We start from the raw sequence: 72,089 nt of genomic DNA on the forward strand, positions 1-72,089 counted from the left end.
ATGCTCCCCTCAGCAGCAGACTTCGACGAGGCTAAAGATTCAGGCAGCAATGGAGTAAGCAATGATTTCAAGTGTTTATCTTTATGAAAGTACACTCAGTCAGTTATCTCTGATCCAAAAATATATTGTTGTCAATATTGGTAATTTTTTTTATTAAAAAGTAAATCTGCAATGTTGCAAATGTTATGTTAAATAATAAACATCTTAAATATTTAATATTTTTGCTTTCAGTCTGTGGATATGAACCTGGCAATCGCCAACGAGTTGCTTCAACTCCTGTCACTGCCAGACATCAAAAAGCCCTTGACCACTATCCATGACAAAGTGCTGGACAACACAACAACAACCCTGGTTGATGCCCCAGTTAAGGTGGACAACATCACAACACCCCTGGCCACTAGTCCAGTCAACCTTAAGGTTACGGATGAACCAGTTGACCTCCAGTCAGGTGAGATACATTAACACAGATCACTTTGACAGGTTATCATTTCCCTCTGTAATATATGGTATTAGTTAATGTTTTACTTTAACATGACAGTTTTGTAACTAACTAATTTGTAACTAATTTAAGCTATTGTGATTGATCTTCTCCTTCTCATTTCCAGAAGATGTTGTGGTCATTAAACCAAAGAAAAGCAGAGTCGTGAGATTCTTCCGTCGACTTTTCTGCTGCATATACGAAGATGATTTGATGGTGTGAACCTGACCAGCTTTTCAGCAGATGACTTCAGATCCACACAAACACACGGGCACGCACACACACGTTTACGCACACACACACACACACACACACACACACACACACACAAACACACGGGCACGCACACACACACACACACACACACACACACACACACACACACACACACACACACACACACACACACACACACACACACACACACACACACACACACACACACACACACACACACCACAGTTGTTGTTTAACATGAGTTTCGCATGTAAAATATTTCTCTATACTTTTTTCCTCATTAAATATTTTATTATGTTTTCATTCAATGACAATTTTTTTTAACTATTTACAGCTTCAATTCTCATTTCATCACAAACTTAAATGACATTATTTATGCATCAACATGTATTGAACGTGTGTTAGCCTGAGTTTCCTAGTTTAATAACTGTATTTCTTCCGTTTTCCAGCAGATGGCAGTCTTGTCTAATATCTGAAGTCATGTATGTTACAGTAATTCTGATGACCTTGTGTCTTGGTATATATGTTTTTAGTCATTATCATGTACTATAAAAAAAATACTACATTGAATCTATATATATATATAGCGTGACCACAGTACAAAGAACAATGGTCTTTATGTATATGCTATTAAACCAGTAGTCTGAAAGGGCCATATCCAATAATATCTCTCTTTCTTTGATTGCAAAATCTCTATGGGTAATCCACAGGGGTCCCTGTTGGACTAGATAGAATAGGGAAACCAAAGAAAGCTTTACAGTTTACTTTGCAGCAGGGATCTGGTTCATTTCAGTTCCAAGTGATTTTGATGGCCATGCCTCTCTCAACATGCTTGGAGAGGGTAGAAAGTTTTAAGTTCCTCGGCGTACACATCACGGACAGACTGAATTGGTCCACCCACAATGACAGCGTGGTGAAGAAGGCGCAGCAGCGCCTCTTCAACCTCAGGAGGCTGAAGAAATTCGGCTTGTCACCAAAAGCACTCACAAACTTTTACAGATGCACAATCGAGAGCATCCTGTCCGGCTGTATCACCGCCTGGTACGGCAACTGCTCCGCCCACAACCGTAAGGCTCTCCAGAGGGTAAAGGTCTGCACAACGCATCACGGGGGGCAAACTACCTGCCCTCCAGGACATCTACACCACCCGATGTCACAGGAAAGCCATAAAGATCATCAAAGACAACAACCACCCGAGCCACTACCTGTTCACCCCGCTATCATCCAGAAGGCAAGGTCAGTACAGGTGCATCAAAGCAGGGACCGAGAGACTAAAAAACAGCTTCTATCTCAAGGCCATCAGACTGTTAAACAGCCACCACTAACATTGAGTGGCTGCTGCCATACATGTAAAAAATGTATCACTAGCCACTTTAAACAATACCACTTAATATAATGTTTACATAGCCTACATTACGCATCTCATATGTATATACTGTACTCTATACCACCTACTGCATCTTGCCATCTTTATTTAATACTTGTATCACTAGCCACTTTAAACAATACCACTTAATATAATGTTTACATACCCTACATTACTCATCTCATATGTATATGTAGCGGGTTTCTTATGTACCACAGGAGGACCATGAAATGAAGAGCGACACCACGGCTGTCTTTTAGGCTTTTATGTTGATCTGCAATAGTATTGTGAAAAGACAGGACAGGAACACATCGGTCTCCAATGCACCATCTGACAAGTTGTTCTTTCTCTCTGTGTTTACTCGGACTCACACAATCACACTCGTACATAAAGCCATAATGTATACTATAAAATAATAACCAGTCCTTAATACAAAGAATGTATAATCTTAATTCTTAGACAATAGAACCATACCTGCAATAGTATTGTGAAAAGACAGGACAGGAACACATCAGTCTCCAATGCACCATCTGACAAGTTGTTCTACACAGGAGCCTGAAGAAAGGCAAAACACATATCCTGTCTCACATCCCCAATACATTGCTAGGTGCTTTCAGTGGTGACAGTACCAAAATACAACAACTCATGTACAAAAACACTGCAACATAAACAAGTTACAACGTGAAATCGCCTATATTACATTCAGACCGTAGAGGACCAAACTACATCTCCCATAATGCACGCCAGCAATCAGCAGGCAGTTTAGCTAACCGTCTGCATCACAGAAAGGCATGCTAGCTAGCAACAGCAGCACTTTTAGCACTCTGTAAACTATATTAATAACAACAATAAAACTCTGAGAGTGACATGTTTCAATAGCCTCACACTCCCTTATAACAATATCTACAGCATTAACCTTGGGATGTTTTAATTATTTCACGTTATGGACTTCTACAAAGGACTAATCTGCATCACATACCTTTCTCTCTCAGTGTTTTCTCGGACTGAGGAGAGCGGGAGCTACGGGTAGTACCAGGGTGTTAGTAGGTGACACAAGCACCCGGATGAAATAAAATACATTTAATGAAACAAAACCCGAAGATGTTAACATCATTCAGCTACTGTAGCTCCCTACCTAACATCAACAGGCAGCACCAGTAGCGCAACAATAAAAAATAGACACCAAAAGTAAAGTTCCTGGCGATCATAGCGATCTGACTCCCCCCTCTGTCTGAACTTGGTGTAATATTCATATGTGTAACCATACTGAATTATAATTGGATGCATTTTACCGCCATATCATACTGTGCTATGATTGGTTAAGACCACCCAAATGGTTAGGTGATGGTCAGTTTGATCCTGGTTGGCGATACGTGAACATGTCAGTTATAGCTAGCTAATAAAGAGCTACGTTGGGAAATATCCTGTAATGCTGCATTTTGTTATTTTGTACAAAGTGTGCAAAACAAGACACTTGGAATATTCCTGTTCGCGGGCTTTGGCCACTGACCCTCAACCTGATTGTTCTGTTCTGCATTGTGTACTATTCTAATAATTTGAAGTTTGATGGAATAACCATTTTAACTATACTACATATATACTGTACTCGATACCATCTACTGCATCTTGCCTATGCCGTTCTGTACCATCACTCATTCATATATCTTTATGTACATATTCTTCATCCCTTTACACTTGTGTGTATAAGGTAGCTGTTGTGAAATTGTTAGGTTAGATTACTCGTTGGTTATTACTGCATTGTCGGAACTAGAAGCACAAGCATTTCGCTACACTCGCATTAACATCTGCTAACCATGTGTATGTGACAAATACGATTTGATTTGATGATGGGTGGGGACTGTGGTGAGACTGGGAGCAAGACCATGGGAAGAACTAGTAGGAAAACGGTGAGACACAACGACTACAGCACCGTGCAGTACATCTGTCGAGAGTGTTGCTGTGCTGTATTTAAACTCCAGTCAGATTCCCACACCTTCCAACAACACAACACAACACCCCCGAGACCCATGCAGACGCAGATCAACAGCTTCCGCCAATGCCCACCATCCAGGTTTCCCACTTCTACTCTTTGATACACACGCACGCACGCACACACACACACACACACACACACACACAGGCTTGCACTGAGGTGGGTTTCAAGTTTACAAGGCACTGCTGTTGATGTCTGGCCTCCACAATAACTCCTAGCCTCTCTGGTGTATGATAAAGACTGTTCTCTACAGCTATGTAGCATATATCAGTGCTCTATGGTCATCTCTGTCTTCACAATGGGACTGTTAAATCACCTGGCAAGAAGAGCTGAAGCAGCTCAGCTGAGAAAATGGCCACAGTTTGCTACAGAAATTCCTTTGATATGTTTATACTTTGACGGGGATATAATAAACGAAAATGTCCCTCGTGTCACTTGAGGCCAATACACAGATTTTGAGCCATAGTCAAAAAAACGCTAAAATATAATTGGCAACATTCTCCTGAAATACATGTAGGCCTATTTCACAAAACACTGTTGCGGATCGGTGCATCAGTGTATTCAATTACTGTAACAATCTTATACATTATTGTTATTTCCAAATAGATTATAGATGTAGGCTATTTGCAAGTGTAAATACATGTAGACTGTATTTATAGACTAACCATTGCCATTGTCATTGATGTTTTGGTAATAAATACATTTATGTATATTTAATTACGCAGAAGTCAATCAAATAAAACACATCATTTTGCTGACAATCAGGCCTAAGTTGATGTTTTCGTTATTTGATAATCGACATCATGGATTTTTGCATTCGCTTTAACGCGTGAGGAACGAGAGCGCAGCGCATCACCTGTCACACAGTGTGATTATCGAACCTGTAGCCTACAGTATACGCAACAATACGCACAATCCATAACAGTATGTTCACAATCAATTTCTATGGAGATGGAATGTTTGATTTCTCCAGAATGTCAGAATGTTAGCTAAATACATTAGTTTGCGCCAACCCAAGCACGAACACCTTTGCGAATTAGCTACGATTACTCATCTTTATTTTGAGTTATTGTCAAAAGTCCATCTATCATTTCCTCAAATAATTCATGGATTTTAGCAATAAAATCCCGCGTACCCTTTCTACGTCTGCACAGGTAAATCCTATGATATATCTTATTTGAGTTTTAATCGTTCAATTATGTCCTTGTAGAAAGTCTAGTACTGGTATGTTTTTCTGTTCTTAAGATGTTCAGTCCGAGTGCTGAATACCGGCAGACTGTAGAGCGGTGCTGGGACAAGAGCTACTACAATGAGCAGGTAAAATTAAATCATCTTCATTTCAGAAAACACTTACACCATATCGAAAGTGTATGTTACAGTGGAGTAAATGTGAATGTTGTAGGGAGTGAACGTTTTTTATGATAAGACTTACATGGAGAAAATCGAACCTTTCTGAAATGAAAATGGATGGCCCTCCCTTCAGCACATTATATTTGACCTAAAACCCTACTTTAAAATATAGTGACCCTCCCATATACCAGAAATATTTACTAAAACAAAGTGGATAACAGATAACATGTCGACCTTTTACCCTAACTTATTGGACAGACAAGAGCTTTAGATATGCAGTTTTATAAATTGTTATTCATCCTGTAAGCATTAAATGGCAACATGGGAATTTTGATAGCACACAGGGCTGGGGGCCAGAAGGTTAGGGTAACATAAGGACTGAATGCGTGTCTAATTTACACATCTAAATCTGGCTTTCTGGGATCACTATATTTTTTAAATTGGAAATATATATTTTTAAATTGCAGCCGCAAAGTTTTAAAACAGTCTATCACTCTAATATCGTTGCTTTAAATCAGAGCACGCACAAGCAGTCTCTCTCCATCCATTCCATTCAAATTGCATCCTATTTCAGATATTTACAGTATATACTGTATATATAGCCTGTATATACAGTACCAGTCAAAAGTTTGGACACACCTACTCATTCCAGGGTTTTTCTTTATTTTTACTATTTTCTACAAAGTATAATAACAGTGAAGACATCAAAACTATGAAATAACACATATGGAATCATCTAGTAACCAAAAAATTATTAAACAAATCAAAATATATTTTATATTTGAGATTCTTCAAAGTAGGGACCCTTTGCCTTGATGACAGCTGTGCACACTCTTGGCATTCTCTCAACCAGATTTTCCAACAGTCTTATAACATGCTGACCAGACCAGACACTTAGTGTGCGCGAGCGTCGCAAAATACATTTAGAAATCCATGTTATTCAATTATTGCACCCACACTGCTTGCGCGCTCCAACGAGCGTCTGCGACACCAAGCGCTAAAATAGATGTCGTTCCTATTTCTGATGCAGATTGCGCTGCAAGTCCTGCCTCTCCCATCTCCTCATTGGTTTATAGAAGCAGGTACCCACGTGCCATCTCCTCATTGGTTTATAGAAGCAGGTACCCACGTGCCATCTCCTCATTGGTTATACCCACGTGGGTGATAGAAAGACGAACTGTTTTGCCGGTAGTCGTGGTAATACAATGAAAGTTTAGATGCGATCACCATATAATTTAAACGATGAAAAAGCCTGGAAGGAGGAGAGATGACTAGAAACGATTTGGCTGGCCGTTTTATGTGTGGATTAATTGTCGGAGTAGAGATCCTTGTGCATTTCAGGTAAAATAACAACTCAATATTTATATCCCAGGACAAATTAGCTAGCAACAGCAAGCTAGCTAAATAGTACAAATTAACTTTTCAAAATGCTTTTCGCCCTGTCCCCAAATTAATGTCATTGGTTCAGAGTTTGTTTTGATATGTTAACCTGCGTGTCGTGATCGCGTTTGGTGTGGGGGGGCAAAATAAATTTATGCACGATAGCGCACGATGGCGCACGCGCACAGCCGGTTTGGGCAAGGTGTTAAAAGAGTTCCCACATATGCTGAGCACTTGTTGGCTGCTTTTCCTTCACTCTGCGGTCCAACTCAGCCCAAACCAACTCAATTGGGTTAAGGTCGGGTGATTGTGAAGGCCAGGTCATCTGATGCAGCACTCCATCACTCTCCTTGGTCAAATTGCCCTTACACAGCCTGGAGGTGTGTTTTGGGTCATTGTCCTGTTAAAAAACAAATGATAGTCCCATTAAGCGCAAACCAGATGGTATTGCTGTAAAATGCTGTGGTGGCCATGCGGGTTAAGTGTGCCTTGAATTCTAAATAAATTACAGAAAATGTCACCTGATTGGCTCAAACACATTAAGAAGGAAACAAATTCCACAAGTGCACTTTTAACAAGGCACACCTGTTAATTGAAATGCATTCCAGGTGACTACCTCAGGAAGCTGGATGAGAGAATGCCAAGAGTGTGCCAAGCTGTCATCAAGGCAAAAAGGGTGGCTACTTTAAAGAATCTCAAATATAAAATATATTTTGATTTGTTTAACACTTTTTTTGGTTACTACATGCTTCCGTACAGTGGTGGAAAAAGCATTCAATTGTCATACTTGAGTACAAGTACAAAGTAAAAGTAAATGCTATACATCAAACTCCTTATATTTGGCAAACCAGATGGCACAAACTCCTTTTTTATTACTTTTTTAACAGCCATGGGCACACTCCAACACTCAGACATCATTTAGACAGGAAGCATTTATGTTCAGTGAGTCCACCAGACCAGAGGCAGTAGGAATGACCAGGGACATAATCTTTTAAGTGTGTGAATTGGACATTTTTCCTGTACTGGTAAATATTCATATATCGAAGTTAAAGTAGTCAAAAATATAAATATCGAAGTTAAAGTAGTCAAAAATATAAAGTACAGATACCCCCAAAAACGACTTAAAGTATTTTAACTTAAGTACTTTACACCACTGATTCCATATGAGTTATTTCATAGTTTTGATGTCTTCACTATTATTCTACAATGTAGAAAATAGTAGATAATAAAGAAAAAAACTGGAATGAGTAGGTGTGTCCAAACTTGTGACTGGTATTGTATATTTTTTAAGATGAATGAAAATTAAAACACTTATATACCTTGATTAGATAAGTTTTCACCCCCCTGAGTCAATAAATGTTAGAAACACCTTTGACAGTGTTTACAGCTGTGAGTCTTCTTGGGTAAGTCTCTAAGACAAGCAATAACTAAAGTAAGAAGTTCTGGGATTCAAATCAAACAAAACAATAGATAATTAAAGAAATATATATAAAAATATATATATATAATTTAAAAAAAAGTAAAATGACAGTGAAAATAACAATAGCGAGGCTATATACAGGTGGTACCGGTACAGAGTAAATGTGTGGGGGCACCGGTTAGTCGGGCTAATTGTGGTAAGATGTACCTGTAGATATAGTTAAAGTGACTATGCATAGATGATAAACAGAGAGTAGCAGCAGTGTAAAAGAGGGGGTTGGCGGCTGGGGGGTGGCGGGACACAATGCTAATAGTCCGGGTAGCCAATGTGCGGGGGCACCGGTTAGTCGGGATAATATGTACACAGTTTGTTTTAGTAAATACTTTTTAAAAACTTTTTTATCTTCTTAAAACTGCATTGTTGGTTAAGGGCTTGTAAGTCAGCATTTCACTGTAAGGTGAAACACCTGATGTATTCGGCGCATGTGACAAATAACAAATGATTTGATTTTTGATTTGAAGTGCTTTGCACACCTGGACTGTGCAATATTTGCCCGTTTATTATTTATGTTTTAATTCTTAAAGGTCTGTCTAGGAGGTTATGGGGATCACGGCTAGACAGCTATTTTCAAGTCTTGCCATAGATTTTCAAACAAATTTAAGTCAAAACTGTAACTTGGCCACTCGGGAACATTCACTGTCTTCTTGGTAATCAACTCCAGTGTAGATTTGGCCTTGTGTTTTTGGTTACTGTCCTGCTGAAATGTGAATTCCTCTCCCAGTGTCTGGTGCAAAGCAGCTTTTCCTCTAGGATTTTGCCTGTGCTTAGCTCCGTCCCATTTCTTTTTATCCTGATTAACTCCCCAGTCTTTGTCGATGTCAATCCTACCCATATCATGATGCAGCCACCACGATGCATGAAAATAAGGAGGCAGTTACATAGTGATGTGTTGTGTTGGATTTGTCCCAAACATGGGCTTTGCATTTAGGCCAAAAAGGACGACTGTATCTTTGATGTGTTTGGGTGGTTTAATATACCATCATAATTATTAACTTGACCATGCTTAAAGAGATATTCAATGTCTAATTGTTATTGTTACCCATCTACCAAGCACTGCTCTTCTTTACGACAGCAGAAAGGGTAGTCACTAAAAAATCATGTCACCCCCTTCAGACCTTGGGACTATAAGTTTCTATATGTGCAAAGCATAGATCTGAGATATTGAGCATCAAAGTTTTCACATCACAGATCTCAGAACTGATTTGTAGTTCATTCTTCTTTCATAACCCAGCAAGGTCCTCACCTTAAAGGAACCTAAAGTGCTGAGTCAAAATCCTAAGCCATTTGTAAATATGTTTTTTTTAGGGGTGGGGGTGGGGGCTATGTTATGGAAACTAAAAAAGTTTTTTTTTTTTAAATCGAAGTCAATGCAAAATGTATGGTTTGGAGATAATGGGTATTTTTCAAGTCCCAGATCTCATAATTGTTTATTGATATCTTCCTCTTCATTACTCAATAAATACAGTGCATTTGGAAAGTATTCAGACCCGTTGATATATATACATATTTTAAATTCCCTTCTTCAATCTACACAGAATACCCCAAATTGACAAAGTAAAAACAGGTTTTTAAACATTTTTGCAAATGTATAAAAAATCTAATAAATAAATATCACATTTACGTAAGTATTCAGACCCTTTACTCAGTATTTTGTTGAAGCCATTACAGCCTTGAGTCTTCTTGGCTTTGATGCTACAAGCTTGGCACTCCTGTATCTGGGGAATTTCTCAAAATTATTCTCTGCAGATCCTATCAAACTCTGTCAGGTTGGATGGGGAGCGTCGCTGCTCAGCTATTTTCAGGTCTCTCCAGAGATGTTCGATCAGGTTCAAGTCCGGGCTCTGGCTGGGCCACTCAAGAACATTCAGCGACTTGTCCCGAAGCCACTCCTGTGTTGTCTTGGCTGTTTGCTTAGGGTCGTTGTCCTTTTGGAAGGTGAACCTTTGCCCCAGTCTGAGGTCCTGAGCGCTCTGGAGCAGGTTTTCATCAAGGATCTCTCTGTACTTTGCTCCGTTCATCTTTCCCTCGATCCTGACTAGTCTCCCAGCTCCTGAAAAACATCCCCACAGCTGCCCCCACGCGTCACCGTAGGGACGGTGACAGGTTTCCTCCAGATGTGTTGCTTGGCATTCAGGCCAAAGAGTTCAATCTTGGTTTCATCAGACCAGAGAATCTTGTTTCTCATGATCTGAGAATCCTTTAGGTTTCTTTTGGAAAAATCCAAGCGGGCTGTCATGTGCCTTTTACTGAGTAGTGGCTTCCGTCTGGTCACTACCCTAAAGGCCTGATTGGTGGAGTGTTGCAGAGATGGTTGTCCTTCTGGAAGGTTCTCCCATCTCCACAGAAGAACTCTGGAGCTCTTTCATATTGACCATCGGGTTCTTGGTCACCTCCCTGACCAAGGCCCTTCTCCCCCGATTGCTCAGTTTGGCTGGGTGGCCAGCTCTAGAAAAAGTCTTGGTAATTCCAAACTTCTTCCATTTAAGAATGATGGAGGCCACTGTCTTCTTGGGGACCTTCAATGCTGCAGAAATGATTTGGTACCCTTCCTCAGATCTGTGCCTCAAAACAATCCTTTCTCTGCGATCTACGGACAGTTCCTTCCACCTCATTGCTTGGTTTTTGCTCTGACATGCACTGTCAACTGTGGGACATTATATAGATAGGTATGTGCCTTTCCAAATCATGTCCAATTATTTGAATTTATCACAGGTGGACTCATCTCAAGGATGATCAATGGAAACAGGATGCACCTGAGCTCAATTTCGAGTCTCATAGCAAAGGGTCTGAATGCTTATGTAAATAAGGTTTTACTGTTATTTACCTTTAATACATTTGCAAACATGTCTGAAAACCTGTTTTCACATTGTCATTATGGGGTATCGGGTGTAGATTGATGAGGAAAAAATGTAATTTAGGCTGTAATGTAACAACATGTGAAAAAAGTCAAGGGGTCTAAATACTTTCCAAATGCACTGTATATCACCTTACAGACAATTATTTTTGATTGACAACCCAGTATTGTGTAATTGGATTGCAGACAGAACCTAATAGCATCAAGTTAAAAGGTGTTTGCTCAGACAGAACTTTCAGATTATACATGTTTCTTTCAATGTAAATGGACTTCAAGAATAATCGGACATATCTCACATGAAAAGGACCACCTAAAGGGAATCTCTATGTGAATAACTCATTTTTGACCAAAATGTCAGATAGAACTTTAGTTCCAAGGTCATGCCCTCTTTTTTCACACCGTCCATGTAATTCATGTGATTTGTTAAGCCACATTTTACTCCTGAACTAATTTAGTCTTGCCTAAACAAAGGGGGTGAATTCTTATGCAACGACTATATTTTAGTTATTTCATTTTTATTAATTTGTAAGTATGTTTCTTTTCACTTTTACACTATGGAGTATTTTGTGTAGATCATTAACAAAAAATGTCACTTTGTAATACAAGAAAATTTGAAAAGATCCAAGGGGGTGAATAGTTATGATACACACTGTACATCATTTACACACACACACACACACACACACACACACACACACACACACACACACACAACACACACACACACACACACACACACACACACACACACACACACACACACACACACACACACACACACACACACACACACAGATCCAGCTCAGCGAGGTCCAGCTCATGAGCTCCATCAACAACAGCACATTTTTATTTCAAAAAGGAAAATGTATGTTTTTTTCAACAAATGTCAGTGCATCGATTTGTTCTTCTAATCAAATCGCTTAAAACTAAAACTTACTTATTCCTGTATCAAGACACACTACATATCAAATCACCTTGAAAGGGAAATAGGCACATGTATTTTGACTGAGAACACATTCTCATTTACAGCAATTACCTGGGGAATAGTTACAGTGGAGAGGAAGGGGATGAATGTGCCAATTGGAAGCTGGGGATGATTAGGTGGCCATGATGGTATGAGGGCCAGATTTGGAATTTAGTCATGACACTGGAGTTTATACCCCTACTCTTACAATAAGTGTCATGGGATCTTTAGTGACCATTCAGGACACCCATTTAACACCCCATGTGAAAGCCAGCACCCTACACAGGGTAATGTCCCCAATCACTACACTGGGGCATTGGGATATTGTTTTTTAGACCAGAGGAAAGAGTCCCTTCTACTGGCCCTCCAACACCACTTCCAGCAGCATCTGGTCTCCCATCCAGGACCAACCCTGCTTAGCTTCAGATGCAAGCCAGCAGTGGGATGCATGGTGGTATGCTGCTGGCACATCCCTAGTACAAACCCCGGCCACCTGTCAATTCAGACCGGCTAAAGCAAACTCTAGGTTGTCTTATAGACAACATGATTTGTCTTGCAGAAGAAGCTGATGAAGCAGTTTTTGGTGCTCCAGAGACAAGGCCTCCAGAGTCATGTCCCTCAACACACCACCGTGGAGGACATGAGCAACTGGCTGGTTAAGAACAAGTCCCTGGAGCGGTGAGTACAGCTACTTGTTCTATGTACCATATAATTAGGAATCAGAATACAGGAATGGACATGAAACTTCATGTGACACTATAAAAAGTCAGCCATTTTGGTAAGGGAGTTGGTGAGCCAGTGGTCAGCCAGTGCTATGATAAAATATTGTGTACAACAATGAATTTGAAGATTATCTGCACAGTATGTTTGTTAGCTACAGTGGCGACCCGTCATTCAGGGCAGGTGGGGCAGAATTGTATCATTCCGAACTTTATCCACAATGTTATATTACATTTTGTTGCGACTCGAGGGATACCTCTCCATCCATTCTAGCAGCAGGCTACACAGAGAATGGAACAGCTGTGTAGGGGAAACAGCTTGATTCACACAAAATGGAATAAAACGTTGCGGGTACATTTGGAATGACACAATTTTATGTGTACAACATCTAAAGACCAACTTCACTATATTGAGAGCATTTGATCATGTCTTTTCAGAGCCCCAGTACAGCAAAACAATGACGAGGAAGTGAATCGCTGGTTGAGGTAGTTTTTCAAAAACAAGTCAAATTGCCCAAAAATGTCAGGACCCTTCTGTAACGTGCCATTTACATCAAAAATAGAGATTTTTTTTTTTTTTTTTAAAGCAGTCCGTACAATATGTTATGAATTTGCAATACATATGATATGTTCCGAATTCCACTTATTTGTGGCTAACGTCAGCTAGGTGGCTAACTTTAGCTAGGCTAGGGGTTAGGGGTTATGGTTAGGGGAAGGGTTATATTACATGCTAAGTAGTTGCAAAGTAGCTAAAAAGTTCTAAGTAGTTGCAAAGTTGCTAATTAGCTAAGATTATAAAGTTGTCAATGATGTGATTCGAACACACAACCTTTGGGACTTCCCCAACCAACCAACCTCCCTCATTTTGTTTTCTGCTTAAATATCCTTATTTCTTATGTACAACGTAACATATCATACTCATTTGAGTGTCACAGATTTACATTTACTATGTTACGTCTAGTATTTGAGGCCAGGCTGCTGTACTGCAATTCACTCCGGATTTCTCCCTGACCACAATGGCTGCCATTTTCCTCCCATTCTGTAACTTTCAGGGTTTATGACATAGCCCTTATAATTTTATAGGATCTCAATGCCATGTATACTACCACTGTCATTCACTGCAAGGGCGTAGACATGCCCATTGGGGAGCCAGGCCCACCCACTCGGCTTGAGTAAAGAAATATGTATATATTTTTTTTATTGCTTGTGTTTGGAATGGGACATGATTTTCTTTTTACCTAAACATGCGAACACCATCAGATAGAATTCATAGCAATCAGTGCACAAATTTGATGAAATATAGCAGAACAATATGACATTCACTCTCACGGGATGGGTTGCCAAAAATAACTAACTGAAAGCCACACTCCCAATACGCCACAAATATGGCTGCATTGAGGCATATTTCACTGTGCTTCTATGGATATATGCACCATGCCACTGCCTATTTCATTTGTTCATTTAGCAAAGAATTCAGCTCATAATTCAGTGCCTTTATCAGTCAACATATCTATATTGTAGCTTCGGTTAGCTTTAAAAATGCAACATTTTCTCTCAGCCTCATGGCAAAATGTGTACAATAGCAGGAAGTTTCTGGCCCACCCAAATGTCTGCAGGCCCACCCATCAACACATTTCTGGCTACGCCACTGAATCACTGTCATAGGCTCAATGGGAAATCAATGTGAAAGTAGAGGAAGGAGGAAAAAGGCAGGAATGTTCAGTTGCTCTGTATTTGATTTTAAGGTTCAGAAAGGAAGCAGAGGAAGGGAATGACATACGTCACCTGGTAAGAGATTAGAAAGATGTCTACAGTATAAGTTAAGTGGAGATAATATACAGTTAGTGAGTTATCCTTTCTAATAAACAATGTCCTTATTTAGCATTGGCTCATGGTACGTTGATATCAATATTTTCCCCTCACTGCTATGGGCATTAATGGCACCCCCTGTTTCCTGTGACAGACCTGGGAGGTGAACACTCAACTCAGAATGAGGGACGTTGAACATGAGGCGTGTACTGAGTTGGCCACCGACCTTAGTCAGGCCATTGACTCACTTGACTTTACTGGTGATCTCTCCTACCTGTGAGTCACATTCACTCTTTATGTTACAGTTGTTTGGTCTATGTATTATTCTATCCATCCACTGATGCTGAATGAAATGACTAGTGCAGGGGCCGATATCAATCAAACTTCATTTACTGTATGTAGCACATTTCTTACAGAGGATGTGTTTCAAAGTGCATAAAAGTGTTTCCTCTGTCTCTCTGGCTTGTATATTTTAGAGACCCTGAGGTCTGCGATGAGGTTGTAAGAGCTCTAAAGAGCATTTCCCAGAGCCTGGCCTTCCAGCCGTACTCCAAGCTGTGCTGTCCCTCTAAGGTGGTGGTGGACATCGTGTCCAGGCTGCTCCAGGCCCTCTGGTCCTGCCAGATGGAAAGCCCCTGTGACCGGTCCTCCATGGCCCTGAGCGACATGAGTGTCACCATAGTGCTGGCAGTAGTGGAGAACCTCTCTAGAGTTCTGAAGGCTCCTCCTGTCGCTCAAGTCTACTACTCCCGTTCCACTGGTGTCAGGATGGTCCACTCACTCAACCGTAAGATCCAGTGCCTAAGCAGCCCTGAGGACCTTAGGAGAGCTCTTTTCACCCAAAGTTCCACCCTGATCAGCACCATCATTGAAGCTGTGAGCACCAAAGTCCAGAGGCTGTTTGAAGCTCCTGCTGACTACATTCCATTAAGCTCTATCCGCAGCTGGCTATCAGAGCCCAAGGCGAGCGAGGTTCGTCCAAAGTGCCCCGACCAGCTGGTAATCTCCTCGGAGCTCCTGAGGAACATCGTTGGTATGATAGTTTATGTAGTCTTCGAAGGCCACCTAGAGGAAGACATCAACCTTCATTACTGGCCCCTCATAAACGACATAATCCACCAGCTGTCACTGTGTGGGGTTAAAGTCACAAAGAAAGGGGGCAAGGCCAACTGGCATATTGGCTGGTACCAGATCCTTGAGATGGTGACAAACATCCATACTCATCTTCACCACTATACTGGCACAGAGCTGGTACTTAAGTTTGCAACATCTGCCAGGGCCACCATGCTAACGAGGCACATGGTTCACCATGTGGTGGAGGAGCTGGTAAAGCTGAAGGACGTGGATGAAGGGACACCAGCTTCAGGGAGCAGTGAGGTAAGCAATGATTACAAGTCTTTATCTTTATGAAAGTCCACTCATACAAAGCATTTTTGTTGTTGTTGTTGGTAAAAAGAAGATTTGCAATTTTGCAAATATTACGTTAAATATGATGTCCTTGTTGCTTTCAGTCTGTGGACATGAACCTGGCAATCACCGAGCACATTGTCCCTAACCTTGTCAAAGTGGTGGATTGGCTTCAACCCCTGGCCACTACCCCCATGGTGGACATCACAGCACCCCTAATCACTAACCCCGTCAAAGTGGACAACATCACAACAACCATGACCACTACTCCAGTTGACCTCCAGTCAGGTGAGTTAAATTGACACGGATCAATTTGACAGGTTATCATGTCTTACTGTAATATAACTTATTAGCTAATGTTTTGTTACTAGACAGTTCCGTAATAAGTTGTGTTTGTATGAGATTGATCTTCTCCTTCTAATTTCAAGGGAATGTTGTGGTAAAACACTCAGCACCCTGCATTCAACCTGCAGGCTTTGCCCCGGCACCATGCATATTACCCCCAGGCATTGCCACTGCATCCTGCACACCACCACCAGGTTTTGCCCAGGCATCCTGCCCCCCACCACCAGGCTTTGCCCCGGCATCCTGCCCTCCACCAACTGGCATTGCCCTTCTATCCTGGCTCCCACCACCAGGCTTTGTTCCGGCATCATGCCCCCCACCACCAGGCTTTGCCCTTCTATCTTGCCCCCCACTACCAGGCTTTGCCCCTCTATCCTGCCCCCCAACAGCAGGCTTTGCCCAGGCATCATGCCCCCCACCACCTGGCTTTGCCACGGCATCATGCCCCCCACCACCAGGCTTTGCCCCTCTATCATGCACCCCACCACCAGGCTTTGCCCCTCTATCATGCCCCCCACCACCAGGCTTTGCCTCTCTATCATGCCCCCCACCACCAGGCTTTTCCTTTCTATCCTGCCCCCCACCACCAGGCTTTGCCCTTCTATCCTGCCCCCCACCACCAGGCTTTGCCAAGGCATCCTGCCAGCCACCACCAGGCTTTGCCAAGGCATTGTTCCCCCCACCACCAGGCTTTTCCCCGGCGTCATGCCCCCCACCACCAGGCTTTGCCCCGGCGTCATGCAACCCACCACTCACTATCGCTGATCATATCTGCACGCTGATTCAGAGCATCACTGCCAGATCCAACAACATCGTCAACAAGGAGCTGGAGAAGTGTATCAACTCTTATAGTAAGAGCATCTGGGCTGACACTTTCTACTGCGAGTACATGAAGATGTACCCATCACCCCAGGGGATTGAAGCCTTCTCATATGATGAGGAGAGATTTTTCGTGGTGGCAAACATAATCGGCAGAATATTGCTGAACAACCTCCAGCTCGAGATGCTCCTCTCAGTGGAAGACTTTAATGTGGATGAAGTGGGGAGCAGTGGGGTAAGCAACAATCACAAGTGTTTATCCTTATGAAAGAACTCATTCAATTTTCTCTGGTAAAAATACAAATAAATGTTGGTAAAGAGGAGATATGAAATGTAACAAATGTTCTGTTAAATATTGTGTCCTTGTTGCTTTCAGTCTGTGGACTTGAACCTAGCAATCCCAGAGACCCCTAACCCTGTCAAAGTGGAAGACATCACAACACCCCTGACCACTAATCCAGTCAACCTTGAGGTTTTGGATGAAACACTTGTCCTTCAGTCAGGTGAGTTACACTGTCACAATCACTTTGACAGGTGATCATTTTTCACTGTAATGTAACTTACTGGCTAAAGTTTTATAACTAGACAGTTTGGTAATTAAGTTAAAGACGTCCTCCAGAGTTTGTTCAACTTTTCCTGTTGAAAAGCGATATCCAAAGTATAAATCCAGTAAATCGACTGGTCGATCTCCAAGGCATTCCTAGTCAATCACCAAACATGTATGTAAAAAACCCAACAATAAAGCCTTAAAGTTTTTATGTAAGACTGATCTTCACTTTGTCCGCCACCAACAGGCTTTTCCCCGGCATCCTGCACCCCACCACCAGATATTGCCCTAGCACCCTGCAATCCACCCCCAGGCTTTGCCTTGGCAACCTGCAACTCGTCGCCAAGCTTTGCCGCTAATGCCATGCAGGGCTTTGGCACGAAAGTCATCCTGAAACAAATGGTTCTGCTATTCTTGGAGAGGCTCCCTCCTGCATCAGAGGATCTTGAGTCAGAGTTCCTGACTATCACCAATCGTATCTGCACGCTGTTTCAAAGCATCACTGCCAGATTCCACAACATCGTTAATGAGGAGCTGGAGAAGTGTACTGACTCTGACAGTAAGAAGTACTGGGCTTACACCTTCTACTGGGAGTACATGAAGAGGTACCCATCATCCCAGTGCCTGGGGATTGAAGCCTTCACATGTGATGAGGAGAGATGTTTAGTGGTGGCCAAATTGTTTGCAAAGAAGATGTGCCCCAAGATGCTCCCCTCAGCAGCAGACTTCGACGAGGCTGAAGATTCAGGCATCAATGGAGTAAGCGATGATCACAAGTGTTTATCTTTATGAAAGTCCACTCATTAAATTATCTCTGATAAAAATACAAATAAATGTCAATGTTGGGAAAAAGGAGATATGAAATGTAGCAAATGTTCTGTTAAATATTGTGTCCTTGTTGCTTTCAGACTGTGGACTTGAACCTGGCAATCCCAGAGACCCCTAACCCTGTCAAAGTGGTAGACATCACAACACCCCTGACCACTAATCCAGTCAACCTTGAGGTTTTGGATGAAACACTTGTCCTTCAGTCAGGTGAGTTACACTGTCACAATCACTTTGACAGGTGATCATTTTTCACTGTAATGTAACTTACTGGCTAAAGTTTTATAACTAGACAGTTTGGTAATTAAGTTAAAGACGTCCTCCAGAGATTGTTGAACTTTTCCTGTTGAAAAGCGATATCCCAAGTATAAATCCAGTAAAGTACACACTAAAGCAGTGGTGACCAACCGGCCAATCGCAATCGACTGGTTGATCTCCAAGGCATTCCTAGTCAATCACCAAACATGTATCTAAAAACCACAACAATAAAGCCTTAAAGTTTTTATGTAAGACTGATCTTCACTTCGTCCGCCACCAACAGGGTTTGCCACGGCACACTGCAACCCACCACCAGAATTTTCCCTGGCAACCTGCACCTTGTCGCCAAGCTTTGCCGCTAATGCCATGCAGGGCTTTGGCACGAAAGTCATCCTGAAACAAATGGTCCTGCTATTCTTGGAGAGGCTCCCTCCTGCGTCAAAGAATCTTGAGTCAGAGTTCCTGACTATCACCGATCGTATCTGCACGCTGTTTCAAAGCATCACTGCCAGATTCCACAACATCGTTAATGAGGAGCTGGAGAAGTGTACTGACTCTGACAGTAAGCAGTACTGGGGTTACACCTTCTACTGGGAGTACATGAAGATGTACCCATTAACCCAGTGCTTTGGGATTGAAGCCTTCACATATGATGAGGAGAGATGTTTAGTGGTGGCCAAGTTGTTTGCAAAGAAGATGTGCCCCAAGATGCTCCCCTCAGCAGCAGACTTCGACGAGGCTAAAGATTCAGGCAGCAATGGAGTAAGCAATGATTTCAAGTGTTTATCTTTATGAAAGTACACTCAGTCAGTTATCTCTGATCCAAAAATATATTGTTGTCAATATTGGTAATTTTTTTAATAAAAAAGTAAATCTGCAATGTTGCAAATGTTATGTTAAATAATAAACATCTTAAATATTTAATATTTTTTGCTTTCAGTCTGTGGACATGAACCTGGCAATCGCCAACGAATTTGTCCCTCACCCTGTCAAGGTGTTGGAGTTGCTTCAACCCCTGTCACTGCCAGACATCAAAAAGCCCTTGACCACTATCCATGACAAAGTGCTGGACAACACAACAACAACCCTGGTTGATGCCCCAGTTAAGGTGGACAACATCACAACACCCCTGGCCACTAATCCAGTCAACCTTAAGGTTACGGATGAACCAGTTGACCTCCAGTCAGGTGAGTTACATTAACACAGATCACTTTGACAGGTTATCATTTCCCTCTGTAATATATGGTATTAGTTAATGTTTTACTTTAACATGACAGTTTTGTAACTAACTAATTTGTAACTAATTTAAGCTATTGTGATTGATCTTCTCCTTCTCATTTCCAGAAGATGTTGTGGTCATTAAACCAAAGAAAAGCAGAGTCGTGAGATTCTTCCGTCGACTTTTCTGCTGCATATACAAAGATGATTTGATGGTGTGAACCTGACCAGCTTTTCAGCAGATGACTTCAGCTCCACACAAACACACGGGCACGCACACACACGTTTACGCACACACACACACACACACACACACACACACACACACACACACACACACACACACACACACACACACACACACACACACACACACACACACACACGCACACACCACAGCTGTTGTTTAACATGAGTTTCGCATGTAAAATATTTCTCTATACTTTTTTCCTCATTAAATATTTTATTATGTTTTCATTCAATGACTATTTTTTTAAACTATTTACAGCTTCAATTCTCATTTCATCACAAACTTAAATGACATTATTTATGCATCAACATGTATTGAATGTGTGCCTGAGTTTCCTAGTTTAATAACTGTATTTCTTCCGTTTTCCAACAGATGGCAGTGTTGTCTAATATCTGAAGTCATGTATATTACAGTAATTCTGATGACCTTGTGTCTTGGTATATACACTGCTCAAAAAAATAAAGGGAACACTTAAACAACACAATGTAACTCCAAGTCAATCACACTTCTGTGAAATCAAACTGTCCACTTAGGAAGCAACACTGATTGACAATAAATTTCACATGCTGTTGTGCAAATGGAATAGACAAAAGGTGGAAATTATAGGCAATTAGTAAGACACCCCCAAAAAAGGAATGGTTCTGCAGGTGGTGACCACACACCACTTCTCAGTTCCTATGCTTCCTGGCTGATGTTTTGGTCACTTTTGAATGCTGGCTGTGCTTTCACTCTAGTGGTAGCATGAGACGGAGTCTACAACCCACACAAGTGGCTCAGGTAGTGCAGTTCATCCAGGATGGCACATCAATGCGAGCTGTGGCAAAAAGGTTTGTTTTTCCTAAGTGGACAGTTTGATTTCACAGAAGTGTGATTGACTTGGAGTTACATTGTGTTGTTTAAGTGTTCCCTTTATTTTTTTGAGCAGTGTATGTTTTTAGTCATTATCATGTACTATACAAAATACTACATTGAATATATATATATATATATATATATATATATATATATATATATTCAATGGAGTATATATATATACATATATATATATATATATATATATATATATATATATATATATATACTCCATTGAATATATACTCCATTGAATATGTATATATATATATAACTATATATATATATATACATTAACAAGCATGACCACAGTACAAAGGATAATGGTCTTTATGTATATGCTATTAAACTATTAGTCTGAAAGATAGGGCCATATCCAATAATATCTCTCTTTCTTTGATTGCAAAATCTCTATGGGTAATCCACAGGGGTCCCTGTTGGACTAGATAGATTAGGGAAACCAAAGAAAGCTTTACAGTTTACTTTGCAGCAGGGATCTGGTTCATTTCAGTTCCAAGTGATTATGATGGCCATGCCTCTCCCAACATGATGGGTGGGGGCTGTGGTGAGACTGGGAGCAAGACCATGGGAAGAACTAGTAGGAAAACGTTGAGACACAACGACTACAGCCCCGTGCAGTACATCTGTCGAGAGTGTTGCTGTGCTGTATTTAAACTCCAGTCAGATTCCCACACCTTTCAACAACACAACACCCCCCCCCCCCGAGACCCATACAGGCACGGATCTACAGCTTCCGCCAATGCCCTCCATCCAGGTTTCCCACTTCTACTCTGTGATACACACACACACCACAACCCCCTCCTCCCCACCCCACATGCCCCACACATACACAAACACACACCTCTCCCTGTCAAATTATCAGTGGTTCACAGGGCAGGGGAGGGGGGCAAGAAGTAGCCTGGCACAGAGCTCCAGTGAGAGGCAGCGGAGGGCCTGATTGAAAGGCTTCCGAGAATTCTCTGGGTTTGTTGTGTAGTTCCCTCCGTAGAGTAATTGCTTTAGCAGGGCCAGGTACACAAAGCTCCTGTGGCCACAGACCGGAGATGGACAAAGTTACTGTTGACATCTGGAATTTCTTTCCTGTTCTTCCCTCTCCTCCTTTTTTTTTTTTGATTGAGGGGTGACTCACTGGTGTTCTAGCTTGTACAGTATCCTTCATCGTAAAGGCGCCAGCCTGCTAAAAGTAGACGTTTTGTTTGCCTGTCCATGGTCATGCGCTGTCCTGTATGGTTTTGTCATGACCGCCTGTATGTTTGACTGAGGAGAACATTGCAGCTGCCTGTCCGTGTGACAATCCTTCACGTTGAACCACCAAAACACGTCTCTCTGTATGCATGTACACACACACATACACAATCCATGTCTCAATTGTCTCAAGGCTTGAAAATCCTTCTTTAACCATGTCTCCTCCCCTTCATCTACACGGATTGAAGTGGATTTAACAAGTTAAATCAAAAAGGGATCATAGCTTTCACCTACGTTCACCTGGTCAGTCTATGTCAGGAAAGAGCAGGTGTTCTTAATGTTTTGTATTCTCAGTGTATATATATATATACAGTGCATTCGGGGGCGTATTCAGACCCCTTCCCTTTGTCCACATTTTGTTACGTTACAGTCTTATTCTAGAATGGATTTAAAAAAAAGATATCCTCATCAATCTACACACAACACCACATAAAGCAAAACAAAAACAGGTTTTAAGACATTTTTGCAAATTTAAAAAAGAAATACCTTATTTACATAGGTATTCAGACCCTTTGCTATGAGTCTCGAAATTGAGCTCAGGTGCATGCTGTTTCCATTGATCATCTTTGAGATGTTTCTACAACTTGAATGGAGTCCACCTGTGGTAAATTCAATTGATTAGACAGCATTTGGAAAGGCACATGCCTGTCTATATAAGGTGCCACAGTTGACAGTGCATGTCAGAGCAAAAACCAAGCCATGAGGTGGAAGGAATTGTCTGTAGAGCTCCGAGACAGGATTGTGTCGAGACACAGATCTGGGGAAGGGTACCAAAACATTTCTGCAGCATTGAAGGTCCCCAAGAACAGAGTGGCCTCCATCATTCTTAAACGGGAGAAGTTTGGAACCACCAAGACTCTTCTTAGAGCTGGCCACCCGGCCCAACTGAGAAATCGGGGGAGAAGGGCCTTGGTCAGAGAGATGACCATGAACCCGATGGTCACTCTGACTAAGCTGCGGAGTTTATCATCTGAGGAGATGAGAGAACCTTCCAGAAGGACAACCATATCTGCAGCACTCCACCAATTAGGCCTTTATGGTAGAGTGGCCAGACGGAAGCCACTCCTCAGTAAAAGGCACATGACAGCCCGCTTGGAGTTTTTGTCAAAAGGCACCTAAAGGATTCTCAGACCATAAGAAACAAGATACTTTGGTCTGATGAAACAATGATTGAACTCTTTGGCCTAAATGCTAAGCGTCACGTCTGGAGGAAACCTGGCACCATCCCTACGGTGAAGCATGGTGGTGGCAGCATCATGCTTTGGAGATGTTTTTCAGTGGAAGGGACTGGGAGACTAGTCAGGATCGAGGGAAAGATGAACAGAGAAAAGTATAGAGAGACCGTTGATGAAAACCTGCTTCAGCGCACTCAGGACCTTAGACTGGGGGCGAATGTTCACCTTCCAACAGGACAATGACCCTAAGCACACAGCTAAGACAATGCAGGAGTGGCTTCGGAAAAAGTCTCTGAACGTCCTTGAGTGGCCCAGCCAGTGCCCAGACTTAAACTTGATCGAACATCTCTGGAGAGACCTGAAAATAGCTGTGCAGCGACGCCCCCCCCCCCCCCCCCCCCCCCCATCCAACGTTACAGAGCTTGAGAGGATCTGCGGGGAGAAGAATGGGAGAAACTCACCCAAATACAGGTGTGCCAAGCTTGTAGCGTCATACCCAAGAAGCCTCGAGACTGTAATCGCCGCCCGAGGTGCTTCAGCAAAGGACTGAGCAATACTTACGCAAATGTGATATTTCACTATACGATAGAGAAGGACCATTTCTATGGCTTCTCGTCCACTGTTCAGATTCCAATTTCTTTCCCATGCGGACAGTGCTGTACATGTTTCAGCTTCTGTGGTAAGCATGGCTACAATGTACAGGCCTGTCATGGTCATTTCTCTTTGATAGGTGTTTTGATCTTAGATCTTAGACTCTGTTATTTGTTCCAGTAGATATACAAGCTATACCACTAAAGTGAATCACCGACTGTCTGCGCAGAGCAGGAGATGTATCCCTCTGCACAGACACGGGACAAGTCTCAAGTTCACAGTTTACAATATCAAAGCCTAGTTCTAGTTGTCGGAAACCTGTACTGGGGGGCATTGGCATGGGCGCTAGACCAGCTCTGCTCCTGCATGGGTCTCGGGGGTGTAAACCCAACCCTAGGTGTTTGTTGGTGTTGGCATTTAAGGAAGTGTTTGGCCCAGCGAGGGTGTTCCCTGTTGGGCTGTTTGTTGGCCCAGCCTGATCCTGAGAACCGTCTGGGGCGCGCGCTCAGTCCGTCTCTTCAAAGTGTCCGGCCCCCCAAGGAGGAAGTCCAGCCCAGTGCTGTTTGGAACAGGACGAGAACAGACAGACACACAGACTGACAGGAAGGAAGGAAGGTATTCCATGAACACGCAATGCTACCGTCCACCACACCCACCCTCGCCAGCCACCCACCCTCGCCAGCCACCCACCCTCGCCAGTCACCCACCCTCGCCAGTCACCCACGCCAATGGGGGTGATTCCAAAGGGCCCTCAGCCATTTGTTGTGATTTATTTCGCATTTTAAACTGTCCTACAGCCAACCTGATCAGAACCAGCTGAGGTGAGATAGGATCTAGTTTCCTGTGTGTTACAGACTGAAAGAAACCACTACACACACACACATCTAAGAGAAGGCTGACACTGACACCCACCCCCACCATGACATGAAATATAGCTGGAAATGTAAATACCTTTTGGTATAGGTTGTAAAGTTTGATTTAAAAATATAAATTGTAGCTTGGATGATTTGTTTCCTCTGGCCCGTGTGCAGGTAGGCCTACAGAATGAGTGTGTACAGACCAGATACTGTAATCTACCGTTGAAACATAAAGGAGAGCTGCATAACCTAGATGCTCAGATGCAAAAATGTAATTTCCAACGTTTCGACAGACAAGCTGTCGTCATCAGGGTATAATGACGAACACTGCGGGGTGACTCGTTTATATAGTGTTTAAAGACACACGCGGGTGTCTGTAATCATGGCCGGGTGAGGCCTAATATCATTGGTTAATTCTCATATTAAAAAAAGCATACAAAAAACATAAATGGATAGCGTACGATCATAGATACAATTTTGCTACATAAGCCTACAAACATTTACAATAGCAAAATCACAATAATCACAAGAATGGCTTCAGATCAAAGTCTACGTTGAGACCGAAGGGAGCAAGGGTCTTTAAGTTAAAGATCCAGGCAGCATCTCGTTTGAACAATTAATTGTTGAGGTCACCCCCTCTCCTAGGGAGGGTGACATGTTCGATGCCCATATAACGTAGAGACGAAATCGAGTGGTTCGCTTCCAAAAAGTGGGCCGCAACAGGGTAAGTCGAGTTTTTGCACGTAATGGTGCTACGATGCTTTTAATTTGCGCTTTGTTTTACCCACATAATTTTTTACCACAAGGACAAGTAATAAGATAAATAACTGCCTTAGTGGAGCACATGACAACACCTTTGATTGGGATCTGTTTCCCTGTTTGGGGGTGTTTGAAGGATCTACATGTATAAGTGCCATTGCATTGAGCACAGCCATTTCACTTGTAGTTTACATCCAGTAGGAGCGCAAATAGACGTTGTGCAATCTGCTGTACCACCATTTACTGTATAGGACACCAGCCTTACCTTACCCAGCCTTACCTTACCCAGCCTTACCTTTGCATAACCCATTTCAATGTAAAATATTTAAGACACAGTTTTAACACAACACTGGATAGGCCTGTTCAATCAAGGGTCATGCTGTCTGCCTTACTTTGTCAAAGGTGTCCCTCAAATCAAGTCATCGTTCAGCGAACATTCAATATTACCAAGCTTATCTAGTTGCCAGATAACGAATGACATATTTGGTTAATTCATTGCCTGTCGATTTGAGGAGAAAATGCACATTGAACTGGAATGGAAGATGAATGTCAACTGTACCAGTTTTGACCACTAGAGGACACTGTTAAATTTGCTTTTCTCTGCGAAGCTCTAACTTCCACAGACGAAGGCCCTGTCCAGTAACAACTCCTATCTCACTACCCCCTAAGCACATGTATATTTCGGGGGCCAGGTGGAACTAACATAACCTCTCCCCGCTAGAAATTGTCACTGTTTCATGTTGTTTGGATATCATATGTGTTTGATATTCGCTCGGGTAGTTTGATCCACCATTATGTCGCAGAGTTTTTGAAACGTCTGTCCTGAAGTAGCCAACCGCAGCAATGTGCTCAGAGATGTTGTGTTGAGTTGCAGACATACTGGTTAACCATACTGAACTCTCATATTATGCATAGTGTGTGGTTGACAGGACCTGTAGCATACTTTCTGTGTTTGATCTCTTGGCATGCAACCTCTGTGCCCCTCTGGTAAGTGATACTCAGGGACGTCAGTCAGTTGTGTAGAGATAGGCTACTCTGCTGTGTGCCTGCTGTAGAGATAGGCTACAGTGTGAGCTGGCTTCACATTGACAGTTTGGGTCAAAGTTACAGGATATGGTACAATAAGGTGCAGGATAAGGTACAGGATACGAAGTTATTAGGATCTGTTATGATTTGATCTGATGCCTAACTCCACCCACTACCCACTTCATGTAGAGCTCAGGTTTAAACCAAGTATTATCTGTGTACTGGCTGATTGGTGTGGCCACACTACTACTGTAATACAGTAGCCTAAATAAGGCCTCTCTCAGAGGGCCAGCAGCAGAGATAAGGCCTTGTCTCTCACAGCCCAGGGAGCCTAGGGCAGTATGGGTCAGTACAGGTCATCCTGTCAGCCAGCAGAGACTGATGGAGGAACTAATCCCACTGCTGTCATGAAGATGGATCAGATGAAAACACAAAACACTGTGGGCTCAGACTGACAGAGACAGGTTTTAAAGAAGACTTGAGTGACTGACACACATGCAGGCAAGCAACCACGCACGCACACACACATACACACACAATAAATAGGCATCAAGGGAATAGGAATTATGGGAATTAGGGTTGAACCATATTAGTTGGTTGATTTGAATAAATCAAATGGAACATATTTGCAATCTATAAACAGTAGCTAAAACCAATGGCTATACTTACTCATTACACACACACACACACACACACACACACACACACACACACACACACACACACACACACACACACACACACACACACACACACACACACACACACACACACACACACACACACACACATGGACCATGACACACAGATGGCCCCCCGGTCAGACCACAAGTGCCGTCTAACCCCTGCACCCTGCGGTGAGCTAGAACCCAGATTGCCAGTAAAAACGAGAGGATGCTTCATAGCTCAACTATTTGCTGGGTAAATGGAATGGGGTTGTGTGTGACCGAAAAAACTTCACACTCTCACTGAGGCAGGCTGTGCGTGCGCGCGCGCGCACGTGTGTGTGTGTGTGTGTGTGTGTGTGTGTGTGTGTGTGTGTGTGTGTGTGTGTGTGTGTGTGTGTGTGTGTGTGTGTGTGTGTGTGTGTGTGTGAGAGAGAGAGAGGTCCGCTGAGAGAGCTCGGGAGCAGTATGAGGACAGGGAGAGGAGGAACAGAGCCTCATCTTAAAACTATGAACACGTCAGGTTTCCTCAGAAACATTCAGTTCTCCTCTGTGGAAGTGTGGTTGTGTAAAGTTAGTGTGTAATGGAGAAAGTGAAATTGTAACTGCAATACGGTAGTTTGAGGTAAAAAAAACTAACAGAACAACAACATAGAAATGTATTTTAAATACAATGATAACTCAGAACATTATTGTACAATACCATAACCAAGGGCTTTGAGTGTTATATAGATCTGATTTTACGGATATTTAATTTTACTGTACTGTAAACAGACATATATTTTTGGTGATTCATTATCTTTCACCCCTCAGAAAATACTGAGCAAATAAAACCAGCTGACACAAGTGTCACAGTTCAGTGCACGTCACGGTTCAATAAAAAAAAAGTGAAATATTACACAGTAAAACCACAATCAATCAGAAATCTTGAAAAACATTTTCCAAGATAATACATAGTAAAATGAACAATGAATTATCAACAACAGACCATTTCAAATCTAAAACTCTGCTCTGAAATCCCGTATTCCATCTCACTACAGTAAAGTGTACTTAAAAGAGGTGTGAGAGTTGTTAGCTACCAAATCCAACCGACTTATCACACAAAAGCTAAGTGGAATCCTGCCAGGCCGATTAGGCTGTATGGCCCAAGACTAAACACATACAGAAGGACTTTAGCTTATGCGGAGAGACGAAAATGTAGATTGGAGAAGACAGACTGGGATCAGGGGTGTAGAGTGAAGGGGTGGAGGTCAACTTTCCTCCAAAGAGTGTCGGGCCAAATTGTGTGTCAAAAAAAACGCTAAGGAGTAGAATAATCCGCCTGCTGGACCTTTACTCCCATGTGGGTGTTCGCGTTTATATTTTACAGACAATGTCCCTTTAAAAGCGCGGCGCGTCTGGAAAGCCCATTAGATGTGCATATAACATTTCCCCTGTGATTAATAGTTGATGAGGCAGAGTTGGTGGGGTTGGTCGCAGGGTACCCACATGTGGTCGCCAGAGCTCCTCCTCTGCAGGCTCACGTTACACTCCATAAACTTGCCACTCTTTCCCACCTCTGCGTTTAAAAAAAGGAGGAGGGACCACTTGTCAGGAATATCTCAGAACTGTGAAAACAGCCAGCCCGGTCAGGAGAGTGTGTCTCTGTGTGTGTGTGTGTGTGAGTGTGTGTGTGTGGACGCAGGGGTTAGCCTAACACTTCTCGAGCAGCACAGCCAGTCAGATCACTTGTCCACTTGCCGGGTCGGGTTGTGTGCGCGTGAGTGCATGTGAGGTGCTGCTCTCTACAACTTTACACATGCAAGACGGGGAGAGAGAGAGAGACCAACTTAACCAGAGGAAGGTGTCCATCCTTACACATTGGACCGAGGAGAGTCAACAAGCCACGGTCAGTGACAGAAAGACAGACAGACAAAGAGAGAGAGTGACTTCTTCCAGAGTTGGATGTGCTGGGGAGATGATGTGCTTCTAAAATCAAAAAGCTGAAGTGGATATTGCCCCATATTGACAGAACCAGAGAACACTCTGAAGGGACTTTCAGCTCTCAGCAAGGACTTCACTCCAGAAGTGTGTGAGGGAGTGTTTATTGTGTTTATCGCCATGGATCAGACAACCAGCAGCTGCATGCGGAGCGCCCACCCCGGCAGCCCCATCTGGGGGTGCGTGAGGAACCCTCACCCCGGAGCGGGGCTCCAGTCGCCCTACCAGCAGGCCCCCTTCTCCCTGCACCAGAAGCCTGAGTACCTTTCCTATACAGACTTCTCCACCTCCTGCCTGGTGCCCGCGTCCCACACCGCCTACCCCCGCGACGACAGACTTTACCAAGAGCCCCATGCGGCCTTCCAGAGGGCCGACTGGCAGTTCCCCCCCTGTGAGACGCGGGGCCGGGGGCAGGAGGCCTGTCGGGTGACGCCCGTGGCCGTGGTTGGTGGAGGAATTGTGGGGGGCGTAGGGGGAGACATGGACAGCACAGGTGGGGAGAGGCTTCCAGGGGCAGTGCCCAGGTGTCTGAAGGGGGAGTACTCGCCACAGAGCATGGCTTCGGCCGACACAGAGAAGAAGAGCTCCAAGAGGAAGAGGGACGTAATAGGTGAGTCAATGATACGTCATGACGGGATCAGTTGGGGTGTGCTGCTGGTAAATGCCACGACTGAAAAGATGTGGGAAAAGACATGGGTGACCACTTCAGCAGGCCTACATAGCGTGCAAATTCAAGTCAAATGCCATGCAGAGACAGAAATTAAAACATGATTCCCAGAGTCGACATTCATTTCGACAAACCCCTTTTTCCTCCTGAATACGCTCGACAGATGTGTTATTCTGCAGGGAAACTCTCCCCAGACTACTTTACCAGTGGACCACGATACAGTAGCACATTCATTAATGCCCCATGTCATTGCTGACAATGGGACGGAATCTCTGTATCTGTTTCCTCACCAAAAGACAGTCAACCGAGAGCCTCAACAGATAGGTATGCGAAAGGTGACGACACTTGGTGCTCAAGACACACTCCGAGTGGACCAGTTGCATCCTCTCATTGTTTGAGGGCTCTTAAAATGTTGAAATGACAAATGCAACATCTACTGTAACTCTACGCATTCGCGTATCCTTTGTTTCATTGAGTCGTGACGGGCTTTCAGGATACTGCGGGTATAAATCAAACGAGATGTTTTGTCAGCAAAATAAGCGTGGCGTATCTCATATTCTTACGATATATAGTATCACGGTCCACGATGGCAAATATATCATTAGATGTCTTTATAAGTACTACTATTAAAAGTATTAGAAGCTCCATGAACTATTCAATTTAATATCAACACCAACAGGCAACTTGTTAATTACTCGCAATTCCCCATTGATTATTGATGTAAACTTGTTACCGTAAGCAATGATATGACAACAAAAGACCAATGGATATTTCTTAAGTTTGGCTAGTAGGGAAAGACACTTAAGGAACTATGTTTAAATATCATGGTGATATTATACCGGTCACCAGAGTATTATTTCTGATGCAACACAAATGCAAGTGAAAGAATTCACTGGGGGGAAAAAATATGAATTTATGATTCAGTTCAGGGCCATATTCAAATTCTCAGTGAAGAGTTTAGTCTTCTAACTTAAAAAAAAAAGAATTGTAATTGTTCACTAATCTATTCCTCTTATCTCATGTCATTCAGTGACAGGAAATCAAAACAAATTTCTAGTGCAGTAACTGATATCCATGAAGTGCTAATTCCTAAAAGTCACACTCTTTTTAATGACCGGCCATTTTAGTTAATGGCACTGGGAACTGTTTATATTTATTTTCTAGCTGTGGATATGTTATTGAAATATACTCCCAATTTCATGCCAGCTGAAAGAGAGGAAAAGTGAACCACACTTTTTTCCAGCACATCTGCTATAGGCATTCCCTTCAGCTTCCAGCCATGCTATGGACGCCAAACGTTCAAACCTCTCTAGAATGGGGGACATTGTTTGAAGATAAATAAATGTATTACCTCCTCGATCAGTAATCGAGTGGCTACTGGCTATATTAGGATGGCCAAATCTAAAATGCAATACTCACTTTAGAATATCACTTAGGGCTTGAAGACACTATTCGATAAACGTGTCTAATGTGAGGTCTCCTTCATAGGGCAGCAGACACAGGCCTTAGGCACTTAATTGGAGAAATATATATTTTTTCCCATTTCTTGTGTTACCTTATTGTAACTCTCCCTCACTCCAGTGAAAACATGCCAGACCACGTCTGGTAAAATCACTTGCCTGCAACCCCGCTTTTACATTCCTATCCATTGACATTTTCCTGTCATTAAGGTGTAACAGAATCTCCCACTGAACACATGCAACTTGGTTGACCACTGCATCGGCCCAGTATTTCATAGATGACCATTCAAACCCGCAATGAATCCTTTACCTAGTATTGGGAAAATACTCGTATTAAACGTTTACTGCAGTGGGCTAAATCAGCGGCATACAGAGTGGTTCTTGGTAGTCTTCAATCTACTTTGAAAGAAAAGTATACTGCTTTTTAAAAAAGCAGACACCTGTACCATGTCAGATATAGAGTTGAAATGTATTTAATTTTGAGTTTGCATCCCAATATTACACTTTATATACTTCACAGAAGACTGAAATATAACAAAATAGTTTGACCAGATTTTTGGCAGTTAATTTTTTATTTTTTTTATTAATGGTGAAATTTGAAGAAATATGAATAACATTCCACCCATGTGGCAACTAGGTAATTTGACTGCAGGAAAGGGATCTATGGCATTGACACAATGCTACAGAATATAATAGCCTGGTCTCATAGACTAGACGTAACACAGTAAATGTAAATCCATGACACTCAAATTAGTATGATATGTCACGTTTGGTATGGTTACATAAGACATGAGGTTACTTAAGGCAAAAAAAACAAAAGGAGGGTGTTCGAATCTCATCATGGACAACTTTAGCATTTTAGCTAATTCGCAACATTGCAACTACTTATTACTTTTTAGCTACTTTGCACCTACTGTACATAGCATGTTAGACAACCCTTGCTAACTCTAACCTTTACCCTTTTAGCTAAGACTCCTAACCTCAACCCTAAACCCAACCCCTAGCCTAGCTAACGTTAGCCAGCTAGCTAACATTAGCATTAGCCACCTAGCCACCTAGCTAACATTAGCAACAACAAATTGGAAATCGTAACATATCATACGGTTTACAAATCCGTAACATATTGTACGAATTGCAATTCGTAACATATCCTACAAATTCTAATGCATAGCATATCATAATAAATCTAGTGTCTTGGATTTACATAAAGAATACTACAAAATGCTCTGAGGCCAGGTTGTATACAAGCATATAGCTAGCTCTAAGACATGGTAATGGATTCACCTTCATTCATACTTTCAACCGTTTCAAAAGGTTCAACCTCTACTGATGTGCACATTATTACATGTTTTGGCTGAAGGAATGTCAGGTCTATCTACAGGTTTTAATACATTTTATAAGCCATCGTGTAAGAACTAGTTTAGACAAGCTCTGTTTCATCTAAATCAAGCAAGATAAGGTATAATGCGTCTGTATTTATCCAACTCCATTACAATAGTGCTGCAATTTGAATAGTGGACACTTAAATGCTTTTAATATGATACTTATCATAGCCAGCCATTTAACTTTATTGAACCTTGTTGTGCTAGTACTGAAACGTGTGAGAGCCTGTTATGTAACTATTTGTATTTAGAACAGGTTTATAGTGCTGCTCAACCTACGAACATTGCAGGGTGATTTTAATCCATTGGCGTGAACCAACATCATTGTTAACTTATCAACTTTATAACAACTTGTCTCTTAACACGTTCAGTAAGAACTTTAATATACATATTACCACTCCGCTATGAAAGATATTTCAACATTTTTACTGTGAAGAAAAAGATCTTGGAGATACATGTGTTTATTACGTTCATAAACCTTGGCACCCACTTTAATACACCAACTAATCACGTCGTCAATTAACTTCTACTTCCTCAGAAACCCGGGTCCGGGAGCACCCCCCACCACCCCCACCAGTAAAAAAGCTGACTAGCATAGCTAGCATAGCGTCACAAGTAAATAGTAGCATCTAAATATCATTAAATCACAAGTCCAAGACACCAGATGAAAGATACACATCTTGGTAATCAAGCCATCATTTCTGATTTTTAAAATGTTTTACAGGGAAGACACAATATGTAAATCTATTAGCTAACCACGTTAGCAAAAGACACTTTTTTTTTTACTCCACCAGTTTTTGACTCCATCACTAGCTATCACAAATTCGACCAAATAAAGATATAAATAGCCACTAACCAAGAAACAACCTCATCAGACGACAGTCTGATAACATATTTATTGTATAGCATAGGTTTTGTTAGAAAAATGTGCATATTTCAGGTATAAATCATAGTTTACCATTGCAGCCACCATCACAACTCGACTAGAATAACTACAGAGGGAAACGTGTATTACCTAATTACTCATCATAAAACATTTCTTAAAAATACACAGCGTACAGCAATAGAAAAACACAGATCTTTCGAATCCAGACAATATTTCAGATTTTCTAAGTGTTTTACAGCGAAAACACAATAAATCGTTATATTAGCATACCACAAGTGCAATCATTACCCCAGCATTGATTCAAGGCAAAAATAGCGATAACGTTATCACCACCAAAATATATTAATTTTTTCACTAACCTTCTCAGAATTCTTCAGATGACAGTCCTGTAACATCATATTACACAATCCATATAGAGTTTGATCGAAAATGTGCATATTTAGCGTCACAAATCGTGCTTATACAATGGAAATACTGTCCAACTACTCAAGCAATCTGCCCGGCGCCATCTTGGAAAGACACCTATTTTTATCGAAAACTATTCATAAACTTGACTAAAAAAATACAAGTTGGACAGCAATTGAAAGACAAATTAGTTCTTAATGCAATCGCTGAATTACATTTTTAAAATTATCCTTACTGCGCAATACAGGGTGCGCTAAAGCGAAGCTACCCAAAATTTAATGGCGGCTTATGCGTTTAACATTTTTCAACAGAACAACGATTTATCAGCATAAATAGTTCTTACTATTAGCTGAGCTTCCATCAGAATCTTGGGCAAGGTGTCCTTTCCCCGGTCTAATCGTCTTTTGGTCGAAAGATGTCCTCTTGTCCTGTCGAAATGGCCACTAACGTTCGGCATGGACCGGAAAAGTGTCCAACTCTTGAAAGTGCGTCACAAAGAAATGCCAGAAAATCGCAATAAACGGATATAAATTGCTATAAATCGGTTTAAATTAACTACCTTATGATGTCTTTAACACCTATAACGAATAAAAACATGACCGGGGATATAGAAGTGGCTAAACCAAAGCTTGGAAGGAGGCCAGTCCGACGTCCACTCTGCGTCGAGCGCACGGCTGAAAAGAAAGGCACTTCCGCCCCAGGCTCTAATATAAGGTCCCAGATTGCGCAATCGACTCCATTCAAATTGTCACCACTTACTGACATCTAGAGGAAGGCGTAGGCAGTGTTTGTAGCCCCACAGCGTTCACAGGGACTTATAAACTGACCTGGGAACAGAGGCCGAGATTTCTGAAATCTCACTCCCTGGCAGGAAAAGTGCTGCAGAATGAGTTCTGTTTCACTCAGAGACATAATTCAAACGGTTTTAGAAACTAGAGAGTGTTTTCTATCCAATAATAATAATAATATGCATATTGTACGAGCAAGAATTGAGTACGAGGCAGTTTAATTTGGAAACGTCAAGAAAAAAATAGTGCTAACAGCTCCCCCTATTGACAAAAGGTTAAACAGTCCTTTTCATTTCTGTTTGAGTCTGAAAACCCACTTGTTTACAACGGGCTTAATTCAGTGTTTAATTAAGACAAATTACTTTTGCACCATCTCCCAGAAATGCCAAATGCTGTTTGTGTTACGGCGTCCCGCTGGGTGCAGGAGTTGCTCCCCTCCAGTTTACGGGCTCTGGCTGTGCAGGATATTTATTGGGGCCTGTTTAGTGAAGGCCAGTGTGTGTGCCATTTAAATCTGTCCTGCCAGGTGTTCAGCATGCTAAACCTGCTCTCTACTCAGTTCCTCCTCACCAGGCCAGAGTCTAGCAGCATACGTAGAACAAGTTTCCCTTATCTGGGTTTTAATTATGATAATACAGCGTTCTCAACATGAGGCATTATAGACCACAGGTTGGTAGGTTGGTCTCTCTGAATGGGAGTCTTGGCTGCGGGAAGATCTTTTGGCTTGGGGGTACCCCTACTTCCCATGGCTATGCACACGCAAGGCAAAGACGCATGCAAACACACACATGCGAGCACACACTGAAGGACACGGCACATGTGCACACACACACACAGTGTGTCTGATGAAGGACGCGGGCACATGTGCACACACACATGTGCACACACACACGCACGCACACACACACACACACACACACACACACACACACACACACACACACACACACACACACACACACACACACACACACACACACACACACACACACACACACACACACACACACACACACACACACAGAGTCTGGATCTGCCCAGTCACATCTGGACCAGGCGCTGCAGTTAATTTCACAGTCTGGCCTCACGCTCTGGCAAGTACAAAGCAGAACTTCTCACTTTGACAAATTATAACAATTTTTTTCGAGATTACATCAGCAGCTAGTGTCGCTACCTATGCAGAATTGTTAGCTAGAATCATTCCATTTAATATAAAGTTGAGATTTTTAACAAGGAATTATTAAATGTCTTTCATGTACAGTATTTTCTATCCTAATATACTGTACATTTTACAATAGCCTTCATATTCCCTGTCGTACAAATTTGTCATACAAACTTTATTAACCTATAATGAGACTAAATCAATAAACACAATGCACACATATATGAATACCGTGGTAATTACAGCACATGATATCATAATTACTCTTTCCTATGCTCTGCTACACGGGTGAGAAGGCTTCCTATTTTCCAGAGGCTGGCGAGGCTGACAGCTTGTGTGTGAGTTACTGTGCCATGGCCCTCAGCCTCCTCTCCTCTGGCCCACGAGGGGAAGTCTTCCCATCTTCCCAGAGATGCACACGCTTGAGCCGGACAAATCCCCACCTTTGTTCTTTTGTTAGAGGGTTTAACGATGTTCCGCTGCATTCCTCTCTAACTCAAGCCCTCTGCCTCCTGGTTAGGTGGCCCCTGTTGTAGGGCAAAGGAGCGTTGACTTGACTGCGGCACCGGTGGTTAGGGAGGTAACTCAGTGAGTGGGACTTCAGGTCACGGAGGTCTCACGTAGGGTGTGGTTCCGGTCGCTCTCTGAGTGTACGACTAGAGCCTCGAAAGACTTGTTGGTCGACCTTTTCTTTGTGAAACGGCCTAGTACCAGACACACAAACCACTCAACTTGTGTCCAAATTCAGTTCAAAACCAATATACACGGCAAGACATTGTAGGCCTAAGTGGTACTCCTTCAACACATAAATGCAGGTATAGATGTAGGATCTTAATTTGATCACTCATCTGCTGATGAGAACTTTCCTGCGAAGCAGGAAATGCAAACTTGTAGTGTATTTGAGTTTAAAAAAGGCTTCTAAAGTTTGAAATGTGCACTTTGAAATTTCAGACTTTATTTGCCCTAACAGAAAATGTATCAACCCCTTCAAAAATGTCCATTAATTGTAATCCACATAATAATTCACATTTCCTGTTGCTGAAGGATTATTTTCCTGGTGTGGCAAACTGGCGTGCACGGAATTTTACAGAATTATTTCTCAACACTACTGCATATCATAGCATAGGCTAATCACGCAGTGCTAATGAAATAACAATTCTCTCCTCTTCTGATGTCCTCCAGATATCCAGGACTCCAACTTCAAGGTGGACTCTAACTGCAAAGTGAGGAAAGAGCGTACAGCGTTCACCAAAGAGCAGCTCCGGGAACTGGAGGCAGAGTTCACCCACCATAACTACCTGACCAGACTGCGTCGCTACGAGATCGCCGTCAACCTGGACCTCACAGAGAGACAGGTAATGAAGATCATCAAACCTGAGTCAAAAGAAAAAATACTTTAAAGTACTACTTAAGTAGTTTATTGTGGTATCTGCACTTTACTTGACTATTTATACTTTATACTTCACTATATTCCTGAAGAAAATAATGTACTTTTTACTCCATACATTTTCCCGGACACCCAAAAGTACTCGTTACGTTTTGAATGCTTAGCAGGACCGGAAAATGGTCAAAGAGAACATCCCTGGTCATCCCCACTGTCTCTGATCTGTCAGAATCACTAAACACACATGCTCCGTTTGTAAATTATATCTGAGTGTTGGAGTGTGCCCCTGGCTATGCATACATTCAACAACAAAAAAATATTATAATAATGGTACCATCTGGTTTGTTTAATTTAAGGATTTTAAATTAAATTTTATTTTAACTTTTTCTTTCGATACTTAGGTATATTTTTGCAATTACATTTACTTTTGATACTTAGACCAAATACTTTTAGACTTTTGCTCATGTTGTATTTTACTGGGTGACTTTCACTTTCACTTGAGTCATTTTCTATTAAGGTATCTTTACTTTTACTCAAGTATGACAATTGGGTACTTTTTCTACCGCTGGCATTAAGCGCACAACACCTACACCAGAATGTTTCTACACAATGACAGTATTTAGTGATCTACAAGCATACATTTTTCCCAAGGAATAGAAAGAAGAGGTCTATGAAAAAAGCGGATGTTTTCAGCTGATTGCCTGACAAATAAGAGAACAGCCTGTTGATTGGATGAGAATATGTGATTTAAAGGGTAATATTATTAACTACAAATTATTTTTAAAAACGGACTTATATTTAACAATGCTCTTGATATAGAGAGCTGGAACATAGTTGAGTCTCTGCAGCCTACAACTACTGGCTCAGTTCGTTTCTTGTTAATTAGCACTCATCCTAATAGGTGACCAACCGGAGCAGGGGACGTTTGAAGCCTTCCTTTGTGTTTGGGCAGCAGATCTTAGAACCTGGTGAGACAAGGCAAACATTTGTAAGGACTTGGCAGTCTCCTCTGTTCCTCTCCCCATTTCCAGCCTCTGTCCCCACTCCCCACTCCTCCTAACGAGCCCATAGTTTCTCAGTGACCGCACATAGCCTGCTCTTAGATGAATTTCCCAGGCCTCTGGTGCTCAAGGCCAGCTAGGTTCCAGCCCTACACTCCGGGATCTGAGTCCCATTGCAACCCAGGCTCAACTTTTTGGTGATTTTTTCCCCCCCGACACATCCTACACATCTTGCAGACTGACGTTCCTTCAGTCACGAGTGGCAGACAGTATCAGACGAGGGGATAGTCTTCATAAAAATAGTGTGGGAACAGATTAGTCTGTCCCAGTGTTGCCGTGGGGAATGCTGAGAGGGATGCGCGGAGGTCAGGCACTGCCCTCCCCTGAGCATGTGGATCCAGTCGACACAGGATAGCGACTGACTGGGTCCAAGGAAATGATGTCATAAGTCATGTCAGTGATATTGTAGAATGATCCAGAGAGCTCATTAGCTACTGCAACCTACATATGGATGCTGTCTGATGACAACCTCTCATCTACAAATCGGATACCTTTCAGGAAATGGAAGAAAAGTGGCATATTTGCCCACTAATGAACATACAATTATGAAATTTCAGAAGCTATTTTGAACCCATTTTATTGGTCCTAGAGTGATGAAATGTACAGAGTACACTGAGGGGAGTTGCTGCTTTCAAAAAAATCGAAACAAAAATTGAGTTACAAGGTCTTCATCAGACAGAGACGATATGATACTGACTTTAACTGTAATCCAAACCTAAATTCATACTTTACACTGAGACTGCACGCGCTTCACAAGCACCAAAAAGAAACACCCACCTGAATGATGTACTGAACTCGTGTGAAAAGTTGTGGGATTGTGCTTATTTATAATAAACATTACGATATGAACATATGGAAAATGATCAGAACAAGCTCACTCGGTATCCCAAACAATACATATATCACTATGTAGAAAATGTAGTGACACTTCCTGTTTATGTCCTGTAGGTGAAGGTGTGGTTCCAGAACAGAAGGATGAAGTGGAAGAGAGTGAAAGGGGGACAGCCTGCTTCCCCTAACGACCAGGAGACAGACGACATAGACTCTGCTGCCTCACCCAGCTCAGAGTGAACACATAGAGAGGAGAGGAGGCCCTCAAACACCAACTGGACATCCATAGAGAACACAAGACATCCTATAATTTCCCTGGAGAGTCAGCTGCTGGAACAAAGCATTTCTAGAGACTTTGTACGCAGTCTGAACCCCAGTGTGTTTGCGATTGTAAATACTGTAGTGCTCTGTCTGCCAATGTCCAAAGTCTTTTTTTTTTTTTTTACTTCTCTGTCAAATGAGGACAATATTAGATCTAACTTCAAAGAGGTTGTAACATTTTCTGTATTCCCTACAATCTAACTCCTGGAGCATTGACTGCGCTGGAGTAGTGCAATAAACAAACGAAGGAATGGCTCAATTTTAGCTAGTTGCAGAGTTTATCACCCTTCCCAGGTGAGCGCTTGCTGCTCAGTGATGACATGCCAGGTCTGCGATTGGATTTTGTTCGAGGACATCTCCTCAGTTCTCGCATCGTAATCATGGCCCTCGACGCTTCACTACAGCCACCTGCAGACACTCAAACCGTTTCAGCGTTGCCAAGCCTTAAGTGCCCAAAATCTGATTGTATTCAAAGTTGTGTTGTCAGGTTTTTCCTAGAATACACTTTTTTTTGTACTTTTCTTTTTTCTTTTTTTTTTTTTTTTTTTTTTTACATTTGAATGATATTGATAAAACACAGATGTTGCCATTTGAAATCTGCAAAAATTAATAAATCATAAAAAATAAAAAATAAACATTGATAATTTCTTCCAAACCAGCCACATGTGAGTTATGAAGTGACAGTGCATGGAGCTTCTTGGCACGACTATAGGACATAGCCCATGCTTTGGCATTGACAGGTAACTGTCTGCAGACGTCTGTCTCTATCGCAACTGTCCTTTCTTTCTTTTCCTGTCTGTGTGCGTGCCTGAGAGTGTGTGAGAGAGAGAGAGAGCTGCACCTGCAATAACATCTGCAAATCTGTGTACGGTAACAAATAAACTTTGATTTGATTTGAGAGAGATGGACAGAGAGAGACACAGCGAGAAAAAGAGAGAGAGAGAGAAATACAAAATACGGCTGCCCCTAAAAAGCAACTTCTTGTTTTGAAAATGGCTTATGTGGCATCGATATAAGTCAGAAACCTTTATTCTAGTGTCAAAATGTACTTCAAAGTGAAAATAGGATCATTTTGGTCATAAAGTCAGTCTCGTCCAAAATGGAGATTTGCGAGATGATAGGAAACATTTTATGTCACAGAATGAAGGGTACCGTAAGAGTTTTCCATGGGTTGGGTTTATTTCAATCCTGCTTACAGCTGGCAGCACCCAAGTATCATCAATTTGGAGCGCAGTTGCACACGACCTGATCGTAATGCCCATGGACAATTTGGTTTGACATTTGATATCCCTATGGGGCTAATTAGGGACCATCAGTAAATTACACAATGTACATGGGACAACATTTTAAAAGGTCAATAGCTCCCAATGTCAATGACATAAAAACCTCAAACCAACTATAAATTGTAGAAATTCATATACAAGTATTAGAAACAACTCAAATATGTGCAACGTGAAAATATTGTCCCATTTACATTGTGTAACTTATTGACGGCCCCTAACTATCCCCAGAGATAAGATATCCAAAGTCAAACCAACTTTTCCACTGTCACACACCAGTTGGCTGAAGCTAATTGGCGAAATTATATGGCTAACTCTTCCCACCTGCTAACACACACAAGACACACCCACATCAAACCAAACCCTAAAACCAAGTCACGTTTGAATTCAGTCATAGCATTTCTTAATAACCAAATCTAAAAATTAGAAAGTGCAGTCGTCCTTTAAAGAGATTATCCGGTACATTTGTGAATTTTTTAGCTAGGAGTTCTGAAAGTAGTTCTCCGAGCCAAAAGTAGTGCCCGAACATTGTATACCAAGTCACATATGTGAAGATACTGTGTGCACCACATCATTGCTCTCTCTCTCTCACTCTGCTTGCTAGCTGTCACTCGAATGGCGAGGGGCTGAAGCTCATTGGCTGGCAACTCGAATTGCTAGGGGGCTGGCACAGCACAGCTCCCAAGAAAACAGCCAATTTCAAACTAGGGATTTTGTGACTAATTGAGGTAAAACAATAATTCTGCTCATAGATTATGTGTGAACTAACTGTGAAAGCTGCCAAATGATGAATCAGATTATGTGTGAACTACACATTGACACATCCAGCCCAAAGCGAGAGGTTTAAAAAATACTTAATAGTTGCCAAAGTTACAGAGCATGTCTAAGTAGGATCTGATTAGACTGATTTGCACCCACACAAAACCTGGTATATATTAGAATAATCTTCTAGGATGTTTTTACACTGAGAATTTGTCTGTTCTGGTGTTCTTCCTAATAGCAATAAACCCCCAAAAGATCACTATGATGGAAGTACATTTATCTGACGTGGTACAGTGGATCTGAGCCTGCTTTTTGAATGATCACATTCGCTTTGCACACCATCATCACTGCCATTTCAATCAGCTCACAAAGCACCGTTAACCTGACAAGGTGGAATCTGGCTCCTAAAGCCCTATTTGGCCCCCAAACTATTTTCAACGGAAGCATCTGGCTGGGGCCAATTTGATCTCAACCCGAGTGTAACTCAGACAAGCCCACACGAGGGCCCCTAGGAACCAGAAGTCTGCTGGCTGACCACTTGCGTATGATGGAAAGGGGAAATAATAGGTGGGTATGGGTGAAAAGACGGCTTCTCAAGTACAGGATGTTGTTGTAGCAGGTAGCCAGTCATCCAATTTCCTGCTTCCCAAAGAAAACAAGAGGTAAAGCATAGGAGTCCGGGGACTTACAATGGCCGGCCTATGCTCAGCCTGGCCGGCCCAAACAAAGACTTTGGAGGTTATTGCCCTTTCTGTTCCACCAACTGGGGGAGAGGTTCCATACACACCCACGGTATAGGGGTCAAGTGTGACTGTAGCACTGACCCAGTGAGGCTGCGCAGCATCTGCTGGGGATGGGAAAGCTCTGAGCTGATCCTCTCATCACTTCCTCCGCACTGGGTCCCTATTAGGGACTATTATTGTATTAGCGGTAATAGTAGTCAAAATGAACTATGTCCAATTGTAATGATAGTATTAATATCACTTAAGTAAACCAATGAACTTGGAATGTTGCTCTAGTACCAGTAAGGTTTCTTTAAAAGGTACAGGGTGGCCAAATTTATGGATTACATTTAATTGGATGGTATTGTGTTCTGCGGGAGCCATATGTTTGCCAAAAACATTGAAATACTGTACTAGATATTCCTTCCACTTATCACAGTGAATTATTGCAACAATGAAAAAAAGAGTACAAATGTTTTCTTTCATCCTGGTTAATCTTGTATATCGTATTCGATTTGATTAGTTTACCAGAAGCATTCTCTCTAGGAACTTTGAAAGAACTGCAGTGGAGAAGTCATGCAACATTGAGTTCTAAGATCATCGTCATTTCCCATCTCTGGCAAAATCCTAGTTGACAGTGGCACAGAAATTAAAATAAAAGTTGCAGGGGTGGCTTCCTAAAATAAGGATAGGGGCCATTCCGTCAATATCCATCCAGCTCTGATTTTGAAAGCAGACTTTAGTGGAAGAAGGACCTTCTTTAAATTACTCCAGTCTTGCGGCTTTGTGAATATGACCTTTTTCTGTGGGTATCTCAGTAAAGTCGCTGGTAAGAAAACATTTGGATGAGCAGCTGGTGACTTCATCCTGCAACGCAACGCGACGGGAGCATTCTTTCAACGGCCTTTCAAAGCAGAGAAGAGACGTTTTCTGAAAACACTAACTGTGAAAGCTGCCAAATGGACCTAAATTCTATATTTAAAGGTGCACTATGCAGAAATCACTCTGCCATTTCCTGGTTGCTAGAATTGGAATAGTTCGCCTGATTTCAGTTTACGTGACAAAACAAGCAAGTATAGTGTAGAGAATCATTGTTCCATCTAAACTGCTGGGGGATATATTTTCTATAATCCAAAAAGACTGTTTTTCAGCTGTTTGCTGTACAAAAACAAAAGTAAAAGACGCAAAAACATAATTTAAGAATTGGAAGCTTAGAAATAACACACATAGAACAGATATACTGCCTCTTAGACTTTCTTTCAATAAGAATGACAGATCCCTAATTCACATTTCTATGTGAATTTTGTCAGGTTGCCCAAAAAGTGACATAATACAGATTTAAACTAAAGAGATTTAGGGCAACCCACCACTACTATATACAAAAAAGGATGTACTGTATTTGTGATCTAGTGGTCATGGCGCCTACATTACCATTATATCGAAAGTTTTGAATGAGTCATTCACCTCATAATAATATATACCAAAAAAAATATATATATTTTATTTATTTCACCTTTATTTAACCAGGTAGGCTAGTTGAGAACAGGTTCTCATTTACAACTGCGACCTTGTCAAGGTAAAGCAAAGCAGTGTGACACAAACAACAACACAGAGTTACACATGGAATAATCAAACATATAGTCAATAATACAATAGAAAAAGTCTATATACAGTGTGTGCAAATGATGTAGGATAAGGGAGGTAAGGCAATAAATAGGCCATAGTGTGCGAAATAATTACAATATAGTAATTCACTTCTTATGGCTGAAGGGGCAGTATTGAGTAGCTTGGATGAAAGGTGCACAGAGGTGCCCAGAGTAAATGGCCTGCTCCTCTGTCATAGTTGCTAATATATGCATATTATTATTAGTATTGGATAGAAAACACTCTTAAGTTTCTAAAACTGTTTGAATGATGTCTGTGAGTATAACAGAACTCATCAGGCAGGCAAAAACCTGAGAAAAATTCCAACCAGGAAGTGGGAAATCTGAGGTTGGTCGATTTTCAACTCAGCTCCTATTGAAGATACAGTGGGATATTGGTAATGTTGCACTTCCCAAGGCTTCCACTAGATGTCAACAGTCGTTAGAACCATGTCTGATGCCTCTACTGTTTAGTGTGGCCAAAGGAGAGAGGAATGAGTCAGGTCTGCCATGAGGTGACGATGCTCTGACCATGCGCGTTCACGGGAGAGCAATTCTGAAGACACAGGAATACTCCGGTTGGAACATTATTGAAGAATTATGTTAAAAACGTCCTAAAGATTGATTCAATACTTCGTTTGTCATGTTTTTACAGACTGCAATATAACTTTTTTAACTTTTCGTCCGTACTTTCCGATGGACTTGCCCGCGCGTCGTGAGTTTGGAAAGTGTACTGAACGCTAGAACAACAAGGAGGAATTTGGACATAAATGATGGACATTATCGAACAAAACAAACATTTCTTGTGGAACTGGGATTCCTGGGAGTGCATTCTGATGAAGATCATCAAAGGTAAGTGAATGTTTATAATGTTATTTTTGACTTCTGTTGACTGCAAAATATGGCGGATATATTTGTGTCTTGATTGGGCTCTGAGCGCCAACTCAGATTATTGCATGGTTTGCTTTTTCCGTAAAGCTTTTTTGAAATCTGACACAGCGGTTGCATTAAGGAGAAGTGCATCTAAAATTCCATGCATAACAGTTGTATCTTTTAGCAATGTTTATTATGAGTATTCCTGCAAAATCAAAGGATGTTTTGGAACTTCTGAACGTAAGGCGCCAATGTAAACTCAGATTTTTGGATATAAATATGAATTTTACCGAACAAAACATACATGTATTGTGTAACATGAAGTCCTATGAGTGTCATCTGATGAAGGTCATCAAAGGTTAGTGATTAATTTTATCTATATTTCTGCTTTTTGTGAATCCTCTCTTTGGCTGGAAAAATGGCTGTGTTATTCTGTGAATAGGCACTCACCTAACATAATCGTTTGGTTTGCTTTCGTCGTAAAGCCTTTTTGAAATCGGACACTGTGGCTGGATTTACAACAAGTGTATCTTTAAAATGGTGTAAAATACATGTATGTTTGAGGAATTTTAATTATGGGATTTCTGTTGTTTTCAATTTGGCGCCCTGCAGTTTCACTGGCTGTTGAAGAGGTGGGACGCTACCGTCTCACGTACCCTAGAGAGGTTAATGAAGAATACACCCCAGCCCTTCTTCTTCGCAGAGAGATGTTTATTTCTGTTGGTGCGACGCATAAAGAATCTCAGTGGCTGTACCGACTCCGACAACATATCCCGAGAGAGCCATGTTTCCGTGAAACAGTGTCACGTTCGCTGGAATAAATATCGGACCAAGGCGCAGCGGATGTTGAGTTTCACATAATTTTATGATAAAGTGAAACTTAGCAAAGACAAAAACAAATAAACAATAAACTAACAACGAACCGTGACTACAGAGGTGCTATGTGCACTAACTCAAAACAATATCCCATAAAACACAGGTGGAAAAAAATGCGTCTTAAATATGATCCCCAATTAGAGACAACGATAACCAGCTGCCTCTAATTGTGAACAATATCAAGCACACCAACCTAGAAATATGAAAACTAGAATACCCACATAGAAATAATAAACTAGAATACAACATAGACATACCTATACTAAATCACCCCCTAGTCACGCCCTGACCTACTATACCATAGAGAAACAACGGTTCTCTATTGTCAGGGCATGACAAACAGAGTATGTTACAATAACGGAAGTCTTTCTGGAAAGCAACCCTTTGCCCTAATTTGTCTACCTTGTTATCTAGAGAATGGACATTGGCGAGTAATATACTCGGAAGCGGTGGGTGGTGTGTGCCTCCGAAGTCTGACCAGAAGGCTGCTCCGTCTACTTCTTCTGCGGTGACGTTGTTTTGGTTCGGCCTCTGGATTCAGATCAAAGGCCCTGGCTGGTGGTCCGAACAAAGGATCCGCTTCGGGAAAGTCGTATTCCTGGTCGTAGCGTTGGTAAGTTGACGTCTCTCTGATATCCAATAGTTCTTCCCGGCTGTATGTAATCATACTTAAGATTTTCTGGGCTAACAATGTAAGAAATAATACATAAAAAAACAAAATACTGCATAGTTTCCTAAGAACTAGAAGCGAGGCGATTCTCTCTGTCGGCGCCATCTTGCCATCTTGGTCACACTCCATCTGCCTGATAGAATATGAATTTTGGTTAAACTATGTTACATTTAATTAGGTTTTACAGTCATAAACCAACTGTGGAAAAACTAAATTGCTACTGTGTATACCACTTAAAAGAAGAAGAAAAATTACTAACTTCAACTCCGCTAGAGTGTTAAAAGATCTGATAGAATGGTTTTTATTGAGGATTTTTCGAATTAACAATTTTCCATATTTGATGTTTATATAGAACTTTTATTTTTAGAGGCAAAAATATGTCTGTTTTGAGTATCTGTTATTTTTTTGTCAATATTCAGAAAATTGCTATCACTGTTCTGCAAGTATTTGCTCTGCTAGACCTAAGGGATAATGTTAGCTTTATAAATGTTGTTTTATGTTAGCTATCTGACTGAAATATCAGCAACTATTTACAAGTTGTACACTCATTCTCTGAGAGTCAGTTTTTTTTGGGTGGGGGTCTGTTCATTCAAGGCAGGAGATGAGGGACATAAAAAAAATTGCCTTATGTCTGACCTCACAAGGCCACTGTCAGCAGCGTCTCTCTGCCACTTGCCACCGTTGGTCTAGGCTGAGGTAGTTCGTTTCATGCAGGGAGCAGGCGGGCAGTAAACATCAGCTAAAAAACTGAATTAAATTGTTGCCAATAACACAGTTACAGTCATAAACCCTCGAAATAAAATGAAAACAAGCTCTGCTAGGGCAAGTAAAATGGTCAGAGTGAGGTGTTCTTTCATTTGTGTCTGGAAGTAGCTAGCAAGCTATTCAACTTTAGCCAGTTAGCTCGGCTGCTTAACTGTCATTGTGAGGTCATAACGCTCGGATCAGCCTACTCCTCGGCCAGAGTATCCAGTGTGCGCTTTGAACGCTCTGAGAGCAAAACGCTCTGAATTTAGGAACGGACAGTCTGACAACGCTCTGAATTCACAAACGGCCTAGAAAGCACTCTTGCACTCCAGAGTGATTATTTTGAAATTCTCCCTGTAAAAACATTTTTTTTGTTTTATCCATATGAGGCCGTTATTATTGCAACACAGGAAGAAATCTACTCAAATGTAACCGAAAATGCATACGCGCCGCATCACTTCCCTTTAACACCTTTCGAGATAGTCCACGTGATTTTCTAGGAAACATGACCAGTATGTCAGCAACAGACCTGAGAGTGGGTCAAACACTTTGATTTTGAAGCCGGCGATGAGCCGGAAACAGGGAGAAGCTCTGGGACGGGAAGGAGAGTTTGATGGATCGCCGGAGGTGTGAAGGTCAGCACTAAGAAGCGTCCGTTGAAATGAAAGCGTATCCTTTAGGCCCAGCTCAGGACTCCGGGCCCAGGCCCATCTGCATGACGGTACTGTCGACTGACTGAGGAAACGTTTCCCTTCTGACATCGAAGCACCTCTACTACAACCTGACACGCGGACATGGGAGGACGCCACCGTGAGTATTTCGCCTATGTGGAGACAAAGTCAAGACAGAACGTTGTTGCTCTATTATTATGCTGTGTGTGTGTAATATTAATAAACGACAAAGTCAATGGAATGTTAACATTAAAAGCCTGCCCTTTAATTTGATCAACAATGGCAGCATTGCCACTTGCTTCGACTTATAAAGCCGAGGGATGGTGCTGGAGTAATTTAACCACTCTCAAATGAATTTAGCATAGTAATGTAGAACCAGAGGTGACTTTCAGAAAGGCTGGTTCTTCTCCAAAGACTTTCTCAAAGCGTTACTCTCCGTTTCCCTCTGTCCCACTATATCTTCCTACATGTATTGTTGCACCATTGACAATGATCCATTCTCCACCATCTAGCTACCGCTGCTTGATACACTACATGTATCTTAGAGTACATTGTCATCAGCCTGTCATCAGAAAACAGTGATTCAACAGTCACTCTATTGTTGGTCTCGTTTTTTTCAACCTCTACAGTGGGATCTATCCCAGACCCAGACATGGCTCACCTTGCTCTCCACCTCTTCCATCCTACACTGCCACGGAGACAGAACTACACTGTGTTTCGTCAAGCCAAATGGGCCCAGGAGAAATTGTACGTAATAAGACTGGCTCAAACCCCCAACCCTCCTTCCTCCCAAGTTCCTTGCGCAGGGGCTAAGAGACATAAGACACATCCTCTCTTTCTTTTCATCCTCATTGTTATTTCAGGTCACTTGCAAATCTATTCCATTCATCTCTCTACCCTCCGCTGCATCTGCTTTTTGCCCTCTCGCACATGCAAGGCAGAGACTGAAGAGAAGAAGAAAATGTGCGATGTCTTCCGCACATCCTCCCCATCCTCCCAAGACAGCAGTTGTGTTGAAGGGGGGATACAAGGAAAAAGAGAGAGAGAGAGTGTGTGTGTGTGTGTGTGTGTGTGTGTGTGTGTGTGTGTGTGTGTGTGTGTGTGTGTGTGTGTGTGTGTGTGTGTGTGTGTGTGTGTGTGTGTGTGTGTGTGTGTGTGTGTGTGTGCCTTAGGGGTAGCAGAGCAAGTCTGGTGAAGCAGCTTGTATGTACAGTATGTAGTAGGATGTGGTGAGGGAAAGTCATTGGCGCAGCTTCCTCCTCCCTCATCCCACCCTTCTTCCATCCCTCCACCCCCACCCCCCACATCTGCAGTGATTCGGGACCCCGGCAGGACAGATAAATCTTCCGTCTTCCATTGCGCAGCCAGTCAAAGATGGGCTCGAGTGGAGGAGCACGACATTAAATTATCCGGGACTTCCTGGAAAGCTCTTTTGACGGTTTCTTTAGCCCAGAGGAGAGCAGCGGTGCAGGCCTGCAACCCTCTCTATTGCTCCCTCTGGCTGGTGGTGCTGACCTGCTCTTCCCTCGACCGACATGGAGGCAGGAAAGCCACCAGCAGTTACACTTTCCCAATCATCACACAAAGGAGCACTCAATTATATTGTTGCTCCACAAGTTGGATGTGGAGGGTCCTGTTCAGTACAGGCACGGAAGGATGTACACAATTCATTTTAGACACATGTGAGAGTCTACAGTATCTGATTTCCCATCTCATAATGTCTAAGCCTATAAAACAATGATCTTTATGATCTCTAACAAGATCTTTACGGTTTTTTTTGTGTCAAAATGACAGCAAGAACAGTAGTCTTTGTTTCCAGGTAAGACGATCCCTCGTCTAGCTGCGTACTTGTGCCCCCATCCTCCCCCATCTTGTACAAAAGCCCATTTAGTCAGTCTACTACCATCCAGAGACTAGAGATCCCTTCTCCAAATTGCCCAGAAGGTCTTAGGCTCTGAGGAGTGGTAGGAAGTGGTGTTGGCAGTAAGGGAGGTGGGTAGTAGAGGAGCCATCCATCAGCACCACTGCTCTTTGAGTGCCCTGGGATCAGTGCTACGCTGTCATAAAGGTGGCATGGCCGCCAGACAGTAGACTTCTGTGTAACAAAGACCCTGGTGTCTCAGGCTGGGGAACTGATCTGCTGTCTGTGGGTGGAAGGTTTTCTCTCATTGTTGTCTTTGGATGGTAATTTGGTGTGACATGTTATTGGGTCATTTGGTGCATCACCAGTGGTATACCGAATGACATCGTTGTGAAATCATCAAGCTACTGAGTCTGGTTCATAGTGTGCGTCAGTAGAGATGATAAGGCGATTTATGTTAGCGTGAGGATGGACGCTTTACAGTGAGTCGATCAATAAATAGCTGAGTTTACTGCGTATCAGGCTCCGGTTTATTACTTCAGTAAATTCCAAGGATTCAGGTTTCCAAAGTTTTAGATGAGAAATGGAAGGAATGTTTAAGTACAAACGCGTATGTCATCGGGTGCCGTCATTAGAAAACGTTTGACTTAGGCCTAAATACGGTCAAAGTAGACACGCCACGAAGACACCACAAACGAGATAATACAACACATCTATGGTGCAGAGTTTTCCTTCAGAAGTGACATAATTACTTCAGAAGTTCATATTTTGGTGTATAACTAGGAACCATTATGTACTGTATGTTATTTTTGTGCATTTGAGGGGGCAGGTAGAGTGTAGGGCATGCTTTAGGTTCCCAGTTCTGCCAGACAAAGTTCAGCCATGGGAACCCTTGGGAAATGGGAAACAGGTGTCATGCATGAATGCCTGTGTAGAAACATCCACATACAAGGTACTCTCTCTCTCACTGAATGGGATCATTTTAGTGGTTGAAACAACCCCTGCTTTGAGGTGTCTAGTTGAGGATATGACAAGCAATAAAAATCTCCGGAAATCAAGGATTAGGGGAGAGTGGGGCTGGTTGTCCCACTTTCATCTTACCTACTGTATACTACTAAGCCTGTCGATGTATTACACAAACTCTGTCCCACATTCACTGACAGAACAATATCTCAAGATTTAGAACATAAACATAAAAGTCATGAACATATCGATTTTGGCCATATAAAACACAGATGCTGTCCTCATCTATAAAAGGTTTGCAACACTGACATAGATCAACGGCATGAATAGAATAGTAGTACTACTTCACAGGTTTCCATCTGGAAATGTATCTTTTGCACTACTACTCCCAACCCCAGTCAAAACAGAAACACTGTAGGGAACACAAGGTCATCCGCAGTGCTGCGACCCTGGAGTCATGAGGAGATAAAGGACCATACTCAAAAGCAAGGATGATCTCTAATGATGAGGATATACTGTAAACATTCATAGCACCCTCCTGTTTTTTTTGTTTTGAGCACTGTCACAGACAACCTCGTTTTCCCCTACACAATGTGACAACAAGCCCTGCTCTCCCCTACTCATGTTAATGTTAACACAGTCTTACAATGAAACAGACTGTCTTAAAACCCACATCAGTGAAACATTTCTCATCTGTCCTCTCTTTCTCATTGCTTCCAAAGTCTAAAGCAAGAGCTCCAGTCAATAGTGTGACTATGTTCACCAGGGAACAGAGCCCTCATCCAATCAGTCTTGGGCAGGAACAACAGCAATGAACAGCCGAGTCGTGTAGACATGGAACCAGTCCTCCACTCCACTCCATTTCTCAACGCCTCCATCCATCCATCCATTCATCCACCCACCGCCGCACTCCAACTCCAATCAGGCCCCAGAGACAGAACCCGAGTCCGGGCTCGAGCCTGTGGAGTGACAGGCAGGCGGGGATTTCTGCAGCTCCTGGCCTGTGATATTCTCCATCCCCGCACTGTCTTTCATCAGGTCCTGTCCTTCGGCTCACAGACAGCTCAGAGAGAAGGTAAGGAGCTGCTAGTGTACAGTTTCACTGCCGGGCCCCTGTCTGCAGCACGTGGGAGGATGATTTCTAACACATGGAGCCCGGGGGCCGCAGAAAAAACAATGAAGGACCTGTCAGAGTCCCAGCCGCCCAGCCACCCCGACGGAACAGGGGTTAGTGATGTCACACCCATTCACACACCCCCCCCCCCATCCCTCTTCACCCTAGTCCCATGCTCCAATTAACACCTGTTTTTACACTACACCAGCCCCCACGTTAGAACAAGTTGTATGTTATCTTCTTATGGCTGCAGGGGCAGTATTGAGTAGCTTGGATGAAAGGTGCACAGAGGTGCCCATAGTAAACTGCCTGCTCCTCAGTCCCAGTTACTAATATATACATATTATTATTCGTATTGGATAGAAAACACTCTGACGTTTCTAAAACTGTTTGAATTATGTCTGTGAGTATAACAGAACTCATATGGCAGGCAAAAACCTGAGAAGTTCCACTTCCTGTTTGAATTTTTTCTGAGGTGGCAGATTTTCAACCAAGCTCTCATTAAAATTACAGCGAGATATTGATGAGTTTTCACTTCCTACGGCTTCCACTAGATGTCAACAGTCAATAGAACTTTGTCTGATGACTCTAATGTGAAGGGGGGCCGAAGGAGACAGGAATTAGTCAGGTCTGCCACGAGCTGACCATGCTTTCACATGCGCGTTCACATGAGGAGGACCTCCGTTCCACCGCTCTTCTGAAGTCAATCTAATTCTCCGGTTGGAACGTTATTCAAGATGTATGTTAACAACATTCTAAAGATTGATTCAGTACATCGTTTGACATGTTTCTACTGACTGTTACGGAACTTTTGCACATTTTGTCACGTTATAGTGGACGCGCTTTGTGACTTTGGAATTGTTTACCAAAAGCGCTAACCAAAGTAGCTAATTGGACATACGGTAAATAACGGACATTATCGAACAAATCAAGCATTTATTGTGGACCTGGGATTCCTAGGACTGCATTCTGATGAAGTTCATCAAAGGTAAGGAAACAATTATCATGTATTTTATGGTTTCTGTTGACCCCAACATGGCGGCTAATTTGGCTATTGTTCTGAGCTCCGTCTCAGATTATTGCATGATTTGCTTTTTCCGTAAAGTTTTTTGAAATCTGACACAGCAGTTGCATTAAGGAGAGGTATATCTATAATTCCATGTGTATAACTTGTATTATCATCTACATTTATGATGAGTATTTCTGTTGAAACGATGTGGCTATGCAAAATCTGTCACGTTCTGACCTTAGTTCTTTTGTATTTTCTTTGTTTAAGTATGGTCAGGGCGTGAGTTGGGTGGGTTATCTATGTTTTGTGTTTCTATGTTGGGTTTTTCGTTTGGCCTGATATGGTTCTCAATCAGAGGCAGGTGTTAGTCATTGTCTCTGATTGGGAACCATATTTAGGTAGCCTGTTTTCTGTTGTGTTTTGTGGGTGGTTGTCTTCCGTGTCTGTGTGTTCCACACGGAACTGTTTCGGTTTTAGTTCGTTCACTTTATTGTTTTGTATTTCAGTGTTCAGGTTTGTTCCATTAAATATTCATCATGAACACTTACCACGCTGCGCTTTGGTCCTCCTCTCTTTCTCCCAACGAAGATCGTTACAAAATCACTTGATGTTTTTGGAACTAGTGAATGTAACACGCCAATGTAAACTCAGATTTTTTGTTATAAATATGAACTTTATCAAACAAAACATGCATGTATTGTGTAACATGAAGTCCTATGAGTGTCATCTGATGAAGATAATCAAAGGTTAGTGATTAATTGTATCTCCATTTCTGCTTTTTCTGACTGCTATCTTTCGCTGGATAAATGGCTGTGCTTATTGTGGTTTGATGGTGACCATCAATCAATCAAGTTTATTTTATATAGCCCTTCGTACATCAGCTAATATCTCGAAGTGCTGTACAGAAACCCAGCCTAAAACCCCAAACAGCTAGCAATGCAGGTGTAGAAGCACGGTGGCTAGGAAAAACTCCCTAGAAAGGCCAAAACCTAGGAAGAAACCTAGAGAGGAACCAGGCTATGAGGGGTGGCCAGTCCTCTTCTGGCTGTGCCGGGTGGAGATTATAACAGAACTATGCCAAGATGTTCAAAAATGTTCATAAGTGACAAGCATGGTCAAGTAATAATCATGAATAATTTTCAGTTGGCTTTTCATAGCCGATCATTAAGAGTTGAAAAACAACAGGTCTGGGACAGGTGGCGGTTCCATAACCGCAGGCAGAACAGTTGAAACTGGAATAGCAGCAAGGCCAGGCGGACTGGGGACAGCAAGGAGTCACCACGCCCGGTAGTCCCGACGTATGGTCCTAGGGCTCAGGTCCTCCGAGAGAAAGAAAGAGAGAAGGAGAAAATTAGAGAGAGCCAAGATTTTCAAAATGTTCATAAATGACAAGCATGGTCAAATAATAATCAGGAATAAATCTCAGTTGGCTTTTCATAGCCGATCATTAAGAGTTGAAAACAGCAGGTCTGGGACAGGTAGAGGTTCCGTAACCGCAGGCAGAACAGTTGAAACTGGAATAGCAGCAAGGCCAGGCGGACTGGGGACAGCAAGGAGTCATCATGCCCGGTAGTCCTGACGTATGGTCCTAGGGCTCAGGTTCTCAGAGAGAGAGAAAGAAAGAGAGAACGAGAGAATTAGAGAGAGCATACTTAAATTCACACAGGACACTGGATAAGACAGGAGAAGTACTCCAGGTATAACCAACTGACCCTAGCCCCCCGACACATAAACTACTGGAGGCTGAGACAGGAGCGGTCAGGAGACACTGTGGCCCCATCCGAAGATACCCCCGGACAGGGCCAAACAGGAAGGATATAACCCCACCCACTTTGCCAAAGCACAGCCCCCGCACCACTAGAGGGATATCTTCAACCACCAACTTACAATCCTGAGACAAGGCCGAGTATAGCCCACAAAGAACTCCACCACAGCACAAACCAAGGGGGGGCGCCAACCCAGACAGGAAGATCACGTCAGTAACTCAACCCACTCAAGTGACGCACCCCTCCTAGGGACGGCATGAAAGAGCACCAGTAAGCCAGTGACTCAGCCCCTGTAATAGGGTTAGAGGCAGAGAATCCCAGTGGAGAGAGGGGAACCGGCCAGGCAGAGACAGCAAGGGCGGTTTGTTGCTCCAGAGCCTTTCCGTTCACCTTCACACTCCTGGGCCAGACTACACTCAATCATATGACCTACTGAAGAGATAAGTCTTCAGTAAAGACTTAAAGGTTGAGACCGAGTCTGCGTCTCTCACATGGGTAGGCAGACTGTTCCATAAAAATGGAGATCTATAGGAGAAAGCCCTGCCTCCCGCTGTTTGCTTAGAAATTCTAGGGACAATTAGGAGGCCTGCGTCTTGTGACCGTAGCGTACGTATTGGTATATACGGCAGGACCAACTCGGAAAGATAGGTAGGAGCAAGCCCATGTAACGCTTTATAGGTTAACAGCAAAACCTTGAAATCAGCCCTTGCCTTAACAGGAAGCCAGTGTAGGGAAGCTAGCACTGGAGTAATATGATCAAATTTCTTGGTTCTAGTCAGGATTCTAGCAGCCGTATTTAGCACTAACTGAAGTTTATTTAGTGCTTTATCCGGGTAGCCGGAAAGTAGAGCATTACAGTAGTCTAACCTAGAAGTAACAAATGCATGGATTAATTTTTCTGCATCATTTTTGGACAGAAAACTTCTGATTTTTGCAATGTTACGTAGATGGAAAAAAGCTGTCCTTGAAACAGTCTTGATATGTTCGTCAAAAGAGAGATCAGGGTCAAGAGTAACGCCGAGGTCCTTCACAGTTTTATTTGAGACGACTTTACAACCATCAAGATGAATTGTCAGATTTAACAGAAGATCTCTTTGTTTCTTGGGACCTAGAACAAGCATCTCTGTTTTGTCCGAGTTTAAAAGTAGAAAGTTTTCAGCCATCCACTTCCTTATGTCTGAAACACAGGCTTCTAGCGAGGGCAATTTTGGGGCTTCACCATGTTTCATTGAAATGTACAGCTGTGTGTCATCCGCATAGCAGTGAAAGTTAACATTATGTTTTCGAATAACATCCCCAAGAGGTAAAATATATAGTGAAAACAATAGTGGTCCTAAAACGGAACCTTGAGGAACACCGAAATGTACAGTTGATTTGTCAGAGGACAAACCATTCACAGAGACAAACTGATATCTTTCCGACAGGTAAGATCTAAACCAGGCCAGAACTTGTCCGTGTAGACCAATTTGGGTTTCCAGTCTCTCCAAAAGAATGTGGTGATCGATGGTGTCAAAGGCAGCACTAAGGTCTAGTAGCACGAGGACAGATGCAGAGCCTCGGTCTGACGCCATTAAAAGGTCATTTACCACCTTCACAAGTGCAGTCTCAGTGCTATGATGGGGTCTAAAACCAGACTGAAGCATTTCGTATACATTGTTTGTCTTCAGAAAGGCAGTGAGTTGCTGTGCAACAGCTTTTTCTAAAATTTTTGAGAGGAATGGAAGATTCGATATAGGCCGATAGTTTTTTATATTTTCCGGGTCAAGGTTTGGCTTTTTCAAGAGAGGCTTTATCACTGCCACTTTTAGTGAGTTTGGTACACATCCGGTGGATAGAGAGCTGTTTATTATGTTCAACATAGGAGGGCCAAGCACAGGAAGCAGCTCTTTCAGTAGTTTAGTAGGAATAGGATCCAGTATGCAGCTTGAAGGTTTAGAGGCCATGATCATTTTCATCATTGTGTCAAGAGATATAGTACTAAAACACTTAAGTGTCTCTCCCGATCCCAGGCCCTGGCAGAGCTGTGCAGATCCAGGACAGCTAAGCCCTGGAGGAATACGCAGATTCAAAGAGGAGTCCGTAATTTGCTTTCTAATGGTCATGATCTTTTCCTCAAAGAAGTTCATGAATTTATTACTGCTGAAGTGAAAGCCATCCTCTCTTGGGGAATGCTGCTTTTTAGTTAGCTTTGCAACAGTATCAAAAAGAAATTTTGGATTGTTCTTATTTTCCTCGATTAAGTTGGAAAAGTAGGATGATCGAGCAGCAGTGAGGGCTCTTCGGTACTGCACAGTACTGTCTTTCCAAGCTAGTCGGAAGACTTCCAGTTTGGTGTGGCGCCATTTCCGTTCCAATTTCCTGGAAGCTTGCTTCAAAGCTCGGGTATTTTCTGTATACCAGGGAGCTAGTTTCTTATGACAAATGTTTTTCGTTTTTAGGGGTGCAACTGCATCTAGGGTATTGCGCAAGGTTAAATTGAGTTCCTCAGTTAAGTGGTTAACTGATTTTTGTCCTCTGACGTCCTTGGGTAGGCAGAAGGAGTCTGGAAGGGCATCAAGGAATTTTTGTGTTGTCTGAGAATTTATAGCACGACTTTTGATGCTCCTTGGTTGTGGTCTGAGCAGATTATTTGTTGCGATTGCAAACGTAATAAAATGGTGGTCCGATAGTCCAGGATTATGTGGAAAAACATTAAGATCTACAACATTTATTCCATGGGACAAAACTAGGTCCAGAGTATGACTGTGGCAGTGAGTAGGTCCAGAGACATGTTGGACAAAACCCACTGAGTCGATGATGGCTCCGAAAGACGTTTGGAGTGGGTCTGTGGACTTCTCCATATGAATATTAAAATCACCAAAAATATGATCTGCTATGACTACAAGGTCTGATAGGAATTCAGGGAACTCAGAGAGGAACGCTGTATATGGCCCAGGAGGCCTGTAAACAGTAGCTATAAAAAGTGATTGAGTAGGCTGCATAGATTTCATGACTAGAAGCTCAAAAGACGAAAACGTCATTTTTTTTTTTGTAAATTGAAATTTGCTATCGTAAATGTTAGCAACACCTCCGCCTTTGCATGGGGTGCATGGGGGATATGGTCACTAGTGTAACCAGGAGGTGAGGCCTCATTTAACATAGTAAATTCATCAGGCTTAAGCCATGTTTCAGTCAGGCCAATCACATCAAGATTATGATCAGTGATTAGTTCATTGACTATGACTGCCTTTGAAGTGAGGGATCTAACATTAAGTAACCCTATTTTGAGATGTGAGGTATCACGATCTCTTTCAATAATGGCAGGAATGGAGGAGGTCTTTATCCTAATAAGATTGCTAAGGCGAACACCGCCATGTTTAGTTTTGCCCAACCTAGGTCGAGGCACAGACACAGTCTCAATGGGTATGGCTGAGCTGACTACACTGACTGTGCTATTGGCAGACTCCACTAAGCTGGCAGGTTGGCTAACAGCCTGCTGCCTGGCCTGCACCCTATTTCATTGTGGGGCTAGAGGAGTTAGAGCCCTATCTATGTTGGTAGATAAGATGAGAGCACCCCTCCAGCTAGGATGGAGTCCGTCACTCCTCAGCAGGTCAGGCTTGGTCCTGTTTGTGGGTGAGTCCCAGAAAGAGGGCCAATTATCTACAAATTCTATCTTTTGGGAGGGGCAGAAAACAGTTTTCAACCAGCGATTGAGTGCTGAGACTCTGCTGTAGAGCTCGTCACTCCCCCTAACTGGGAGGGGGCCAGAGACAATTACTCGATGCCGACACATCTTTCTAGCTGATTTACACGCTGAAGCTATGTTGCACTTGGTGACCTCTGACTGTTTCATCCTAACATCGTTGGTGCCGACGTGGATAACAATATCTCTATACTCTCTACACTCGCCAGATTTAGCTTTAGCCAGCACCATCTTTAGATTAGCCTTAACGTTGGTAGCCCTGCCCCCTGGTAAACAGTGTATGATCGCTGGGTGAATCGTTTTAAGTCTAATACTGCGGGTAATGGAGTCGCCAATGACTAGGGTTTTCAATTTGTCAGAGCTAATGGTTGGAGCCTTCGGCGTCTCAGACCCCGTAGCGGGAGGAGTAGAGACAAGAGAAGACTCAGCCTCAGACTCCGACTCGCTACATAATGGGGAGAACCGGTTGAAAGTTTCTGTCGGCTGAATGAGCGACACCAGTTGAGCATTCCTACAGCATTTCCCTCCAGAAGCCAAGAGAAAGTTGTCCGGCTGCGGGGACCGTGCGGGGGGGTTTATACTAACGTTAGTATCTGTACTTACTGGTGGCACAGACGCTGTTTCTTCCTTTCCTACACTGAAATTACCCTTGCCTAACGATTGCGTCTGAAGCTGGGCTTGTAGCACAGCTATCCTCGCCGTAAGGCGATCGTTCTCCTGTATATTATGAGTACAGCGACTGCAATTAGAAGACATCATGTTAATGTTACTACTTAGCTTCGGCTGTTGAAGGTGCTGACGAACCATGTCCAGATAAAGCGTCCGGAGTGAAAAAGTTGAATGAGGGAAAAAAGTTGCGAGGGAAAAACTAAAAATATAAACGGTAATTAAAAAGAAAAAAAACAAAACGTAAAGTTGGCAGCTAGCAAAGTAAAGTTGGCAGCAAAACGCACAGCAACAAAACGCACAGCAACACGTCTGCAAATTCAACAGGAAGTGACGTCAGACAATCTAGTTGATGACAATTGGCCTGTGACCTAACATAATCGTTTGTAGTACTTTCGCTGAAAAGCATATTTGAAATCGGACACTTTGGTGGGATTACCTTTAAAATGATATAAGACACATGTATGTTTGAGGAATTTTAATTATGAGATTTCTGTTGTTTGAATTTGGTGCCCTGCACTTTCACTGGCTGTTGTCATATCGATCCCAACAGCGGGATGCAGCCATAAGAAGTTATAGTCTGGCCTGGAGCCACCTGGGTCTGCAGGATTAAAGCTCTAACAGCGGTAAAGGCTTCAGCTGCAGCTCTGCAGCTCCCTCACACGTCGTGAGGGATACTGGTCTGGCCTGTCGTGACACCTCCAGCCCAGCTCACTGAAACTGAGCTTCCACACCGACTGGTTTTGGCAGTAGATTTTGGCAGTAGATGTGTTAGCAAGCTGGCACGTGTCCATAGGATTAGCTTGGTTTTGCCAGAAATGCAAGCTAGATGTGATGGCCACCGTTTTACGGGCTCCTGACCAATTGTGCTATTTTGTTTGTTTTTTTGGGGCCGATCCTAACTTTTTTTGAGCATAATGTTTCACCCATCGTTATATATTACCAAAAATAACTTCTGGACATCAAAACAGCGATTGCTAACCCTGTTTTGGATGAGGGTGAATCAGAGGCGAAGGACATAATTCTCATCCCAGACTAGGCCCAATTCCCCGTCACTCGGAGTGTGGGACACCTAGAATGCGCTGGCGAGTGGATAAGTCGCCCTTATCCTCCGTTCTATTGGCGAACGTGCAATCATTGGAAAATAAACTGGATAAGCGCCGTTCGAGACTATCCTATCAACGTGATCTGAAGGACTGCAATATCCTACGTTTCACCAAGTCGTGGCTGAACAAGGACATGGAAAATACATGTTTTATGTTCCGGGATTCATCCAATGGCATTGAGGAGTTCACCGGCATCATTAATAACTGCATCGGCGACATAATACGCACAGTGACAATACGTACATGCCCTATCTCAAAGCCATGGATTACAGGCAGCATCTGCACTGAGCTAAAGGCTAGAACTGCCGCTTTCAAGAAGTGGGACACAAATCCGGAAGCTTATAACAAATCCCACTACGTGCTGCAATGAACCATCAAAAACGCAAAGTGTCAGTACAGGACTAAAATTGAATCCTACTACATCAGCTCTGGAGCTCGTTGGATGTGGCAGGGCTTGCAAACTATAACGGACTACAAAGGGAAACCCAGCTGTGAGCCTACCAGCCGACCTAAATGCCTTCTACGCTCGCTTCGAGGCAAGCAACACTGAACCATACATGAGAGCACCAGCTGTTCCAGACGACTGTGTGATCATGCTCTCTGTAGTCGATGTGAGTAAGACCTTTAAACAGGTTAACATTCACAAGGCAGATTACCAGGAAGTGTACTCAGAGCATGTGCTGACCAGCTGGCAAGTGTCTTCCCTGACATTTTCTACCTCTCCTTGACCCAGTCTGTAATACCCACATGTTTTAAGCAGACCACCATAGTCCCTGTGCCCAAGAACGCCAAGGTAACCTGTCGAAATGACTATCGCCCTGTAGCACTCACATCTGTAGCCATGAAATGCTTTGAAAGGCTGGTCATGGCTCACATCACCACCATCATCCCAGACACACTGGACCCACTCCAATTTGCATACTGCCCCAACAGATCCACAGATGACGCAATCTCTATTGCACTCCACACCACCCTTTCCCGCCTGGACAAAAGGAACACCTAAGTGAGAATGCTGTTCATTGACTACAGCTCAGTGTTCAACACCATAGTGTCCTCCAAGCTCATCACTAAGCTAAGGACCCTGGGATTAAACACCTCCCTCCGCAATTGGAACCTGGAGTTTCTGTTCTCTCTACTAATGCACGGCAAGCGGTACCGGAGTGCCAAGTCTGGGACCAAACATACTCCTCAACAGCTTCTACCCCAAATTCATAAGACTGCTGAACATTTAATCAAATGGTTACCTGGACTTTATGCTTTTCACCCCTACCTACATGTACATATTACCTCGATCAGTCACCCCAACTACCACGTACCCCAGTACACTGAATCGGTACCCGTACTTCTTGTATACTGTATAGCCTGTATATAGTCTCGTTGTTATTTTATTTAGTCATTTTATTGTGTTACTATATTCTTTTGCTAATTGCTAATTTTCATACTTTTTAACTGCATTGCTGGGGAAGGGCTTGTAAGTAAGCAAGTCTACACTTGTATTCGGCGCATGTGACAAATAACATTTGATTTGATTTAGATTCATCAGATCTATTGTACTTGGATTCTGGTGGCTATCGAGAATGATGGATATGGCTGTGGCCATGTCACAAGAGTCTGTTCCCGGATGCCTCTGCCTCTTCTTTCATAGATGTAGTAAACAGAAGACATTGCAGCTCTTCCCATTCCTTTCTATTGTTTGAAAGCAGATAGCTGAGCACTACCAGAAGCCAGAAGCCAATGCCAGCATTGGAAAAACACAATAGAGTAGGATAGAAAAAGAACGTCACAGTGGTACAGGGAGTGAGGGCAGATCCCGGTGGTCCGCTGGGGTCCGGAGAGCCGCACACGCCAGACAAAAAGAGTGAGGAAAGTCATCCATCACAGTGGGACCAAGAGTAGGGCCAAACCATAACAGTATGTGTGTGAGTCCATTGTCAGCCCGGCCGGGGTCATTGTTTGTGACCGGGAACCTCAACAGTACACACCCTCTGGCCTCAGAGTGGGACTTAACTCCTGGCTTCTCCCTGGAGGGAGTGGGCCCTGGTGGGAATGTCCTAACAGACCTTTCACTATGACACACACACACATGCAGGCAGGCACATAAATAGAACGCAGACAGACAAACAGACAGACAGACACTACACAGAGCTGTGGGAATGATCTTCAGTATATCACAGAGGTAAAGGGAGAAGGAGAAAGTGTAATGTAACAACTTAGATTCGAGTGTTTTCTTCTGCTGGTAAGAGGAACTGGCTTACAGGGATGGTGGTGATATACACTGCAGACATTCTGTCCCAACGTCTTTGCTTTCAGGTGACTTACATACTTTTTATTGACTAAATATCGTATTTTTGAAAGTCAAGCAAAACTATTTAACTCAAAGGCCCAACATGCAGAACTCGCTCTGCCATTTCCTGGTTGATCAATTTCTAATAGTTCGCCTAATTTCAGTTTGTGACAAAACAAGAAATGTAGAGAATCATTGTACCATCTAAACTTGTGAAATGTATTTTCAATAACAAAAAATATTGGATTTTCAGCTGTTTGAAGCTGATGTACAAAACAGAAAGTAAAATAAGCAAAAACTAAACATAAGAATGGGAAGCATAGAAATAGTGCACATAGAAGAGATGCCTGCTTCTTAGACTTGGTTTCGATGAGGATGACAGCTCTATAACTCAAATTTCTATGTGAATTTGGCTGGGTCGCCCAAAAATGTACATATTGCAGCTTCAAACAAGAAAAATGTATAACTCAAATTATACATTCTATTATATTTCAATAAAGTCCACCTAAAATCCAACGTTGTCTAAGCCAAGAGAGTGAACGTTATTTATAATAAGGGTAACATGGAGAAAATCGGACCTCTCTGAAATGTAAACGGATGACCCTCCCTTCAGCAAAATATATTTTACCTAAACCCTCCCTGAACACTTGAAAAAACAAACAAGTGACCCTCCCCTACACCCAAAATTGTAATTAAAACAAACTGGATAGCAGAGAACATGTCTACCGTTTACACTCACTTCTTGGACAGACCAGAGCCTTAATTATGCACTGTTCTTTGTACTGTAAGGATTACACGGAAACACAGGAATTTTGATAGCGCACAGGGCTGCGAGCCAGAAGGTTGTGGGTTCGCAGACCACCATGGACAAGAGTAGGGGTGGAAAGATCTCCTTTATATCAAAAGCATTGCATGAATCTATCATCGTACTTGCAAGTGTGAGATTATTATTATTATTTTTTTTACATTTCATGCAATATTATGTAATTTTCTATATCAGCAGAATCTGTTTTTAATACCACACAAATTACTGAAATTACAGGCTAAGAATGGACAGAGAGCTAGGCCTACATGTGGGGTGGCAGGTAGCCTAGTGGTTAGAGCGTTGGGCCGCGAGCCAAAAGGTTGCTGGATCGAATCCCTGAGCTAACAAAGTATTAATCTCTTGTTCTGGCCCTGAACAAGGCATTTAACCCACTGTTCCCTGGTAGGCTGTCCTTGTAAATAAGGATTTGTTCTTGACTGACATGCCTAGTTACATTTAAAATGTGTTCGTTGTATCATATGTTTCCAAATCAATGTGTCTTGTTTGCAAATAATACATTCCGAGACTTCATTAGGAATTGGAGCGTGGTTGTTTCAGAAGTTATAGTCCTACCTTTCCACTGAAGACAGAGTAGGCAAAACCTGTCACAGAAAAATGGAAGCTTTAACTGCTTGCTACTCTTCTTCTGTGGCTTCACCCAACTAGAGGTCACAAGTGTTTCTGTAAAAGCTGTCTGGGTTTAAACAACTTCTATCGTACAGAATGTGAATAGCTTAATCAATTGATAGTGACAGAATAAGATTGCTTCGCAAGCAAAGTATATATTTTTTTGGTCTCCTCGGCTATAGAAGGTTGTAGCTCAGCCTCGGAATGTCAAAGAAAGGAACCAATGATATCCCCATATTCACCGGAGTCACGTCTTTCCCGGGTATTTTACAGCTTGTTTCTAGCATAAAGCATCGCTGACCAAAGATCACTTTATATAATCGGATCCGTTTTACTTTCTTCAAAATCGTAAACTAACAAGGAGTAGGCCTGTGCTTTATTTCATTAATAAAAGGTAGGCCTATGGCATACCCTCTCAAACCCCCTCGAGTCTTTTAATTTAACAGCCCTTCACTGACACAGAGCTAGGCTATTTAAAGAGGGCATGGTGGGTGGAGGAATTGTCTGTCAAACAGGTAGGTCTACCTCTTATTTCTTCAATAGGAATAAATAGGCTCCAACACAAAGACCTCTTGTTGTTAGTTAAGTCTAATTAAAATTAAGATGGTTGAAATTAATTATGCCTACTCGAATTTTCTTACTTTCAGCACCATGAGCTGTCCATTTCCGAATGACTGCTGCTTTCAGTTTCAGCACCACCATGTAAGTTACTCGAATCTGGCTTATTGTGAGGTCAATAACTCTGATAAATATATCGTGGGCAGGACACCTTTGACTCTCCTCCTGAACTTCCACTGTAGCCCTACACAGCACAGCTATTGGTTAGGCAGCACACAAAACAGTTTTTGATCAGCAAGAGCAGAACAGGCCAGGGCTCAGGGTTGGAATATCCATTGCAGTGTGTAATGCAGCCTATTTACAACATCCCAGCAGGCATCTCAGAAATAGAACTTTGCTCTATGCTTCTCCGAGCATGCACATCGTAGCCTATAGCCTATAGGCTATGGATCATTTGATTGAGAACACACTATATAGCCTATAGGCGCAATTAATATTGCGTGCCCAGCGGAGAATCAGAGATATATAGCCTAATAAGCAACTAATTCTAAAACACTGAGAAATATAGAAATTTCATCAATTACAAATTACATGACCCTCCCCGGGATTAGATTAAAAAATATATACTAAACCCTCCCCTTGATTGAAATTGAAAAACCATGACCCTCCCCAATTTTCCTCCAGGTAACCAATCTGTACATTTCCGTCAGTCCCTAAGTGAGTATCATTGACTACCAGCAGTTCTGAGCCCCTGTAGGGACAGTTTGTTCTAGTAGTCAGCAGGCTGAATGAACACTATCAAAACAACCTTGGGGTCACTGTGCTGTTTGTTTGCGTATTTACACTGTAGATCGGGATCAGGGCCAGCTAGTAGCTACTGAGACCATCTGTGCCAGCCAGTGTGGACATGAGTCAATATTTACCTACCACTCTGTAAACACTAGTCTACACCATTCAGAGAGGAGCAGAGGAGAAAAGATAACAGCATAACAGACTCTTTAACAACACGGGTAGATGATTATGTCGAGGGGCTAAGATCATTTTCCTCCCGAGTGGCGCAGCGGTCTAAGGCACTGCATCTCAGAGCGAGAGGAGTCACTACAGTCCCTGGTTTGAATCCAGGCTATATAGGGTAGGGTAGGCATTGTGTTCAATTGCGGTTTTGTCGCAATCCCTTCTAACGTGTCCTGACTCCTGCTCAGCTTGTAAGCGTTGTAGAAGGAAACAGAAAACATGTACAAGAGTCGAAGCTGTCAGGAATGAGGTAATAGCTAATAGCCAAAATTCAAAAGCTAGAGGGAAATTCAGAGGACGAAAACAGAAACCACTCCGTTTATCACGACCGCTAAATAGCGCACGGTGGAGGTTACTCAAGAGCGGAGGAGGGACTCGAGCGGAGGAGAAAGACAAGTTAACAGAAATTATTAAATGATGCCCCCTGATTATGTGAGGCCCCAGGTAATCGCCTGAGTTGCTTAATTCAGTAGTTCTCAATCCTGGTCCCGGGGACCCAAAGGGGTGGACATTTTTGTTTTTGCCCAGAGCACTACACACCTGATTCAAATCATCAAAGCCTTTTGATGAGTTGATGATTTGAATCAGGTGTGACCAGGATTGAAAACCAGTGTCCTAATTGTAAGTCCGCCACTGGGGCTAGGGTAGGGTAGTCGGAGAGGATACTTTTTTTACCCACTACAGGTATTTCTGCTTACATCATACGAGCAAACATGGCATACAAAATGCACATAGAGACCTCTCAAGGCGTAATGGAAGTAGTGCTAATGGGTGTTAAAGATTTTGATCAAGGCATGTACTACTTCTTTATTTCTCCTGCCAAAAAGCTGGGCAAGCGGAGGTTAAAAGCACCATCTTTACCATATCCATCATCATCACCAGCTCTAGCCAACTCTAAGAATCATCACTCCATCCTTTCCCATTCCATGAATCTCCACACAAACCCAAAAACAGGAAATCTAGTCTTACAGTGATCACGCTCAAATCTGCTTCTCTGTCTGTCTCTGGCGGAAGGGACGTGGCCAGGCCCAGCATCCAGGACTGTTGGTCAGGGCTCTCTGGATGTAAACCAACTCCTGCCAGGCTATATCACCTTTCAGGCCCCTGGCCCCTTAGGCCCCTGAGTTATTACAGGACAGATCAACCCAGTGCAGAGCACCACAGCAGAGAGAAGCCGTACCACATCCAGACCTAAGGCAGGCTGGCCGGGGGCTTCCGCCGCAGGTGTCAGCCTTTCTTATCCTCCGTCCTGTCAAGTCTTCTTGTTTTTGACGAGCGCTGTAATTCCCTGGCCCTACACCCATCCCCTGCCTTCTTCTCTTCCCTCGTTCCCTCTCTCTCTCAATCTCTGGGTCTGACAAACACAGGCAGTTCCAGATTTTTCTCCTTAAGACCTGGCGAGGTTGGGGGAACTCTCCCACACAGCCCCAGACCCAGACCAGACCACTCTCCACTCTCCCCTTTCCCTCTCTCTCCTTATCTCTCTCTCTCCATTTCCCTCTGTAGGTTTTACAAGTCCAAGCAGCTGGGCTCGTCCACTAAATCCCTTGGGATTTGGGATTGTTAAAAAGATAAAGCTCTGAGGTAAGTGACAGAGAGAACATTTGGAGGCTCAACACCAAACCCACATTAAAGTTTGTTCAAGGAGGGGCAAGGGCGGGGGTGAAGGGGGTTGTGGGTAGTGCGTCAGACTGGTTCCCACCTCATCTGCTCCTATCCATTTTTTCCTCATTTAAGAGTAAGTGCTGGGGTTTGTCTTGGACAGACTGTGGTTAGTGCTTAATACAGGAACGTTTACAAAGTAAGGTTTATACTGTATACTATACTACCACAGTGTGGTAGTTGGTGAGTTTAACGATGGTATGGTTTTCATGTGTTATTTCTCATGCTTGTGCTAACATCTAGCTCTTCTCTCTCAAAATGACAGTCTACAGTATGGACAGAATATACAATATTGATACTTCTGTGAAGGCTACATTGACAACTCTATTGAACTAATTTTTCTCTGAAAAGCGAACCATTTCCAAATCAAGACGATGACCAGCACAGTAATTCTGTTGTATCACTAAGAGGGCGGCCATATTGTTTGTGCTGTAACGGCTACCAGTGAACTGAACCAAAGCAACACCACCAGTCAAACAGCCTTAAACTCACAGCCCTGATTGAATATTCACCCTGCACTAATCCAGCCATGTTTTCTATCATCTCAGCTCTGATGCTGGATGGAGGCAGAGCAGCACCAGACACGTCTGACTGAGACAGGGGGAATGGGAAGGGAGCCCCCCGCGCTCAACACTCATGCACACCTCACCGTGACCTTTTGTGATCACCAGTAGACACTATGGAGGAAACCCGATCGGCAAGCGAAAACAAGAATGAAGTCATACTGTATCTTTATTTTAAGGGAGCCAGGCCGCAAGATCTGTGATATCCAAAGGAGGGGTGGGGAGTGGGGGAAGGACTGGGGGTCTGGGGGTGGTTTTTGCTCTCGGTTGTTTTCTGAACGCTTGCCAGGAAAGTTTAATGGCTGTGGAATTTGGACAGGAAAAAAGCGGAGCTGCTGGAAGTTTCAGAGGAAGCGAGGATGTGTGCCTCACGCAGGCAGCACCTCAGTTTGTGTTCTCCTCTCCTGGGCTGGAGAGAGAGGGGAGAGAGAAAGAACGAGAGAGAGAGAGAGAGAGAATGAAAGAGAGGGAGAGGAAGAGCGTCAATGTAGCTTTTCCAACCAGCCCTAGCCCTTGGGGGACAGCCCGCAGACAGACAGGACACAGTCAGCCAACCTCACAAATACCTGCATATACACATAACAATGCCCAAAGAAACATGTCAGACACACGTGCACATGCACAAATACACACACACACGGACTCACACACAGAAATATAGCTACAAGAAGAAATCATCAGATTCCACACACACCTTGCCCCAGATGCTTCTCAGTCTCGTCTCAGACACAGCGGTTCCTCTCTTCCGGGTCTCCAGGCAGGGAGAGGAAGTGGATCCAGTGATGAGGGTGATGAAGAGGGAGACAGATTCCCCCCAGAACACCATATCAGTGTTTGTCTGTGTCTGCGTGTGTCTACCCACGTCTCCTGGCCATGTCACCAGTAATGGCTGCACCTCGGCCTGCTCCCCATCCTTCACCCCACACCTCAGACCAGGCAGGGGCCAGGCAGACGGGACAACCAAGGGCAGACAGACTGGACAGGCCCCCAACAGACAGACTGGAGAGGGCCCCAACCAACCATGGGAAGAAGGCCCCTGCTGCTGGAGACCACCGTATCCATTACACACGCAAGCACGCACACACACACATGCAAACACACCCACGCTCCTTCACCCCACGCCATGCCTGGGGCCAATAGGAAATTCCCACACACTCCTACAATGTCCCTCACCCCCCCACAATGGTGTCAGGTCCGACACTTTGACCAGTGAAAAACAAACACACGAGGAAGAGGAAATGCCTGTGGACAAATGGGCCAAATGCAAAGTGACTGCTGTATATGGCACCCTTGTCCCTTCAACTGTGAAAAAGAGGAGGATAGCGGGCGTAAGGGCCACTAAATTTAGTTCCTGTCAGTAACTGGGGAAACCCACCTGATGAGTATAGAGCACGACCTTTGACACTGCAGCATCGCATGAGAAATAAACTTTTGGCACCACTGTCTTCCCAAACAAAGACTGGAGCTTTGCGGAAATCTACGTAAACAAACACATGAAAAAACAAATATCCAAGTCCAAACTTTAGGTTAGATTGGATACATAAGGAATTTACAGGCATGGAAGTTTTTTTTTGGTGTTGAACAAATTAGTGGCAATTGTGATTGTGACTAGCCTAAATAAATCTACTCTAAATTCCATGTACTATAGGCAATTAAGTTGTTTTCTCCACACAAGTCATGCTTTTTGTGACTCAATATCTATTTTTGTTTACCGGCCTTAAGATGCAGTGATTAAGAAATCCATCTTAAAACTCACTGCCAGACGAAAGTCTCTAAAATAATCTGGTCTTGCTCTGCACACTACACACTGAATTACAAGGATAAATAACACTACTATTTGCGTCCAAGAATGTCAAATGTTTCCCCAACAGCAATGGATGTCTTCAATATATAGCTTTCCACATAATCAATGACTAATATCTGTTGCAGATCAATTAAACCCAAGTGCATCAAAATACATATGGAAAGCAATACTATAAGGTTCTACCTCTACTCATGTTCTGGTGGTTTGTGGTACATCTTGGTTTGACACTTCACCCCAATATAGCCAAAGTAGAGTAGAGCAGAGAAGAATAGAGTAGAATAGAGTAGAGGAGAATATAGAAGAGTAGAGCAGAGCAGAGTAGAGTAGAGAAGAATAGAGTAGAGCACAGTAGGGTAGAGTAGAGACGAATAGAGTAGAGTAGAGCACAGTAGAGTAGATTAGAGAAGAATAGAGTAGAGTAGATCAGAGCAGAGAAGAATAGAGTAGAGTAGAGCAGAGAATAATAGTAGAGTAGAGTAGAGTAGAGCAGAGCAGAGAAGAATAGAGTAGAGTAGAACAGAGCAGAGTAGATCCCAACATGGGAAATTGTTTTATAACTCAGCATCATCAATAAATTACAAGGACAAGTAACAATGACACGCACCTGCACTTCAGTATCCATTAAAGATAGTCTGACTCAAAGGTTTTAATAAATCTTCTTCGGGATCGGTGTCCCTTCCACGGGAAGGTTGAGCAAACGTAGGCTAATGCGATTAGCATGAGGTTGTAAGTAACAATAACATTTCCCAGGACAAGACATATCTGATATTGGCAGAAAGCTTAAATTCTTGTTAATCTAACTGCACTGTCCAATTTACAGTAGCTATTACAGTGAAATAATACCATGCTATTGTTTGAGGAGAGTGCACAATTTTGAACATGAAAAGCTTTTAATAAACAAATTAGGCACATTTGGGCAGTCTTGATACAGAATTTTGAACAGAAATGCAATGCTTCATTGGATCAGTCTAAAACTTTGCACATACACTGCTGCCATCTAGTGGCCAAAATCTAAATTGCACATGGGCTGGAATAATACATTATGGCCTTTATCTTGCATTTCAAAGATTATGGTACAAAAAAATACAAAAAGAACGGTTGTTTTTTTCTTTGTATTATCGTTTACCAGATTTTTGTGTTATATTCTACTACACTCCTTTCACATTTCCATAAACTTCAAAAGTGGTTCCTTTCCAATGGTACCAAGAATATGCATATCCTTGCTTCAGGGCCTGAGCTACAAGCAGTTAGATTTGGGTATGTCATTTTAGGCCAAAAATTTAAAAAAGGGGCTAATCCTTAAGAGGTAAGAAATGCTATTGTCTATCCTAATCTGGGGAAACAAGCAACAACAACACTCATAATGAGAAGACATCATAAAATCAGTTCATCATTACACTCATTAAAAAGCCTCATGCCTGTGAATAAGAGCGACCGTCTAAACCTCTCGGTGGAACTTCTGAGCAGGATTAACCTGCTACTGAAGCTGCTCTCGTGCAGCTCTGTGGAGTGGGTGTGTGTCATTGTCCATGATCGGGTGTGTCTTAGGCTTGTAGCCTTCTTATGAACATGTCCTGCATTGATTCTAGACTGCAGCCGATTGTAGCACTGGCTTTAGTCCTCCTGGGCTATGTTCCCTTTCCAGCACACAATGGGAAGGCTATGGTAGGTATGGCAGTGTAGCCGTTGAATGAGCACGGTGGGAGTCGTTGGCTGTTGTTTAGTACTATACAAATATTTTTAAAAATCAGTATGCGTGTGTGGCTACATGCATGAGTGTATGCGCATGCTCTTACATGTGCTTACTTTTGTATGTGTATGCATGTTGTCTCTGTTGGCTGGCTACCTGTCCTGGGCAGGCAGGTCCTGGGCAGGCAGGGTGGAATAATGCCGATCAGGGGGAGTAGAGGGGGACAGAGAGGGGTCTGTTTACTCAGCTGTATGGCTCCACAGGTCCAGCCAGGGGAAAGAGGATGTGTTCAGGGCCTCATTAATCATGGCCGCTTTCGGAAGAGATAAACAAGCCCGGCCCAGCAGGGATGCTGCCTGCCGCATGATGGGTGGATGGGGGGGAGGGGGGGGGTGGAGGGGTGGAAGGGTGGACTCACACCAGGGGGACAAGCCGAACCACTTGCTGTCCGGTCCACATCTGCACGGGCGCACGCGCTCATAAATCTGCATTCCCAACTCGCCTGGACAAACGGACAAACTGGACACAGACGGGCAGTCCTAGTCTAGTCTAATGTAGTACACGTCCTTCTTGTGTCATGTCGGATTGCTCTTTTCGTCCGTAAAAAAAATTATACAGGACTTCATGCCCATCGGATGTAGGCCTCAATCGCACATTCAAACACGTGAAGGTCTTGCGATTTGAATGTCTCTTGTTAGTCTCTTTATACTCTCTTTCAATGTGATCAGTGGACGTGATGCTCTGAGAAGAATATCCATGGACAGTACAAAACAAAAATACAAACATTTCTTCACAGATCTCCTAGAGCTATTTATTGCCTTTTGGGTTGCCACTGAAATTCATCCCTATAT

At 42.8% G+C, this 72,089-nt stretch overlaps 1 protein-coding gene across 1 annotated transcript; it reads left to right on the forward strand.

Moving 5' to 3' along the window:
* Positions 1–29,112: 29,112 nt before the first annotated feature.
* Positions 29,113–40,291, forward strand: LOC120029887 (homeobox protein MOX-1-like). Its single transcript, XM_038975195.1, has 3 exons — positions 29,113–30,080; positions 37,403–37,575; positions 39,614–40,291. Exons 1-3 carry the CDS (start codon positions 29,591–29,593, stop codon positions 39,734–39,736), a joined length of 786 nt encoding a protein of 261 aa, XP_038831123.1. The 5' UTR covers positions 29,113–29,590; the 3' UTR covers positions 39,737–40,291.
* Positions 40,292–72,089: the final 31,798 nt, after the last annotated feature.

This window comes from Salvelinus namaycush, chromosome 35, assembly GCF_016432855.1.
Source record: "Salvelinus namaycush isolate Seneca chromosome 35, SaNama_1.0, whole genome shotgun sequence".
NCBI lineage: Eukaryota > Metazoa > Chordata > Actinopteri > Salmoniformes > Salmonidae > Salvelinus > Salvelinus namaycush.

Excerpts from the sequence above, each read along its gene's own strand:
- LOC120029887 (XM_038975195.1), top strand. The coding sequence starts at position 29,591 with ATGGATCAGACAACCAGCAGCTGCATGCGGAGCGCCCACCCCGGCAGC. Across the intron at positions 30,081-37,402 it reads GAGGAAGAGGGACGTAATAG|ATATCCAGGACTCCAACTTC; the intron begins GTGAGTCAATGA and ends GATGTCCTCCAG. Across the intron at positions 37,576-39,613 it reads TGGACCTCACAGAGAGACAG|GTGAAGGTGTGGTTCCAGAA; the intron begins GTAATGAAGATC and ends TATGTCCTGTAG.